Here is a 72,089-nt window from a genome sequence, read left to right on the forward strand (position 1 = left end):
TGAGCTTCATATTGAAATATTTCCCCCTATATAGCTACACGTGCATAAGCCCCCTTATCTCGCCACGTGTGCATCACAATGAAGATTTTCCCTTACTTACAACACGCGCATAAGCCCACTTATCTCGCTGTATGCTCATCAATACACCACCCTTATGTCGCCACATGTGCATCTCATTCACAACACAACCATTAACCTGCACTACACATGCACATGTGCCACAATATTTCCCAAATAACAATACCAAAGCCACAACAATATAGCCCATGGCTCAACAACAATATGTACAAAAATCACAACAATAACACAAGGGTGCGGGGAGTGAACAACAACAAAACGTGCTTCATATAACAAACAACTCCAATTTACGGCATATTAATAGCCTAAGGTCTAACCGGTCAATTATAATACATACGCATGTGTACACACTCGTCACCTTATGTACATGTCTAGCACAAATATTTCAAATTAGACCAAATCCTAAAGGGTAATTTTCACACACAAAGTAGGCAAGATACTTACCTCAGCTGCAAAAGTTGCAAATGCGACCAGGGGTTTACAAATATAAACACTCGCAGATGCGACACATAGGATCTCAAAAGAGAACCATGTCAGTCTAAGAAGATGTTGCAATTGCGACATGGGCTTCGCAATTGCGATGCCAACCTTATTCGTAAAGCGTCCAAGTGGTCGCAAAAGCGACCTGCCCAAGCCTAGTACCAACTTCGCAAATGCGACAAAGGTGTCACATTTGCGAAACCTGACACCCCTTGCCCACTTCGCACTTGGGAACTGGTGCTCACAATTGAGATAACTGCAGCACCAGAACACCAGCAACCTGAAACTAAATTCCAAATAGTCTGAAACTCACCCAAGCCCTCGGGGCTTCACACCAAATATCCACACAAGTCTAAATATATCATATGAACTCGCTTACGAGCTCAAAAACTAAGATAATATCTGGAACCACGAATCGAACACCAAAACACATAGAATTCACAATGAAACTGAAGAATCACTAAAATCATAACCAAGCGTCGGATTCCTACTAAACCAACTCGGAATGACACCAAACTTTGCGTACAAGTTCCAAATGATAAAACGGACCTAATCCAAGTCCCGAAACTAAATTCCAAATCCAATTACCATAAAGTCAACCCATGGTCAAACTTAGAAAATTTTTAAACCTTCAAATTGCCAACTTTCCACAAAAGAGCAGAATCAACCTAGGAACTTCCGAATTTAATTCCGAGCACACGCCTAAGTCCGAAATCATCATACAAATCTATTAAAACCATCAAAATACCGTTCCATGGTTGCTTTTACAAAAGTCAAATCTCGGTCAATATTTCCAACTTAAGTTTCCAAACTAAGAACTAATTGTTCCAAATCAATCCAAAACCTCCCCGAAACAAAACCAACCATCCCCACAAGTCATAAAACTAGAAATGCACTTACGAAAAACTTCAAAAGAGTAAACGGGACTCAAATACACAAAACGACCAGTCGGGTCGTTACAGCCACACTATGCATTTCATGTGTAGATCCAGTTTTTGATGTTAGAGGTGGTTGCTAGTGAGTTGTTTATTCGAATTTGCTTTAAGATTTCAATGTATCAATGTTATTCTGTTTTCAAGCCTTGAAGTTCCCTCCTTTATCTTATATTATTACTATTTCTAACAGTATTGTATTTTGTTCAGATTTTGTATTTAGTACTCTATAAAACTCATGCACTCGATGACACCAGATTTTGGGTGGCTTAAGTTGTATTGTCATTATAACTTCGGTTATTTATGTTATTCCGCTATTTGAGATTGTTTCTTGTCATTGTTCAAGTTTAAAGTTTGCATATTTATTGTTGGCTTGCCTAGCAAGCGATGTTAGGCTCCATAACGGCTCCGGTGGGATTTTGGATCGTGATATTAGGCTATTCTTTAACTAAGTATCTTAAAACGACTATTCATGCCCTTCTTAGTGATATATTGTGTATTCTTCCATTTTTTTATCTATGTTATTTGAATGAACATGCTATTTAAGAGGGAAAAAAGAATAATTTTAAAATTTATGATCTTAAATATGTCATGCATATTCTTGTGATTGTAAAAAACTAATCATTATGAATAAAATGAGAAGTTTAAAGTTAAATTGTTCCAATATAGAAAGGCATCTTTCTTTTCAAAACATATTAATAAAAGAAAGGGTGCAACATAAAGTAAAATACAGGAATATTTATTTTTACATGCGTTAAATGCTTGAGCGCCCACCGGTTACTAGATGTGGATCCCTCAATTTAAATATACAATGAGTTCAGTGCAATACTCTTAAAGAATGAATTCGTTGAGTTTAAATCGTAGATCCACCTATAAATAAGTAGGGGTTACTTATTCTAGATTATCTTCGTAATTTATAATCATAAACCATACCAAACTTTTACTAATGAATTATTATAATAATCCAAAATTATATTCTAGTTATATGTAATTTGTATTGATTTATTAGGGTTGTATTACAAAGAATTTGGTGAGTCTTTGTTTGGTATAGATACTTCAAAGGAGGAAAATTCTTATTTCTTTGCATTATCTCCCACTTAGACTTTTAACCATGATATTTGTTAGAATATACTATATCTAAATTCATGGTTAATGGTATATGCCCCAACAATTTTCCACTTATACTCATAACATGCATCAACAACTTTCACAGCCATTCTTTTGCACGACTATTAAAAGTCTCCGCCAATAAACTTTTGTTAAAGAATCTTGCCAAGTTATTTCATGATGCAATCTTTGTCCATTAGTGCTTTGTCGTAACTAACTAGTTTGGTATTAAGCTTTTCAGAGATCTTGTTATGAAACTCGTCCAAGAGTATATACCGAACTATTAAGTTCCCTTACTATTCTCCTACTATGACAAAATACTACTAATATTACCTTTATTACCTTACAGTATTTAAATATTAATGACTTCTTACTGCAATGTTTACTGTTCAAACGTCACTCTCACTACTTTAAATGCAATGGAGCATCAGTTCCGACATGTGAATTTTGATGTTCTTGAACATCTAGTTATTTATTTGCCTAGTTCATGTAAAACTAGTTTACTTCTAGGAACATAGTTTATTAAATGGTCCTTATCTAGAAATCAGGCATTTGTGTTAACAATTGCCTTATTTTCTATTCAATAAACATGCACCTATCCATTCTTAATTTCAACTTATCCGTTTCCAATAACGTACCTACATTGATAGTGTAAAAACAATTACTACTAATATAACTTAATATGTTATTTACTACTTTATTTTTAACCATTATCATATAAAATTTGAAAAGTTAGTTTGGCTTGACAACTGAGAATTAGACCATCATGTTGGTATTACTGTGTTCAAAATCAGAAAATCAGAGAAGCAAATAAACATTAGTTTAATAAACAAATCGTAAAATAATTCCGAACCCACTGAATTCACAGTGTGTCCTTAAATAATTTAATCTCTCACTGTTGCCCAAGGTTATGGATTAATTCCTCCCAGGATAGAACGGAATAACTATTCTGTGATAGCGGCACTACAAATCACAGAACTTCAACAAACTCAACAAACGGAGCAAACCACACTTGACACTTATATTTATTTGGAAAATAATGCAACAATGTAGAAAAGAGGGAAGAAGTTTTCAGATTTTCCATCTCTGAAAAATTAGGCCAAGCTTCTAAATTTATAGACAAAGGAAATGTGAGATAATGAGGTGCAATCCAAAAGGTGTCTCTTTCATTTTCCATTCACACCCTTTAAAAAAAAACTCGAACACATCATAGTTTGGGAATAATTATTGGACACACACAAATTCCATATAACCAGTTAATGTTGAAAAAGTCACCACAATATAACTCTGCGGTCATCTCCAGCCAAATGTGCACTACCACAGATGTTGGTACATAATCTCAGCTTATTTTTTATCAACGGAAATGATAACAGAGACAATAAAAACTTCACTATCTCCAAGTGGCATATGATACATTGACTAGAAGCAATAATGATTTGACAAAATAAGAAGAAAAAAATGTCATCTTTTCGTTATTATATAAGAGAAATAAATAAGAGAGATGGAGCACATCTTGCAAAATAAACAAGGGAGAAAGATGGCTATTTCTAGTACTGGTGGGTCAACTTCCTCATTGTAATTCTGCTCTACTATTATTAATTTATCAATTCCTATAATGGGTAAAGGTCCAATTTTGCGCATGTGCTATTTATTCGAAATAATTCAATTTTTCTCGCAACTCCTCTCATACATTCATACGCTTATTGTTATTAAATCATTTTTTATTTGCTCTTGTCATTAAAGAAGCTTCAACATGAAATTGGTAGATTCCACTCGGTGTTTTAAAAGGATCTTTCGGGACTCGCCCCGAGACTCGTCCGGGGGCGAGGCACTATCAAAATGCCCTGAGACTCACGCGTGGGGCTTAGTTCTGTGAGGCTTACGCCTTAAGTGCCCGATTGTGCACCTTAAACACACATAACGCCCAACACTCGGGGTTCGTCCAACAGTTATTACTCAAATCATGGGTCAAATATCCTAATTAGCACTATTGACCATCAAAACTCTTTAACAAATGAATGATTAAAGTTTTATTCACATATAGGAATATGAAGATTGAGAGTAACTTAAATAACGAGTCATAATATTGCAGATTTACTAATTGAGAAAACGTGAGCGAATATCTAAAATAGATAGCCAAAATTTATTTCTTCACTTGCTATTGGAGGAAATGAGCCTTCATGGCTATTTACAATACTGAAATTAAGAAAGTATCATTTTTAGATCTCTTATGTGTAAAAGATAGATTGATCTTGTGTGTAAAAGTTTGATAATAGCAAAAGGATTAATATTCTAAATTACAACATTGGTGAAGTTTAATAATTATTTACTTTTAGGAAGGTAATAAATTTTGTTTAATAATATTTATTAAGAAATTTTGATTTTTTTATATTTAAAAGTTAAGACGTTATTATTGATTTGTATTTCATAGTAACATTATTATTATTGATTGTTTATGCCGATAAAAACATTCTAGAAATTTTATTTTTATGAGCTTTTTTAGTTATTTGTATTTTTCTTAAACTTGTAATGTACTTCCTATATTATTATGCTATTATGTTATTTTATTAATTTATAAATTAATAAATTTAAAGATCCATAGGGTTCATGCCTCGAAACTTGCGCCTCGTCTCATAGTAGGTAAAACGTTAAAACACTATTTCCACTTACCCAAATTCTTCAATTTTAATCCTAAACTTTGATATGGTTTTAAATTATATTCTAAGGTTTGGAGGGTCATCGTTGTTGTTGAAAGATACTGACATCTATAAGTTGATAAGGTACGACGTATGTATCAAAACTGACCACAAAGAAAGTATTATCAAATTAAGGAGGAGCACATCATCCATACAATTAACAAGCTGGAAACATGACCATTACTACTGGGCATTAATTTATCAAATGCTACTGGTGCATTGTTTGACAGATCATTGCGCTACAAAAGGTACTTTGAGTGTCGTTTGATTACCAAGAAATTCGGGAAGTTGAGTCCACTATTGCAGCACAAGGCAGAGGGTCAAAGTTTTCTGAATCAGAGCGTCCTGTTAGTGATGGCGGCATTCGGACCAACTTGTTCGCACCGAATACCGGTTACCTCTCACCAACACAAGTATCGAATAACTCTGTTCACCAAGGATAGGCTTGGAGCAAACTGGAAGAAATCGCCTAGTATATGTTGCTTCCATTGAGATTTGAACTAGAGACCTCACGGTTCTCTTCTCACTTTATTGACCACTAGGTCACACCTTTGAATACTTTGACGAGTCAAATTGTGCGGCTAAATTGTTGAATTCTATCATACTACTAGCAAACCATAGTCTAAAATCTTCTCACTGTGCAGAAGTTTTTCCTTTAACCAATCCCAAGAAATACAATCCAAACAAACGTTAATACTTTTCAACAACCAGCTTCAGTACAACTTTCTTCAAGCCAGAAGACGTATCTATTCTCAAGTCATTTAAGGATCTTTCAGTTTGAACTTTGACCAATAAACAGAAATGACAATAATTGGTTTTTCAGATTATTTTATCTGCATGTGAGTATCAATAACTACGACTTAATGATGAGGGATCTTCTCATTTAATTTTCATTAGCAAACCAATATCACAATCAGAAGAAAGTATAGGGCAATCTTAGATGATCTGAACTTTACAACTTTCTGCTATAATGAACATCAAACAAACAATACAACAAGCAGAAAATAAAGAAACACACATGGCAAGATCAGATTTGACATCCTTCATGCATATATCCTTTGAGTGCATAACAGACACGAATGTTTCTCTCATCCAATAACTATGAAAGCACAATTAGTAAAAATCTTAAAACAATATAAGTGTGTAACGGATACTTTTAACATATAGACGTACCTGACCATCCATTTCCTTCAAAGCCTCGCTGGCAGCTGTCTCAGAAGTGAAAGACACGAATCCACATCCTTTTGATTTTCCACTTACATGATGGCATTTACTTTCGCTGAGAACTTGACAAGATTTTATTTCATGCAGAATTAAGTCAGGAACAGATAGAATTAGTCATTTAGTGCATTACCTTCAATTATTTCACAATGCTGCTCAAATGCATGTTTCATGATAAGTTATGAGAATATGGTTTTGATGATGTGTCAAACTTCATGTGGAACCAGATAGAAATCTGGTACAATCAGTTTTCTTTCGCTATTATAACTACTCAGATGTCTGCTTTAATTCTCAAGTAAATCAAATAAGGGAACAGATAGGATATGTTCTCCATGTCATCGTACAAGTCAACTCTACAACTGTTAAAGTCGTTGCACTGTACTCGCAACAGTACAGCAACATTGTTGAAGCTTGCTAGAGATTAGATATTCACTTACATCTTTTCTCATGACCTCACACATATATAATCAACATGATGCAAGGTTTTGACCTAACACTTGCAAACCTAAATATTTATTCTCTCAAGTGTGCAGCCGCCTCTGTTTCCCTCCAGGCCATTGAAGAACAAAGGTGCTACAAAACAAAGGACCAGATCTCAGCATTAAATACGTCTTGTGTCCTTTAGTTTGTTGTATCTTTGTCTTTTTTTATTTACTTGTATCCTACACAGCTTTTTAGAAGCATCAAGTAGGACATCATTTAACCATTATTATTTTTGGTTGTTGACTAGAGTTAGTCAAGAGGATGACTTTGTAATTACAAAGAGCTTACAATAGAGTTATTGTAAGAGGTGAGGGATTAAGAGTATAATTCCTAGATTGCAATAGTTTGTAATATAAAGTTTGCTCAGTTAGTGAAGTTGAAATTCTACCAGGGTAGGTCATGGTTTATAATCCCGTGAGCTGGGAGTTTTTCACATAAATATTGTGTGTTCTTTATTTACTAATGTTTATTGTGGGAACTGATAGAGAACCTGATTCTATACTGTTTGGTGGACTCTTAGTTTCTATTAGTTGGTATCAGAGTAGGTTCTTTCTAAAAGGTTAACACCTAAAAGGAACTTCACGACTGCTCCACCAAACGTCGAGGAAGGACAATCAACCTATAGACCACCAAGATTCAACGACCAATACTATGGTTGGTGAAAAATAAAAATGCTTGACTTCATCATGGATGAGGACTCAGAGTTGTGGAATGTGATTTGTGATGGTCCTTTAGTTCCCATGAAAACCATTGGAGAGGGAATAGTCACAGTCCCAAAAATAAGAAAAGAATACAATGATGTTGATAGAAAGGCTATTGAGAAGAACTTCAAAGCAAAGAAGATTCTTGTTTGTGGCATTGGATCAGATGAATACAACCTCATCTCAGTCTGTCAGTCTACTAAGGAGATCTGAGAAACTCTCCAAACTGCCCATGAGGGAACTACTCGGGTAGAGCAGTCCAAAGTAGATATGTTTACTACTGAGTATGAGCTATTCAAGATGAAGGAGGATGAGTCTATTCAGGATATGCACACATGTTTCACCTCCATTATCAATGAGCTTCTCTCCTATGGAGAATTCATTCCAAGAAACAAGTTGGTTCGGAAGATACTCAGTGTCCTACTAGGTTCCTGAGAAAGTAAAGTGAATGTTATCACTGAAGCCAAGGATCTGCAGAAGCTCACCATTGATGAACTCATTGTAAATCTCAAAACCTATGAGATGAAGATGAAGAAAGATTTTGAAATAAGAGATCCCAAAAGGGAGAAGAGCCTGGTTCTCAAGGCTGACAATAGTGAATCAAGTGGCGATGAGACAGACATGGCATATCTCACTTGAAGATTCCAAAAGATGGTCCGAAAAAATGGAGGAGTTACCAAGAGAGGAAGATCTAGAAGAAACACCAAAGGAAGTGAGTGTTGTCACAAGTGCGGAAAGCCAGGACACTTTATTAAGGAATGCCCTTTTCACAAGCAGGACCACTACAAACACAATACTGACAAAGTGGCCAAGAGGAACCAGGTCCCTGATAGAAGGTTCAAAAGAAGAGATGTCGCTGATAATATTGTGAAGCAAGCTCTGGCTGCTTGGGGAGATTCCTCTAGTGAATCTGAAGGTGAGGATGATCAAAGAGACGCCTCTATGATAGATGTTGAAAGTGGATCTACAGAATATGATTCTATATATGTACTCATGGCCAAACCTGACAATGATGAGAACAATGAGAATGTTGAGGTAAATTTTCTTGATGTTCAAAGAAACTTGAAAACTTACTCTCCAAAGAAACTAATATCCTTAGCTAATATTTTAATTGATACTTATCACAATCTCATAAATGAAAAAAATATTTTAACATAGGAAATTGGAGAGGTAGAACATAAGCGAGATGCTATAGTAGTTGTAATTATAGATCTGAAGGAACAAGTGGAAGAATAACAAGAGAAAATACCTTGTTAAAAACCCAATGGAAAAATGGATGAACACCCCTAAGAAAAAGGAAGTGGATAGTGAAGCTCAACTTAAGCTTGAAAATGAGCTTAAAAATGTCAAAACAAGTCTTGCTTCTGAACTTGAAAATAATAGACAACTTCAATAGGACTTAAAAGGATTAAAAATAATCTAAATAAGTCATTTAAATGGACCTGGTCCTCTAATGTAATCACGTTTATGTATAAGAGTAATAGTGGAAATAGGCAAGGAATTGGGTTCCATAAAGCTAGAACTCCCTATGATCCCCATAGCAAGTATGTATCTGTGACTGATAATTGGCTTTGTACTAATTGTGGTCAAACTGGTCACTACAAGGACTCTTTTAAAGCTAAAATTCAGTCTCAACAGAAAAATAAAGTTTTTGCTGAAAAGAAACCTACTGCTAGGAACCTGGTTCTCTGAAAACGAAATATGTGATACCTGCAAGGACAAAAAGAAGTTTGATTCACCAATTATATAATTACAAGGGACCCAAGGTTCCTAAGTCTAATTAGTGATTTTGTGTGCATGCTGGAGTGAGGGAAAGCAGTCAAAAATGGTACATGGATAGTGGTTGCTCTAAACACATGACAGAAAAAATGGATGATTTCCTCTCACTCAAGGCCTTCCAGGGTAAGAGTATGTCTTTTGGAAATGGCAAGAAGGGCTATATTCTTGGCGTTGGAAAGATTGGCAAGACACCCTCCCACTCAATTGAAAATGTGTATTATGTGAATGGCTTGAAACACAGCTTATTGAGTGTATTCCAAATCTGTGACAAAGGGAACAAAGTGGAATTCTTGTCAAAATCCTGTAATGTCACCAATCTCATAACTGGTGAAGTGGTTCTGTTTGCAAAATGGTTCAAGAACATCTATATTGCAGATTTTAACTCTCTGAATGGTGGTGATCTTACATGCCTAAGTGTTATTGATGATGATGCTGGGCTATGGCACAGACGACTAGGGCATGCAAGCTTTTCTTTGCTGAACAAGATGATCAATAAGGGTCTAGTTCGTGGGATTCCCAAGTCAAAGTTCAAGGATCATAAAGTATGTTATGCGTGTGTAAAAAGGAAGCAAGTCAGATCCTCGTTTAAACCAAAGAAGGAATTGAGAACCTCAAGGCCACTGGATGTTCTTCATATGGATCTTTGTGGACCTATGAGGATACCCAACAGAGGAGAAAACAAGTACATCTTTGTGATTGTTGATGACTATTCCAGATTTACATGGACTTTATTTCTGAGGACCAAGGATGAAACCTTTCCAGTATTTGTTGCTTTCGTGAAGCAGATTCAAGTGAAGATGGGCTATAATGTTGTGAGTATCAGATCTGATCATGGCATCGAGTTTGACAATTCTAAGTTTGATGAATTTTGCACTGAAAATGGCATAAGTCATAACGTTTCTGCTCCTAGAACACCTCAACAATATGAATCTTGAGAATACAGCTAGAATAATATTGATTGACAGTAATGTGCCAATTTGAAGCAGTTAACACTGCATGTTATTTGATTAATAGATGTATGATCAGGTACCTGTTTGACAAGACTCTGTATGAACTGCTTAATGGGAGAAAATCAAAGATGGTTTACCTAAGGGCATTTGGATGCAAATGCTTTGTTCTCAACAATGGTAAGGAAGCATTGGGAAAGTTTGATGCAAAAAGTGATGGGGGTATTTTTATTGGTTACTCTTCTCAAAGCAAGGAATACAAAGTCTACAACAAAAGGACTCAATGTATAGAGGAAAGTGTACATGTGATCTTTGATGAATCTCATCACTTAAGTAGGAAGGATTCACATGATAAGGATGATCAAGATGGAGACTTATCAAAGGTTCCTAGAGAAGCCATAGATATGGAAAATGGGAAGACTAATCTAATGAGTGAAGTCAAGGAAAGTGGTGAAGAAAATACAGCAGAACCTCCAACAGAAATAGATGAACCTGGTCCTCCTAATACTGCAACTGAAGTTGAGCATAGAGTTGCTGATGTTGTATACTCCTGATGCATGAAAAGGAGTGGAATAAGCATTTCCTTTGATGCCAATGATGGTTCAATTATAGAGTAACCTAGTCCCTCGCACTATGAAGGTCAAGTATCTAACTGGAAGCACCGGAGCTTACATCATCTTCAAAATGTGATCACACCTTTGGACTCTGATATTCAAACTAGATCTAAGGCAAGAAACATGTTTTCTTTCTCAACCTTCATATCTCAAATCGAGCCTAAAAATATCAAGGAAGCATTGAAAGATGATGACTGGATAACTGCTATATAAGAAGAGCTTCATCAGTTTGAGAGAAAGCAGTGTGGCACCTAGTACCCGGGCCCTCAAACAGAACTGTGATTGGAACCAAGTGGGTGTTCAGAAATAAGCTTGATGAGTTTGGAAATACAACAAGAAACAAAGCTAGGTTGGTGGTCGAGGGTTACAATCAAGAAGAATGAATTGACTATGATGATAAATTCGCTCATGTTGCTCGAATAGAAGCCATCAGAATTATCATAGCTTTTGCATCTCATATGGAATTCAAATTATTCCAAATGGATGTTAAAAGTGCCTTTCTGAATGGATATTTGAAGGAGGAAGTATTTGTCAAGCAACCACTGTGCTTTAAATGTCATGAACATCCTGAACATGTCTTCAAGCTTGACAAAGCTCTATATGGTTTGAAGCAGGCCCCTCGTTTATGGTATAAGAGATTGTCTAAGTTCCTTCTTGAGAAAGGATTTACTAGAGAGAAAATTGACAATACTCTATTTCTGAAGAAAAGAGAGAGAAATTTGTTGATTGCACAAGTCTATGTTGATGTTATCATATTTGGTACAACAAATGATTTCCTTTGTGAGGAGTTTTCAAAGCTCATGGAAAGTAAATTTGAAATGAGCATAATGGGGGAGCTAAACTTTTTTCTTGGGTTACAAGTGAAGCAAACCTCAAAAGGTACTATGATAAGTCAACAAAAATAGATCAACGAGCTGCTAAAAAAATTTGAGATGGAAAGCTCAAAGACCATTGCTACTGCTACTCACCTAGACATGGACGAACCTGGTTCTCTTATCAATGAAACTATGTATACGGGTATTATTGGATCTCGTCTTTACCTGACATTGTGTTTAGTTTTAGGTTGTGTTCTAGATTTCAATCAAGTCCAAAAGAATCTCATTTGAAGGTCACCAAGAGAATCTTGAGGTATCTCAAGGGAACGCATGACCTGGTCCTCTTCTATCTCTTAGGTGATAATTTTGATCTACTTGGATAAGTTGATGCTGATGTTGATATTGATTATGATGGATACTTGGTGGATAGAAAGAGTACCTCTAGAATGGAACAACTTTTGGGGTCATGCTTGATCTCATGGGGTACTAAGAAATAAAACTATGTGGATCTTTCCACTGTTGAAGCTGAATATGTGGTTGTTGCTTCTTGTTGTGCCTAACTGCTATGGATCAAGCAATAACTAAAAAATTTTGGTGTGTTTATAGATTATGTGTCATTGTTGTGTGATAACACAAGTGCCCTTAATATGGCAAAGAACCTAGTACAGCACAAAAGGATAAAGCACATTGATGTGCATCATCACTTTTTGAGAGACAATATTGAAAAGGGGACTATTTGTACGAAGTTCTACAAGACGGAGGACCAGGTAGCAGATATCTTCACCAAGGTACTAAGTAGAGAACATTTTCAAAGAAATCATCTGGAGCTAGGGTTGATCAAGATTAATTGAGAACATGGTCCCTCGATGATTAGATATGAAAGGATAGAAAGGTACAATGCTAAAAAGTACTTTCTGGAAACATCTAACTCAAATCTATACCATTACAGGTAGACACGCATGGAAAATTTAAGACGGACAAGTGACAAATGACATTGCAAATATCTAGAAGTTGTTGCTCATATTTTCAAAAAATGTCAAGGAACCTGGTTCCTATGACTCAAGTTAGTAGCTCTTTTTACACTTATATGCATTTTGAACAACTAGGGTTTCACGTCATTTTTTTGTTCATGCCTCTTCTGATGCCTCCTTAAGCCCAAACGTTACATCCGCTCTAAATCGACCCAATGACTCGTCTCCTCTCTCTCTCGCACCCATTTGTAACTGGTTCCCCTTTTTATTTTATATATCCAAAAGTTAATCTATTTTCTCACTTTCAACATCGAACAACCTCTCTCCTCACTCAAACCCTTTTTTCTTATCTTTTTGCTTCAAAAATCGACCATGTCTCAACAAGATACTACATCTCCTAAAATAATTTAAGCCAACCCTGCATCTTCTCCATCTAAATATGTGCCACTATTTGGATCTGGGCTAGATTCTTCACCTACAAAAGCCCTAATTTTAACCAACCCAACCCCATAGTCACTTCTCCTAAACCATCTGGTTCTGGTCCACATTGCAACAGTAAAAATCAAACTCCTAAAAAATTTGTGTTGGTCATATGTATAGAATCAATTTCGGGATTGGGCACAGTATAAAAGATCTTTTAGATGCACATATTCCCCCAGAGGGACGATTGGGACGTGGACATAAGGGTCTTTATGACACAATCAATAATTCGCTTCATTTTCAATTAGGCCTTGCTCTAGCTTCTTTAGGGGTTATTACTTCTTTGGTAGCTCAACACATGTATTTCTCCATCTCCACGTGCTCCTACTGAAAGAGTGGACTCCGAACAAATTATGTCCACCTCTCAAATTTTCAAACCACAGAAGAAATTTTGTAAGGGGATGAAGGCATTGAGGTCTCGAGTCAGCGTGTTGTGATAGAGGAAGTAAGTTTGAACGAAGAATTGGGTTCCCGTGTTATTGAGAGGTCACATGCATCTGAAACTTCTGAGGTTCAAAGTGTTGACGGGGTTATTTCTACATCAGGTAATATTCTATCCGCTTCTATTGTTCAGAATTTTTGGGTACGGAGGGTGAGAAAATATGAACGATACACTTAAAAAAGGTTATGCTTCTCTTGAAAAGGGGACTGTTGCTGTGGAGAAATTGATTGAGGAGTCTATGTCTGATGATGTTGGTGTTATGACTCAGGGTGAACCACTAATTCAGGGGGAAGAACAAGGTAAGGGGGAACAGGTACGTGAACAGGGTAAGGAGGAACAGGTACGTGAATAGGGTAAAGGGGAACAGGTACGTCAAAGGGACTAAGTGCCTGTCAGAACTACAAGGGAACCTACAGAGAAACATGGTCCCTCTTCCCAAGGGAATTTTTTTGCTTCTACTTGGGATGAAACTCCAAGTTCTACAAGACAACCCCTAGATAGTGCTGACACAACCCCTTCTGATCACTCTATTACTATTCTGTTGGATATTATTTACCCAAAAATGAAGTTTATGTCTGAGGATATTTTAGGTGAGAGTGATGATACTATTGATGATCTGCCTGTAATAAAGTTTATAACTTCTAGGAGTGGGGGGAAAGCCACAAAGGATTTTGTTCCCAAATGTCGCACCACTAGACAATAGAGAAAGGCTGAACTTAACAATGCTTTAAAAGTGAGTAAGGAGAAGAAGAAAAGAAGGAAACTTCTAAAAAGGCGGTTAATTGATGAGGATGGTGTGCCTCCTGCTGATGTAGTGGAGGTGGATGATGAGGAGCCTGTTAAGTAACCTACTCTTCTTGTTAGGAAAAACTCAAAGAAACCCATTGCTACTAAATAGAAGAAGGCAGTTTCTGATAGAGCACCTGTGACTGACCATGATGATGTTGTAGATGAGAAAGGAGAAGTGGAGAAAGAGAAAGTAGAGAAGAAGAAACATCTACGAAAGAGGCAGAGTACTAGTGAGGAACCTGGTTCCTCCAAAAGGCCAAGGGTGAATTATCTGAGTTGGAGAAGGGCAAATCTAAAGAAGCAAAAGGCTCTGTAGGGTCGAGTCTTTCATCCTGAGATCCTTGAACAACCAGGCATGAAATAACTGGTAGAAATTATTGAATTCCAGAAGTGGATCCATCTCTTTGAAATCACAAGTCCAAAAGTTTATGAATATGAGGTGAGAAGCTTCTATGCTGACATGTTTGTGGTAGATGGGGATACATTTTGTTTGAAAGTGAATGGAAAAGACTTTGTTATGGATGAGGTAACCCTTGGTGAGATCCTTGATGATTGCTGGGCTAAAGACGGTGGTTTCCTTGACTTTAAAAAGTTGATCATCAAGAAGCAAGTCGTTCAGTCAGGGGAAAGAGTACATAAGAAGGCTCATCAGACATAATACTAGTTGTCGTTTGAGTTGGTGAAAAGGTTGTTGTTTCCTAGGGCTGAGAGGATGTATATCACCTCCATTGCAGACCTATTTCTTCTAGAAGCACTGGACTATTTCTCTTCTATCAATCTTCATGGGATTATGATTGAACATACGTTGAAGCTGGCAGACTTCAAGGATGGTAATCATGGTCTCACATATGGTTTTCTCCTTACCAAAGACTTTTGAACACTTTGAGGTTCCTTTGAAAAAAGTATCATTGGGGACTAGAAAGCAAATGTTCACCATGAATACTCTGAAAGAGTGTGAGTGTGTAGTAAAGAAGGGGGAGTAGGAAGCAACTTCATTATCTCTCAGTTGATCGATGCTCAGGAGACTGCAAATGAAGATATTAAGCATCTTAAAGCGCAAAATGCCATTCTGGAGTCTAAGCTTACTCAGACAAGTAAGGAACCTGGTTCCAGTAGCGCTCAGGGAGAAGAGGTCTCCCGTTTGAAGGCTGAGAATGTTGAGTTGAGAAAACAAGTGGAGAACCTGAAGGAGCAGCTGATCAATTATCAAAGAGATTCTAATGCTCGAATGGATAGTCTCATCAAGGCTTTTGCTGCCTAATCCTTCATGTCCCCCATCAAGTGTCCCCTGTTTTGCACCCCTTCCCAGTCCTCTCCTAATCATGTCCTTTAGTTGATCCTACTTTGTGCATGTGGTACTTTAAATTTTTTTATTTGTAATATTTGCAATGTTAATCTCTTATGTTATATTTTTAGTTATGTTGTGTGCACACAAGTGGCATGAGTTAATGTTGATGGACTTCTTTTTACATATATATATTTTTATTTTATTTTCAATGATATCAAAAGGGGGAAGATAATTAGGTAACATGAAGTTGGTTCTCAGGGGGAAGGCGTCTAATTCGTGGGGGTAACAATGTGGGTGTCTGGTTCTCAAAGGGAATATCAATTCTGAGTTTGTCATCATCAAAATGAGGAAAATTGATAAGTTAAGCGAATATGGTTTTGATGATGTGTAAAACTTCATGTGGACCCAGATAGGAATCTGATACAATCAGTTCCCTTGCGCTATTGTAACTACTCAGATGTCTGCTTTAATTCTCAAGAAAATCAGATAAGGGAACATATAGGATCAGTTCCTTAGTTCATCGTACAAGTCAACTCTACAGTTGTTAAAGTTGTTGCACTGTACTCGCAATAGTACAATGGCACTATTGAAGCTTGCTAGAGACCGGATATTCCCTTGCATCTTTTCTCATGACCTCACACATATATAATCAACATGATGCAAGGTTTTGACCTAACACTTGAAAACCTAAATATTTATTCTCTCAAGTGTGCAGCTGCCTTTGTTTCCCTTCAGGCCATTGAAGAACAAAGATGCTACAAAACAAAGGACCAGATCCCAGCATTGAATATGTCTTGTGTTCTTTACTTTATTATGTCTTTGTCTTTTGTTATTTACTTGTATTCCTACACATCTTTGTAGAAGCATCTAGTAGGATATTATTTAACCATTATTATTTTGGTTGTTGACTAGAGTTAGCCAAGAATGTGACTTGCAAAAGAATTATTACAAAGAGCTTACAATTGTGTTATTGTAAGAGGTTAGGGATTAAGAATTTAATTTCTAGATTGCAATAGGTTGTAATCTGAAGTTTGCTCACTTAGTGAAGTTGAAATCCTATCAGGTTAGATCTTAGGTTTTAATCCCGTGAGTTGGGAGTTTTTCACGTAAATAATGTGTTCTTTATTTACTATTGTTTACTGTGGGAACTGATAGAGAATCTGGTTCTCTATACTGTTTGGTGGACCCTTAATTTCATCATTTCTGAACATGTTCATTGGTACCATAATTGAGCCCTGACATATACCAGAGTAGATATAAGGATTTGTGCCGGGTAAAGTAGCAAAGTGGGGGAAGGAGGGAAGTTTCACTTTATTTTTTGCCACTGAATATTGCATTCAATCTCTTAAAATTCATACAGACTTAGCAAAAGAATATGGCATAATGAACGATAAAGATCTATATAGGTGATATCTATTAGTTAGAATATATTTTAGTCATGTTAGTTAATTTACTTAAGGTACTATAATTTCTAAGAGTCATTTAGTCTTATCACACATTTATATGTCATTAAAAAATATAAAATTTAATTCTAGTCCTTTTGATTTTTTGTACAATATGAGTTTGAGATGAGCTTAAATGGAGTGACATGGTCTGTGAGAATTCATAAAGACAATTGCGACTTGCGTGGGATTGAAGCATAGTATTTACTCACACTGTTTTATCAATTTGAGTCTCGACACTAATCTTTTTCCTTTATAACTAATCCAACTCTCACCTTATTAATTGCTAGTAAAAGTATTATTGTACTCATTAGGCGTCATTAGGACAGCTTGCAGAATGGAATCGGAAAATTGAAGTTAGTATGGACAGAATAGAAAACAAGGGGTAGTATCTCACAGGAGGGAAAAAAATGAAATGGAAGAAGAGAGGAAATGGAGGATACCAGTGGAAGGGCTAGTTGCTGGGACATGGAGCGGGTTGATGATGTGGAAAATAAAATATTGCATTGAAAAATAAAAGCAAATGATTCTTGATGGTGTCTCCAAAAATGTCAAATAATAAAATTGAGAAGAATTTTTGCATACCAAATACGTATAGGTTCTTACACGAAGTTTAACAACAAGAGTGGCAGTCCAAGATTTGCGTACTTCTGCGAAAGTTGGGATCATATTTTGGATGATAGTTTCATGGGCATTGGTTAATAAAGCACAAAAAACTACCAGTATTGGCTAATGACAGATTCCAGATTCTTAGAGACCAGCTTGTAAGAGAGTTGGTAAAATCTATTACACATGAAAAGACTAGTGGAACTAAGTAGGCGTTGTGGTTCAATAGGTGACTGAAGCAATTGACAAAGGAGGCCTCTCCCCAACAAGATCCAAAGTTCCAAAGAAAAGTTTCATAAAGACTATCACTACTCCTAATAGTGGAGGCAGAGGCAACAAATCCTCTCAATAATTTTTAAATGATTAGCACAATTATTTGGAATATTATAGGGGTTAAGTCTAAATGCTCTTTCATTAGACTTGACAAACTGGTTAAAAGACACAAGGTTTCCTTCATTGCCTTGCAGGAACCTTTTTTTAATAAAAACAAATTAGAGCACTACAGAAGGAGAATAGATTTTTCTAATGCAGTGGCAAATTATAATAGAAAAATATGGGTTTTCTGGAATAGTGACTACTCGTGCAAAGTGGTTAGTGATAACAAGCAACAGATTTCTTTTGAGGTTGAACATATTATGAGGCAGGAGAGACTCTGGATCACTGTAGTTTATGCTAGCACCAAGTCAAGAAGAAAAAAATATCTGGAAAGCCCTTACCAATATGAACAACCAGATTGATGGCCCTTGGTCCATTTTGGGTGATTTTAATGTTATTATGGAAGCCAATGAAAAGAAAGGAGGACGACTTCATAGACTTGGTAAAAGTCTAAAATTTCAGATGTGGTTTACAGTGGAAAGGATTTCACATGGACTAATGGTAGAAAAACAAAAAAGGAAAAGGATTCTTCAAAGGCTCGACAGAGTTTTTTACAATGATGCATGGTCTTCTACTTTTCATATCTCAATTGTGTGTGATCTCCCTAGAATTGGTTCTGATCATAATGTACTACTCCTAAATTGCTCAGAATCAGTCACTCCACCTATTAAATATTTTAAATTTTTAAATTTTTGGGTGGACCATCCGAATTTTGTGGATGTTCTAAAGGGATGCTGGGATGAATATGTACAAGGGAATGTTATGTACTCTCTACATCAAAAACTTAAAAGGATAGCTCACTATCTTAGTAGATGGTCTAAAGAATATATTGGTAATGTCTTTAATAAGATAGATGAGCTGGTGCAGAAGGTTGATCAGATGGAATTCAGATATGCTCAAGATGACAGTGAATCTAATAGGACTAGGCTTCATTGTTTATATGCTGAGCAGATCAGATGGATGAATATGGAGAATGCCATCCTTTGACAAAAAGCTAATGTCAAGTGGGAGGAGGGAGATAGCAATACGAAATACTTCCACGGTATTATTTAACAAAAGAAGAATAGATCATTTATACATAACATTGAAAATGATAATGATCAATGGTTCAAGGGAATGATAGAATTGCAGAAGCAGTTGTGTCACATTATTGCAACCTTTCCTCAAAACCATCTCAGGATAATAACATGAATTTCTTGAATAGAGTGGATAGAATCATTACTGATGTGGATAATTAGAGATTACAATAACCTCCTACCGATGAAGAAGTGAAGGAAGTTGTACTATCCCTTCATCCAGACAGTGCGGCTGGTCCTGGTGGCTTCAATGGTGGATTTTACCAATCATGTTGGCATATTATTTCTGATGATGTTTGAGCTATGATTAAAGAATTCTTTCTTGGTCGTAGCCTGTCAAAGTTTTTCACTCATACTTGCTTGGTTTTAATCCCCAAAGTGCAGGCTCCTACCTCCTTTTTCCCAGCTGAGACCTATAAGTTTGAGTAACTTCTCAAACGAGATTATCTCCAAGATAATATCCAACAGAATAACTGATTTTCTCCCTAGACTGATATTTGAGAACCAGACTGGTTTCATTAAAGGAAGACTCGTTACCGAGAATATTCTTTTGACTCAGGAGATAGTTCAAGATATTTAAAAAAAAAATGGGGTAATATGATGATAAAAGCAGACATGGCTAAAACTTATGACAAGGTGTCTTGGAACTTCCTCAGTGTTGTGCTTAAAAAATGGATTTTGCTGATCAGTTTATTAATATGGTTCAAAAATTAATTACCAATATCTGGTACTCAGTGTTAATTAATGGTATTAGATATGACGTCTTCCCCTCTTCTAGAGGTTTAAAGTAAGGAGATCCATTGTCTCCTAGTCTGTTTATTGTTATTGCGGAGGCTCTATCCAAAGCTCTTAATCATCTTCAAAATAAAAAAAAAGTATAATGGTTTCTCAATGAATAGTAGAGGTCCTAAAATCAGCCATCTGGCATATGCAGATGACCTGGTTATCTTTACTTCTGGTAACAAATATAGCATCAAACAAGTGGTGAAGGTCCTAAATCAATATGAGAAAGTCTCTGGTCAGAAGATTAACAAATGAAAAAGTTTCTACTTAACCTCTAATCATATCTCGGATCAGAGGAAGAATATGTTGAGCAGGATCACAGGTTATAAATATCAATCTTTTCCTTTTACTTACTTGGGTTGACCTATTTATTCTGGCAGGAAAAAGATTTATTATTTTGCTGATACATCTAAGAAGGTTATGAATAAAATCAGTGGCTAGCAGGGACAACTTTTGTCTAAAGGTGGCACGGTTGTCTTGATCAAGAATGTGTTACAATCTCAGGCCATACATAGATTAGTGGTAGTCTCTCCACCCAAAGTTATTATCAGACAACTGAATACTTCTCCAACTTCTTCTGGGGCAAAGCTAAAAAATAGATATCAATGGAGTTCATGGATCAAGCTATGTTATCCAGTGGGCGAAGGAGGTGCTGGTTTTAAGAGTCTTGAGGACCTGTGTAAGACTTTTGCAGCCAAGAGGTGGTGGAGATTTAGAGTGGAGGATAATCTATGGTCTCAATATATGAAGGCCAAATACTGTCCTAGAAGTCGCCCCGTGGCGAAGGCCATAGAATCTAAGCACTTTGTCGCATGGAAAGAGCTCATGATTATCAAGAAAGGGACAGAACCTCATATCTTATGGAAAATTAATGAGGGTAATATCTCATTCTAGTGGGATAATTGTACATGAATTGGTCCATTAGGTTTGTACATTGAAAATAGCAAGAAACTTGGTAATCTAAGGCTTAATACTTGCATCATAAATAACATCTGGGATGAACAAGTATTATCCAGATTGATTCCAACCAATCTTCTCAATCATATTGTTAAGATCCCAATAGGTGATAGACAACATGTGGATATTCCAATCTGGATAGCTACCACCACTAGAGATTTCACATGTTCCTCCGCCTTCAATCTTATCAGACAAAAATTGAGGCTCTCACAATTTAAAATAATGTCTGGAGAAACAACATCCTTTTTAAAATGTCATGCAATTTGTGGAGAGCTATGAAAGGAAAACTTCGTGGGGATGAAGTTCTAAGGAAGTTTGGATATAATGTCGTGTCTAGATGTTCTTATGCAGGAATCCTAAAAAGAAACAATTTCTCATATTTTCTTGACTAGTGATATTGTATTTCTAATTTGGAATTTCTTTGCATGTCCTCTTGGAATCAAGTCCAACTCTCTCTATTGCTTACACCTTGAAGGATTGGACAACTAATAATAACAAGAATATTATGATCAGATCCTTATGCCAGGCAGCCCCAATATTTATATATTGGGAACTATGAAAGAAGAGATATGCAATCAAATATGGAGATAAGAGAACTTCAGTTTTAAGGATATGGCATGATGTTCTTTTTCACTTGAAGATCTTCATGAAAAAGAATGGAATTGTTGTAGATATGAACTGGACTTGGTACCAGCTTTACTGTAATATAGAGGATCACATGCATATAATCATTAGCAAAGAAATATGGTGGGGTAGGCCTCCTGTTGGATGGATAAAAACTAATACAGATGGAAGTAGCAATATAACTATGAAGATCGCGGGCATAGGTGGTGTTGTTAGAAACATAAATGGAGAGCTTATCATGGCATTTGTTAAAGCTTTACAATTCTGCACTAACAACCAATCTGAAGTTCAAGCAGCTTTACATGCTTTGCAGTGGTGTAAGAATAGTAGCATTCACAATGTAATCGTGGAAATGGACTCCTTGATGGTTATGAATATCACTAAGGATATTTACAATACTCCCTGAGAATTGGTTGACCACATAAGAAGTATGAGACAGATCATTCACTCTAAAAGTATTACAGTCCAGCACTGCTATAAAGAAGAAAATAACACTGTTGATGCACTGGCTAAGTATGGACCGGGCTTACAACTTTTGTTAGAAGCTGAGACCTTTTACCATGTTAGGGAGTTACCTCTTTCAGCTAGAGGTTCTTTCAGAATGGAAAAGGACCAACTTTCGTGCTTTAGAATCAGACAAATCAAGAGGGGCCATGATATTATCCATAAATAATGATATAATTATCTTTTTTGTTATATGTATCCTAACAAACCTTAACCAATGAGATTCCCTTCTCTGTATATCTTAAACAGATCAAGCTACTGCTCGGGCACAATATAATTTTTGCATGCCTCACATGAATTTAAAGTTGGTGACATCCAACTCACATATGTACTTGGGAGAGGTTAGGCATTATGTCCCCTACTCCATGTGTTTACTTTTTGAATTTTGGTAATATACAGGTTGAGGGTTATGCCTTAACCCTCACACCACCATGGTGACTTTTATGTATTAAAAAAAAAGAACTAAGTAGGTGTTTGGACATAAAAATTTGTAATTTTTTAAAAAATAGTAGTATTTGGAGTTAAGTTTAAAAATGGCATTTGGATTTTGAAATTATGTCTGAACATGCATTTCATTTGAAAAAATATTGTAGTTTTGTGAGTGGGGAAAAAAACTTTTCTGAAAATATTTTTTGAAAAACTCATTTTCGAAAAATTTCGAAAAACTTGTAAAATTTCATGGACAAACACATTTTTGGAAAAAAAAATTGAAAAAAAGGAAAAACGTTTATGGACAAACAAGGCCTAAATCTGTTTGGAAATTATTTTCCACTTAGCATTCTAGATTTTTATTTTTCTTCTCCTTGTTGCTACTTTGATTTTCTTCTATTTATGAGATTGCACTAATAGTTCTATTCAAGGTGTTCCCAAAATAGTGGTCACAATTAAAAAAAAAATAAGGTAAAAAGTAAAATAAAATATTAGTAAGGGAAAAAAAGGAAAAAACTAAAGTAATTATGTGACCACAACAAATCATAGTATTTTTATCTTACATAACGACAAGAATACGGCAATACAATAAGTACTTTACAAGTTGTTATTTGGAACCCGTATATTACTTGGAGCCCAAGAATAGCACTGCTTTTTATTGTTTTTATTTGTTTTTGTTCAAAGTAGAATCGGAAAAAATTCAGTTGGGTCCCACCATGAGAAGGTTATATATAGACAGTCTTAACAAAGGAACTTCTCATCTTCCGTATTAATTCAAATTCAAACATACGTCATTAATTAAACCCTAATTCACCATGGGAGTTTTCGCCTAATCTAACAAAGTTTCAGAGCACCATGGCGATCTTCTTCTTCTTCTTCTTCTTGATAGCAGCCTTACCAATCTCAATTTCAAATTCACAAGTGCCCATCAGAAAGGCAGATCAAAACAGAACTTTTGAAACTAGTTTCTCTCTTTTAAGGTGAAATTTTCATATATTGTGATCAATTATATGTATTATGGTGTTTGGGTAGTCAATAGTGTTAATGCTAATTTCATTATTGAATGTCAATAGTATTTATGTCCGGGTAAAGTGTGTATATTTATTTACTTTTTCTCTTTCTTTATAGAATCAATGATTCCGATCCTAGTCTGAATTAAAAGATACTAATCTTGGTTCTTGCATACAGGATTGAGCAATTTTTTCTGAATGTTGAAGAAGATGGCTCAAAAAGAGATAATAATGGAGCAGGATTTAAGAAAGCTGGATGTGACGAAACTACATCCACTTTCACCTGAAGTTATATCCAGGCAGCCTACAATCAACATTGGTAATTTTTATTATAACCCCATTCTTGTTTTCCTGGGCAAGTTAATTATGGACTAATAAAATGGTTTAAACTTTTGTTAGGCCTCATTGGCCATGTAGCACATGGCAAAACCACTGTTGTCAGGGCAATCTCTGGTATCCAGGTACCCTTAATTACTCTTTTGTCTGTAGCCCTTTGAACACTTTTTGTTATGTTTGGCCGTCTCAATTTCTTTTGGTTTTTATTTGATCATTGATCATCTTGTCCATACATTGTACTAGATAGAAGGAGAAATACAAGGTTGAAAAAGTGATTACTGTCTTTTTCATAATCTTGTTAATCTGAGAATTAACCAAATTATAATTTTTGGGAAAAATTACACGACACAGCAAACATATACACTATATTTATCATTCATAACTATACTTTCAGCAAATATACCATTCGTAGCTATATTTGAATTTTATAGCAAATCCATGAAACAAGAGATTAATTTTTTTGAACTGAAATAAGAGAGCAACAAGCTCTCCTAGCTCAATTGGTTAGAGGGTCCGCTTTATTAGCGGAGGTCTTGAGTTCTATATCTCCTAGCTCAACAAGAGCATTTTATTTTTCTATATTTCTGTATTTCGCCTTGGTTGTATTTCGTTGAATACTTGTATACACCCCTGTATACAGTTGTATACACCCCTGTATACAGTTGTAATTCGCCTTGGTTACTGTTGATACATATTGTATTAGTTACGCGAATGAATACAATTGCGCGGACGAATACAGTTGATATAGGTTGTATTCGTTGGGGGAACGAATACAGTTGACACAAGCTATATTCGTTGCGCGTTTGAATACAAGTGATACAAGTTGGTAACAATTGAACAGTAGCTATTAATGGTAATTAGGCAAACTATAGTTACTAGGCTCTAAACTATAGTGCTTTATGAAAAATCCTCTAATTTTGACCTCTCGTTTAACTTGCTTTTATGGAGCTCTTACTTTTTTTATGCCATCTAATTATCAGACTACTCGATTCAAATGTGAACTGGAGCGTAACATAACTGTGAAACTTGGATACGCAAATGCAAAGATATACAAATGTGAGGATGAAAGTTGCCCGCGGCCTTTATGCTACAAGTACGTATGTTAATGTGAATTATTTGTTCCTATGCTTCCTTGAAGAATATATTGTTAAGCTCTACCTAATTTTTTAGGTCATATGGAAGTGGTAAAGAAGATAATCCTCCATGTGATGTTCCTGGATTCAAGAACTGCAAGATGAAACTGCTCAGACACATTTCTTTTGTAGATTGCCCGGTATTGCTACTTCATTCGTGGAACCTTAAAACATTACTGCACTTGGCGACAAGCTAGTAGAATTTGTTCTTTGCATTTATATTTTGCTACAGAATTCTTATAAAAATGTGGAGGGGCTTTCTTCTGAATTTTGGCAACATAATTTAGGATTGATCACATGGTAACTCGTCTGAATGATCCTGCATTGAAATTGTTTTCTTTTTTAAGTTTTATAGTCACACTGCATTTTTATCTTTCTAGGAGTTAGTATGTTTGGGATTATAGGTGATAAGTCAATTTTTCTACTACTTGAAACCTGGCAAAGCATCTGTACTTTTTACCGCATGTGTTATCTCAAAATTTTGGTTGTCCAATTAATCTATGAGTATGAGTTACATTACTACATTGTAACTATATTTAGCTTTGGCTGCTTTGTTATGACTTTGTGTAGGGGCATGAGATACTGATGACTAGAATGCTGAGCGGGGCAACAATTATGGATGGAGCTTTCCTTCTAATAGCTGCCAATGAAAGTTGTCCTCAGCCCCAGACTCTAGAGCATTTATCTGCTGTTGACATCTTGAAGCTCCAAAACCTAATCATTCTTCAGAACAAAGTTGACACTATACAGCAGGATCAAGCTAGAAATCAGTATAAAGCAATCCGTGAATTTCTGAAGGTTAGTCATTCCAAAGAGTTTTGCAAGTTGATTACCTGGCATTTAAACATTTTGCTAAAGAAGAAATTCATCTTATGCCTATCAGGGAACAGTTGCAGAAGGTGCACCAGTTGTACCTATTTCCGCGCAGCTTAATTACAACATTGATGCTGTTTGTGAATATATTGCAAGGATTCCCATTCCTAAGAGAGATTTTGTATCACCTCCCCGTATGGTTGTGATTCGATCTTTCGATGTGAATAAGCCTGGTTGTGGGATTGATGACATGAAGGGTGGTGTTGTAGGTGGAAGTATCATTAAGGTATAACTGTTATAACTATCTGCCACACACTATAAAGAACATATTTTAATGTGTCTAAATATATCTGATGAAAGTTGTCTTTTGACAATTCCCACTGACCAATTTTGGGAAGCTGTTGGTAACCAAGTGTGATTAAATCTGAGTTTAACCTTTAAATTCTTTATTATGTCTAAACATATATCATTGACCTCTGGTTCTCAGGGTGTTCTAAAAGAAAATCAGATGGTTGAGCTTCGTCCAGGCATCCTTGACAAAACTGCAGATGGAAAAACCATCTGTAGACCAATATATTCCAGAATTGTGTCATTATTTGCAGAGCAGAATAAGCTTCAGTTTGCTGTGCCAGGAGGCCTTATTGGGGTTGGCACATCAATGGATCCTTCCCTATCATGCAGCGATATGCTTGTTGGTCAAGTCCTTGGAGACGTTGGTACACTCCCTGAAGTGTATATTGAACTTAAGGTTAGCATGCATTCTTTAGCCTTTTTAGCTTTTGTTGTAATATCTTTTATTGCTTACTAAATCATGCCATTTTAGTTCCTTTATTGTTTGGCCAAGTCACTAGGAATATGTGGTACACTAATCCTCTTGGCAACTTATTTCTCATCATCTTTTATCTACAGATCAGGAAAATTAAACTGCTGCGTCGGCTTGTAGGGGTTGAGGAAAAAGAGTCAGAAAAGCAGGTGGCGAATCTGGTGAAGGGTGAAGTTCTAATGCTGAATATATTGTCCATGGCAACTGGGGCTCAAGTCATTAAAGTGAGAAATAACAGCGCGAAATTGCAACTAACTGCACCTGTATGCACTGACATAGGCGAGAAGGTGGTGCTCAGCCGTCGAGTTGATGGCCACTGGCGTCTCATTGGGTGGGGTGAGATTGAAGACGGAGTGGCACTAGATGTGCCACCCACACCTGCAGATATTCTCTTTACAGTGTGAACTTGGTTCTTTCTATTTTATGAATTGCTTTCTGATGAGTGTTTCTTTTTAGCTTTTGTTTAATTGTTCCTATGGATTTGTATTGTCGACTTGTCGAACAATAGATTTTTGGCATGACACATGCTTACTTCAAGTATTTGTGGATTTTATCCGCTCTTTTCTCACCTAAATGAAAATGCTCTAAATTCTGTTGGCCCTCAAGCAAAGTTTTTGTTACTTCTATTGATAGATTTCTTTTCGCATGTTAGTAGTTAATTCTAGACACTGTTGTAGAAATCTAAATTTCAAAACAAAAAAAGAATCGAAAGGAAAAACTCAGCATAACAATATTAATCATAGACTCAATGCATCAGAGATGTAGGTCACATATAAATGAGATGTCTTAAGTAAAAGCTCTCACATAGTCATCGCATGCCACGCGCAATGATAATCAAGAGAGAGAACACAACAAACTCACTCGAGTACAAAGACAAAATAAACATGCAGTAGCGAACATAAGGAAACTCTTTCCATATATAGGAGTTGATCACCATCCACCTGTAGCGGATCAGTTTATCTCGACACAAAACTACACATTCTATACTATGTAATGAAGAACGAGCAGCAAAAAAAAAAAAGTAATCCTCATTAGCCACTAGACATGCTTTATGAAATTTTATATTTTAGTCAGTTAATTAGCGATGGATTTAATTCAGATTCTTCTCTCTTCTACATTTTTCCCTTTTTAAAATGAAGAAACTCCAATTGAGATTAGTACACGGGTACATGTTCTTTTTAAACGTCTATTGCAAATTCAAAATGGTCATATAATCCATCGCTACGACTGTTATTGTGCTGGATGCACAGGTATAAGTGGAAAACAATTTCTGGTGACAAAATACCTACACATTTGAGCCCTCGTGGACGAACTTTTTAAGTCGGGAAAAAGATCATATTTGTCCCTCTACTTTACGAAATTATTCACCTTTGTCCCTAATTCTATTATCCAATCAAATTTGTCCCCACTGCTAACAAAGTAAACAAATTGGTCCCTAATCCTAACAGAGTTACAACGTGGCAACGGGTCCCTTCTCTTTGACCGCCAACTAAGAAAATTTTCTAACCCAAATTAACAACATTTCCTATTATCTGACCCCGACTAACCTAGAAACTGTTATAAAATAAAGACTATAAAGTAAGACTGTTACAAAATAAAGACTATAACGTAAAGACAAGTATAGGGAGAAACTGATATATTATTCAAACTTCAAACTTATGTACATAATGAACTGAAAACTCCTCTATTTATAGAAAAAAGGAAGCAGCTGCGAGGCTTTTCAGGAAGCAGCTGCAAGGCTTTTCTTTAGCTGCTTGTAAGCTGTCTGCATGAGTTGCTTGTAAGCTGTCTGTTTAATAAGAAGCTGTTGCAAATCATTTCATTGAGCTGCTTGCAACCTGCCTGCATCAGCTGCTTGTAGATAAATTTCAACAGAGTACTAAATGGATAATCTTCTTCAGGAAGATTATCTATAGCGGAGTAATAAATGGACATCCACAATAATTATTTTCATAACACTTCCCCTTGGATGTTCATTAAAAGGTATTGTGCCTCGTTAAAACCTTACTAGGAAAAACCCAGTGGAAAAAATCCTAGTGAAGGAAAAAGAGTAAACATATTTAGTAATACGCATTTCTAGCTGCCTCATTAAAAACCTTATAAGGAAAACCCTGTGGGAAAAAACGTTAGTAAGGAAAAAAGAGTACATCGCGTATTTTATTCCCCCTGATGAAAACCTTGTTTCAAATATTTGAGTCTCCGCATTCGAATCTTTTATACCATCTTCTCAAAAGTTGAAGTTGGCAAAAATTTAGTGAATAAATTTGTCGGATTGTCACTTGAACGGATTTGTTGCACATAAATGTCACCATTTTTCTGAAGATCGTGTGTGTAGAATAATTTTGGTGAAATGTGCTTCGTTCTATCTCCTTTTATAAATCCTCCCTTCAATTGGGCTATGCATGCAGCATTGTCTTCGTATAAAATTATGGGTCTTTTTTCACATTCCAAACCACATTTTTCTCGAATAAAATAAATTATTGATCTCAACCATACGCATTCCCTACTTGCTTTATGAATAGCTATTATTTCAGCATGATTTGAAGAAGTAGCAACAATAGATTGCTTTGTGGAGCGATATGATATGATAGTACCTCCACATGTAAACACGTACCCGGTTTGAGATCTAGCTTTATGGGAATCAGATAAATAACCTGCATCTGCATAACCAACAAGATCTGCACTATCTTTGTTAGCATAAAACAAACCCATATCAAGAGTTCCCTTTAAATATCGTAATATATGCTTAATCCTGTTCCAATGTCTCTGTGTAGGAGAAGAACTATATCTTGCTAGTAAATTAACAGAAAATGCTATGTCAGGCCTTGTAGCATTAGCAAGATACATTAGTGCACCAATTGCACTGAGATAGGGTATTTCGGGACCAAGGAGTTCCTCATCCTCTTCTGGAGGTCGGAATAAATCTTTATTCACTTCAAGTGATCAAACAACCATTGGTGTACTCAATGGGTGCGCTTTGTCCATGTAAAAGCGTTTTAAGACCCTTTCTATATAGGCAGATTAATGGATAAAGATCTCGTCTGCTAAATGTTCAATCTGCAGACCAAGACAAAGTTTTGTCTTTCCAAGATCTTTCATCTCAAATTCTTTCTTAAGATATTCAATTGCCTTTTGGAGCTCTTCTGGAGTTCCAACAAGATTTATGCCATCAACATAAACAGCAAGTATAACAAATTCTGAAGCCATTTTCTTTATAAAAATACATGGACAAATAATATCATTTATGTAACCCTCTTTCAGCAAATATTCACTGAGGCGATTATACCACATGCGCCCAGATTGCTTTAAACCGTACAAAGATCTTTGTAATCTGATTGAGTACATTTCCCGAGATTTTGAATATGCTTCATGCATTTTAAATCCTTCAGAGATTTTCATGTAAATTTCATTATCAAGTGACCCGTATAAATAAGTTGTAACCACATCCATTAGATGTATTTCAAGCCTTTCACGTAAAGCTAAACTGATGAGATATCGAAATGTTATGGCATCCATAACGGGTGAATATGTTTCTTCATAATCGACTCCAGGTCGTTGTTAGAAACCTTGTGCAACAAGGCGAGCCTTGTATCTTTCAACTTCATTTTATCATTCCTTTTTTGCACAAAAACTCATTTATGACCAACTGACTTTATACCAGCAGGTGTTTGGACTACTGGTCCAAAGACCTCTCTTTTAGCAAGTGACTTCAATTCCAATTGAATTGACTCTTGCCATTTTGGCAAATGAGATCTTTGTCGACATTCTTCGACGGATCGGGGTTCAAGATTCTCACTATCTTGCATAATGTTAAGTGCAACATTATATGCAAAAATATTATCCACCACTATTATAGATCGATTTAGATTAATCACATCATCAGTAGAACTTATTAAAGTTCCTCACTCACTTGAGTCTCGGGTTCATTGATTTCTTCAGGAATCTCAGAACTAATCAGATCTTGGGTCTCTTCAAGAGATCCCTTCAAAATATCATTTCGATCATTTGTCGATTTTCTTTTTCTAGGATTTCAATCCTTAGAACCCAAAGGCCTACCACGCTTCAGGCGTGCTTTAGGTTCACTAGCTCTCATACTAGTAGATGGTCATTCTGGGACATCAATTCGGATAGGCGCATTCTTTGTAGGGATATGTGACTTAGTTATCCTTTTCAAATCAGTAAATACGTCTGGCATTTTATTTGCTATATTCTGTAAATGGATGATCTTCTGGACCTCCTGATTACATATAGGGGTACGTGGATCAAAGTGAGATAATGATGAAACTTTCCACACAATTTCTCTTTTGATTTCCTTTTTCTCTCCCCCTAATTGTGGGAAATGTGTTTCATCAAATCGACAATCTACAAATCGAGCAGTAAATAAATCTCTCGTCAATGGTTCAAGATAGCGAATAATAGAGGGTGATTCAAACCCAACATATATTCCTAACCTTCTCTGCGGGCCCATCTTACTACGTTGTGGTGGTACTACTGGCATATATACAACACATCCAAAAATTTGTAGATAGGCAATATTTGGTTCATGACCAAAAACTAATTGTGACGGAGAATATTTATTATAATGTGTCGGTCTGAGACGGATAAGTGATGTTGCGTGCAAGATAGCATGGCCTCAAACAGTAGTGGGCAATTTTATTTTCATAAGTAGTGGTCTTGCTATCAACTGCAGGTGTTTAATAAATGACCCTGCAAGGCCATTTTGAGTATGAACATAAGCTACAGGCTGTTCAACTTTTATCCCAACTGATAGACAGTAATCATCAAAAGTTTGAGATGAGAATTCTCCAGCATTATCAAGGTGAATAGCCTTTATACGATAATCTGGGAATTGTTTCCTTAATCGAATTATTTGGGCTAATAACTTTCCAAATGCCAGGTTGCGAGATGATAGTAGGCACACATGAAACCATCTTGAAGACGCATCTATTAGGACCATAAAATATTTAAACAACCCACTTGGTGGGTGAATAGGTCTACATATATCCCTATGTATACGTTCTAAAAAGGCAGGGGATTCAATGCCAACCTTCATTGGTGATGGTCTAGTGATCATTTTGCCTTGATAACAAGCATCACAAGAAAATTCATTATTTGTAAGAATCCTCGGGTTCTTTGATGGATGCCCACTCGAATTTTTAGTAATTCGTCTCATCATTATTGATCCAGGATGGCCCAAACGGCCATGCCAAGGCACAAAAGTATTTGAATCCGCAAACTTCTGGTTTGCGATAGAGTGTGCTTCAACTGTACTAATTTTTGAATAGTATAAGCCAGAAGATAAAATTGGTAACTTTTCTACAATGCATTTCTGGCTAGAAATATTCTTTGTAATACAAAGATATTCCACGTTCATGTCATCTATTGCCTCAACATGATACCCATTTCGGTGGATATCTATAAAACTCAACAAGTTTCTTCGGGACTTGGATGAGAACAATGCATTGTCGATAATAAGTTTTGTTCCCTTAGACAGAAATATAATAGCTCTTCTGGAGCCTTCAATCAAACTTATATTACCAGAAATTATTGCAACATTTGCTTTTTCCTTATGCAAATAAGAAAAGTATTTCTGATCCTTGAATATGGCATGGGTTGTTCCACTATCAATTACACAAATATCTTTATGATTGATCTTTTCATCCAAACATAATTTGAGGATTATCCATATTCTTCAAAATGCATAAATAAAATATATTATAGTAAACATCATAATCAAAGTATAACTTTTATTTATGTACAACAATTACATAACCATACTATCTACTACAAACAATCAAAATTAAAATATTTACATTTCTACAGATTCACTACCGATCGCATGACTTGTTTCTCCTTCTGGGAGTGCAAAGTAATCAGCTACATCCAAATGCATGAAGTCTAAATTATTTTCAGAAATAAAATTTGCTTCAGCATTTTTCTCTGTCTTCTTTAGGGAGGCTTGATACAACTCAACCAGGTGCTTTGGCGTACGACATGTATGTGACCAGTGCCATTTTTCTCCACATCTATAGCATGCATTATCTGGCTTTGCTGCTTGCACCGCTTTATGCTTTTGTTCCTTCCTTTTCCACTGCTGGTGGTGAGGAGGGTTCTTTGGTGCATTATTATTACCACGATTAGAGTTTCTTCCCCGACCACGGTCATGACCACGACTGGGGCCACGTCCTCTTCCACGCTTAGCTTGGTGAAAGTTCGTCTCATTCTCTTCAGGGAATGGACAAGAACCAGTAGGTCGGCTTTCATGATTTTTCATTAATAGCCCATTATGTTGCTCGGCTACAAGAAGATATGAGATAAGTTCAGAATACTTTTTGAATCCCATCTCTCGATATTGTTGTTGCAGAAAAGTGGTGAAAGTTTTTTCCAACATATCATGATCAGTAATATTATCACCACATAGTTTCAATTGGGATATAATTCTGAACATAACAGAATTATACTTACTGATAGATTTAAAAACTTGTAGCCTTAGATGAGTCCAATCATAACGTGCCTGTGGAATAACGACCATCTTCAGATGGTCATATCTATCTTTCAGATTATTCCACAGTATGACTGGATCTTTAACAGTAAGATATTCCATTTTGAGTCCCCCATCAAGGTGATGGCGTAGGAATATCATTGCTTTGGCACGGTCTTGGTTTGATGCCTAATTTTTATCTTTGATGGTATCTGCCAGACCCATCGCATCAAGATGAACTTCGGCATCAAGCACCCAAGACATGTAGCTTTTGTCCGATATATCTAGGGCTACAAACTCAAGTTTAGAAAAATTTGACATTATTTAGAAAAAGAAAGTTCGTACCTCTGATACTTTCAAAGTATTTTCTCGAGATGGCAGAGTCTCGTGCTGATAACGTGTTATAAAATAAAGACTATAAAGTAAAGACTCTTATAAAATAAAGACTATAACGTAAAGACAAGTATAGGGAGAAACTGATATATTATTCAAACTTCAAACTTATGTACATAATGAACTAAAAACTCCTCTATTTATAGAAGAAAGGAAGCAGTTGCGAGGCTTTTCAGGAAGCAGTTGCAAGGCTTTTCTTTAGCTGCTTGTAAGCTGTTTGCATGAGCTGCTTGCAACCTGCTTGTTTAATAAGAAGCTGTTGCAAATCATTTCATTGAGCTGCTTGAAACCTGCCTGCATCAGTTGCTTGTAGATAAATTTCAACAGAGTACTAAATGGATAATCTTCTTCAGAAAGATTATCTATAGTTGAGTAATAAATGGACATCCACAATAATTATTTTCATAACATAAACAAGATTATTCTCCCAACCAATTCTTCTCTTTCTTAATTTGTTCGTCTCTGCCACAAAATATTTTTGCCCTTATACTGGTCCAAAAGAACACATCTTTTTGCATCACAACCTGCCTTTACCTATTCAAAAAGTTTAGTGCTTTGTTTCTCCATTCTTGTCTATTCTAAGAAATAGATTCTTGATCCAAACGGGTAGGTGAATTTTGTGGGAATTTATTGTTGGATGCTATATCTTTGACTAATAGCCAGATTTTTAGGGAGAAAAAAATGGTGTGTTCATTGAAAACTGGATTGCAAGGGCTTTTTCAATAACAGAGACAGAGGCTCTTTTATTTCTTCTTCAGTTGGGGCTCTTAAATATCACGCCCCAAAACCGAGGAGCGCGACCGGCACTCAACCGAGTGAACCCGACCGAGCAAGCCTATTAGATTTTATTCTACCCAAACTCATCCACGAATGGAGATAATGCATATTTTCCTTAATTAGACAAAAAGTGATCACGTCTACAATACCAATTCATTTTCAATAGTTTCATCATTTTTAAAGTCTCAATTAGACAAGTAATACAACCACAACCTAATATATATATTTTGACTTTTCCAGCACCAATACATAACCCACACTATATCTACGGAGCCTCTATAAATAAAGAAGAGTACAATGATAATGCCAGCAACAAGGCCTCGGCTATACCTCAAACAGAATACATAAAGTACAAAAGATTCATGACCCCGGAATGAAGTGGAGCTCACCAAGTCAGCTGGGAAGAAGGTGCACTGCTATCACTGATCAATATCTCTTGTTGTGGAACCACCTGCATCCATTTAAAGATGCAGTGCCCCCCGGCAAAAGGGACGTTAGTACCGTTGAATAGCACTAGTATGTATAACTAAATACCCTCTCAATAGAATGACAAATAATACAACAAGATTAACATAATACCAATAAAAGTCTTAATCAACATCAAACCTCAATATAGGATCAAGACAATGTTCAAATTAATTTTCATATCTCATATTGAAAGATTTTTAGTATCGATATACCAATATTCACAATACCAATGCCACCGTACTTTTAGCACGGAGTCCGATCACGACCCGATCGGCTAGGCTATCTCAGTAGAGAATCAACCACAATTACTATCAATACCAATACCACCGTAAATTTAGTACGGAGTCCGATCACGACCCGATCGGCTAGGCTATCTCATTAAAGAATCACCCACAATTACTGTCAATATCAATACCACCATAAATTTAGTACGGAGTCCGATCACGACCCGATCGACTAGGCCATCTCATTAGAGACATCAACCACAATTACTACCATTACGAATTTCCAGCACAATCACCACCACGTGTGCGGCATGGTGTCCGATCACGATCTGATCGGCTAGGCTGTCTTATTTGAGACATCAACTTTTTTATATCAATCCTCACATTTCATATTACTTTCACATCTTTTCATTTCATTGGCACTAGTGGCCATAATTATAAGATCATACTTGACACGTTGGCCATATTCAGTATTTCATGCCCACCTTATCAATTTCAAACATCATTAGCATCATCAACAACAAATACAATTCAAATCAAGGTGTGTAGTACACATGTGAGCAATTTAGAGTCTAAGACACATAGAAATATTTCACAAAATTTGGCATAATAGCCTTCATTTAAACTTGACTTAAAGTCGAAACATTATTAATGCACAGCCCATATTTTAACACATCCTCAATTGGTAACATAACATGAATAAAGCATTTGGGATGCTTGTTGAACATATTTCTTTCAACCCAATCTTACTCGGAATGGCCAGTTTTATAATGAATCACTCGGGACTTACACAATTTACATGAATATCGTGGGATTCAATTCTAAGAGAAGAGTTTAGCCAACATACCTCAATTGAGCTTCCTTAAACTCTAAAACGTTCCGGAATTCTTAGCAACTTCAATCTATTTTAGAAATATAACAAATTGAATCAAAATTAGGAAGATGATCATGGTTCTAGCTCATTTGAGCATTTTATCAAACACTAGGTGTGCACAAGGTTTCAAGGTCTTTTTATGGAGGATTCCATCATCCCACAACCCAACCTTTACCATGCTTAGTTCAACAATCTTCCTACACCCATTGATATCACATGCATGTAAAATAATCAACTCTCATGCCCAAAAATTATCTTGCTAATTATCCATTTTCAGATGATTTAGAAATTAGGATTTAGGGTGTAAAATCTTACCTCTAGGATGAAGACCTAGTCATCTTGCCTTCTTAATCTTCCAAAACTTGAGCAAGAATTGAAGAACGACTTCTCACTCTAGGGCATTCTCTCTCACTCTAAAATGTCAGATTATATCTCAAAAATAGCCCAAAACGTGTATTTAACGAAGTAGGGTCGGATATTAAAAACCCGAAAATGAAGCTCCGGAACAGGTTCTGCGGTCGCATATGCGACCGCATAATAGTTATGCGGACCGCATATTGGTCGCATAATTGGTGTCCAAAATGACCAAAAATCTTCCTGAGTCTGCGGTCATTATGCGGTACGCATAACTGTTCTGCGGTCGCATAGTGCACCGCATAACAGATATGCGGTCACATAGTCGACCGCATAATTGCTTCCAATTGACCCCATGAACTGCCCTACTATGCGGCCATTATGCGGTCCGCAGAGCAATTCTGCGGTCGCATAATGGACCGCATAAATGTATTTCTCCGTCAAAAAATTTTCTTTACTTTCCGGTGCATTGTTCAACCCAAAAAGTCCGAGCCGCGGCTCGCAAGCTCGCCAATACCAATACCACCGTAAATTTAGTACGGAGTCCGATCACGACCCGATCGGCTAGGCTATCTCATTAAAGAATCACCCACAATTACTGTCAATATCAATACCACCATAAATTTAGTACGGAGTCCGATCACGACCCGATCGACTAGGCCATCTCATTAGAGACATCAACCACAATTACTACCATTACGAATTTCCAGCACAATCACCACCACGTGTGCGGCATGGTGTCCGATCACGATCTGATCGGCTAGGCTGTCTTATTTGAGACATCAACTTTTTTATATCAATCCTCACATTTCATATTACTTTCACATCTTTTCATTTCATTGGCACTAGTGGCCATAATTATAAGATCATACTTGACACGTTGGCCATATTCAGTATTTCATGCCCACCTTATCAATTTCAAACATCATTAGCATCATCAACAACAAATACAATTCAAATCAAGGTGTGTAGTACACATGTGAGCAATTTAGAGTCTAAGACACATAGAAATATTTCACAAAATTTGGCATAATAGCCTTCATTTAAACTTGACTTAAAGTCGAAACATTATTAATGCACAGCCCATATTTTAACACATCCTCAATTGGTAACATAACATGAATAAAGCATTTGGGATGCTTGTTGAACATATTTCTTTCAACCCAATCTTACTCGGAATGGCCAGTTTTATAATGAATCACTCGGGACTTACACAATTTACATGAATATCGTGGGATTCAATTCTAAGAGAAGAGTTTAGCCAACATACCTCAATTGAGCTTCCTTAAACTCTAAAACGTTCCGGAATTCTTAGCAACTTCAATCTATTTTAGAAATATAACAAATTAAATCAAAATTAGGAAGATGATCATGGTTCTAGCTCATTTGAGCATTTTATCAAACACTAGGTGTGCACAAGGTTTCAAGGTCTTTTTATGGAGGATTCCATCATCCCACAACCCAACCTTTACCATGCTTAGTTCAACAATCTTCCTACACCCATTGATATCACATGCATGTAAAATAATCAACTCTCATGCCCAAAAATTATCTTGCTAATTATCCATTTTCAGATGATTTAGAAATTAGGATTTAGGGTGTAAAATCTTACCTCTAGGATGAAGACCTAGTCATCTTGCCTTCTTAATCTTCCAAAACTTGAGCAAGAATTGAAGAACGACTTCTCACTCTAGGGCATTCTCTCTCACTCTAAAATGTCAGATTATATCTCAAAAATAGCCCAAAACGTGTATTTAACGAAGTAGGGTCGGATATTAAAAACCCGAAAATGAAGCTCCGGAACAGGTTCTGCGGTCGCATATGCGACCGCATAATAGTTATGCGGACCGCATATTGGTCGCATAATTGGTGTCCAAAATGACCAAAAATCTTCCTGAGTCTGCGGTCATTATGCGGTACGCATAACTGTTCTGCGGTCGCATAGTGCACCGCATAACAGATATGCGGTCACATAGTCGACCGCATAATTGCTTCCAATTGACCCCATGAACTGCCCTACTATGCGGCCATTATGCGGTCCGCAGAGCAATTCTGCGGTCGCATAATGGACCGCATAAATGTATTTCTCCGTCAAAAAATTTTCTTTACTTTCCGGTGCATTGTTCAACCCAAAAAGTCCGAGCCGCGGCTCGCAAGCTCGCCAATACCAATACCACCGTAAATTTAGTACGGAGTCCGATCACGACCCGATCGGCTAGGCTATCTCATTAAAGAATCACCCACAATTACTGTCAATATCAATACCACCATAAATTTAGTACGGAGTCCGATCACGACCCGATCGACTAGGCCATCTCATTAGAGACATCAACCACAATTACTACCATTACGAATTTCCAGCACAATCACCACCACGTGTGCGGCATGGTGTCCGATCACGATCTGATCGGCTAGGCTGTCTTATTTGAGACATCAACTTTTTTATATCAATCCTCACATTTCATATTACTTTCACATCTTTTCATTTCATTGGCACTAGTGGCCATAATTATAAGATCATACTTGACACGTTGGCCATATTCAGTATTTCATGCCCACCTTATCAATTTCAAACATCATTAGCATCATCAACAACAAATACAATTCAAATCAAGGTGTGTAGTACACATGTGAGCAATTTAGAGTCTAAGACACATAGAAATATTTCACAAAATTTGGCATAATAGCCTTCATTTAAACTTGACTTAAAGTCGAAACATTATTAATGCACAGCCCATATTTTAACACATCCTCAATTGGTAACATAACATGAATAAAGCATTTGGGATGCTTGTTGAACATATTTCTTTCAACCCAATCTTACTCGGAATGGCCAGTTTTATAATGAATCACTCGGGACTTACACAATTTACATGAATATCGTGGGATTCAATTCTAAGAGAAGAGTTTAGCCAACATACCTCAATTGAGCTTCCTTAAACTCTAAAACGTTCCGGAATTCTTAGCAACTTCAATCTATTTTAGAAATATAACAAATTGAATCAAAATTAGGAAGATGATCATGGTTCTAGCTCATTTGAGCATTTTATCAAACACTAGGTGTGCACAAGGTTTCAAGGTCTTTTTATGGAGGATTCCATCATCCCACAACCCAACCTTTACCATGCTTAGTTCAACAATCTTCCTACACCCATTGATATCACATGCATGTAAAATAATCAACTCTCATGCCCAAAAATTATCTTGCTAATTATCCATTTTCAGATGATTTAGAAATTAGGGTTTAGGGTGTAAAATCTTACCTCTAGGATGAAGACCTAGTCATCTTGCCTTCTTAATCTTCCAAAACTTGAGCAAGAATTGAAGAACGACTTCTCACTCTAGGGCATTCTCTCTCACTCTAAAATGTCAGATTATATCTCAAAAATAGCCCAAAACGTGTATTTAACGAAGTAGGGTCGGATATTAAAAACTCGAAAATGAAGCTCCGGAACAGGTTCTGCGGTCGCATATGCGACCGCATAATAGTTATGCGGACCGCATATTGGTCGCATAATTGGTGTCCAAAATGACCAAAAATCTTCCTGAGTCTGCGGTCATTATGTGGTACGCATAACTGTTCTGCGGTCGCATAGTGCACCGCATAACAGTTATGCGGTCACATAGTCGACCGCATAATTGCTTCCAATTGACCCCATGAACTGCCCTACTATGCGGCCATTATGCGATCCGCAGAGCAATTCTGCGGTCGCATAATGGACCGCATAAATGTATTTCTCCGTCAAAAAATTTTCTTTACTTTTCGGTGCATTGTTCAATCCAAAAAGTCCGAGCCGCGGCTCGCAATTACTATCAATACCAATACCACCGTAAATTTAGTACGGAGTCCGATCACGACCCGATCGGCTAGGCTATCTCATTAAAGAATCACCCACAATTACTGTCAATATCAATACCACCATAAATTTAGTACGGAGTCCGATCACGACCCGATCGACTAGGCCATCTCATTAGAGACATCAACCACAATTACTACCATTACGAATTTCCAGCACAATCACCACCACGTGTGCGGCATGGTGTCCGATCACGATCTGATCGGCTAGGCTGTCTTATTTGAGACATCAACTTTTTTATATCAATCCTCACATTTCATATTACTTTCACATCTTTTCATTTCATTGGCACTAGTGGCCATAATTATAAGATCATACTTGACACGTTGGCCATATTCAGTATTTCATGCCCACCTTATCAATTTCAAACATCATTAGCATCATCAACAACAAATACAATTCAAATCAAGGTGTGTAGTACACATGTGAGCAATTTAGAGTCTAAGACACATAGAAATATTTCACAAAATTTGGCATAATAGCCTTCATTTAAACTTGACTTAAAGTCGAAACATTATTAATGCACAGCCCATATTTTAACACATCCTCAATTGGTAACATAACATGAATAAAGCATTTGGGATGCTTGTTGAACATATTTCTTTCAACCCAATCTTACTCGGAATGGCCAGTTTTATAATGAATCACTCGGGACTTACACAATTTACATGAATATCGTGGGATTCAATTCTAAGAGAAGAGTTTAGCCAACATACCTCAATTGAGCTTCCTTAAACTCTAAAACGTTCCGGAATTCTTAGCAACTTCAATCTATTTTAGAAATATAACAAATTGAATCAAAATTAGGAAGATGATCATGGTTCTAGCTCATTTGAGCATTTTATCAAACACTAGGTGTGCACAAGGTTTCAAGGTCTTTTTATGGAGGATTCCATCATCCCACAACCCAACCTTTACCATGCTTAGTTCAACAATCTTCCTACACCCATTGATATCACATGCATGTAAAATAATCAACTCTCATGCCCAAAAATTATCTTGCTAATTATCCATTTTCAGATGATTTAGAAATTAGGGTTTAGGGTGTAAAATCTTACCTCTAGGATGAAGACCTAGTCATCTTGCCTTCTTAATCTTCCAAAACTTGAGCAAGAATTGAAGAACGACTTCTCACTCTAGGGCATTCTCTCTCACTCTAAAATGTCAGATTATATCTCAAAAATAGCCCAAAACGTGTATTTAACGAAGTAGGGTCGGATATTAAAAACCCGAAAATGAAGCTCCGGAACAGGTTCTGCGGTCGCATATGCGACCGCATAATAGTTATGCGGACCGCATATTGGTCGCATAATTGGTATCCAAAATGACCAAAAATCTTCCTGAGTCTGCGGTCATTATGCGGTACGCATAACTGTTCTGCGGTCGCATAGTGCACCGCATAACAGTTATGCGGTCACATAGTCGACCGCATAATTGCTTCCAATTGACCCCATGAACTGCCCTACTATGCGGCCATTATGCGGTCCGCAGAGCAATTCTGCGGTCGCATAATGGACCGCATAAATGTATTTCTCCGTCAAAAAATTTTCTTTACTTTCCGGTGCATTGTTCAACCCAAAAAGTCCGAGCCGCGGCTCGCAAGCTCGCCACGGAGAATTTTTATAATACTCAACACGTAAAACCAATTCGGCACGACGAAACATTACTTTCTTTTGCAAAATTTTACGGGGCTTTACACTTAAGTACTTCAAAAAATTTCGAGGTGTTACATTAAAATTACAGTTTTGCTCTTTTGTTCCCTCTTCAGTTGGGGCTCTAAAAATTACAGCTTTGACACCCAAAAAATTTCTGGGCAAATCTTTGAATGTATTGAATCAGATTGGTTTGAGCCATTGAAATGTTAATAGATTTTGTTTACTTTTTTTGGTATGTAAAACTCCATTAATGTATGTAAAACTTTTTTTTTTCTGGAGGTAAACTTTATTTAACTTTCTTTTTTATGTTTTTCTTAGGCCTAGTGGGCAGTCAAAGAGAAGGGACTCGGTGCCACGTCGGAATTCTGTTAGGTTTAGGGATTAATTTGTTTACTTTCTTAACGGTGAGGACAAATTTGGACGGATTCTAGAATTAGGGATAAACGTGGATAAAGTAGAAGGACAAATTTGACTTTTTCCCCTTTTATGTCTGTTGGGGAAGAATCTAGAGATAAGCAACGGGCTATAAGAATACAATGACAGATAAAATGTGATACACACACCCGGTAAAGTTGTTGCCATGTGACCAGGAGATCACGGGTTCAAGCCGCGAAAATAGTGTCTTACAGAAATGCAGGGTAAGGCTGTGTACAGTAGACCTTGTAGTTCGGCCTTTCTCCGGACCTCATGCATAGCGAAATTTTAGTGCACCGGGCTGCCCTTTTACTGCCTATACATGACTTTGTTTCTTGTCAACTGTACATTAATTCCCTCTCAAGTTCGCTCTAGAAAGATGCTTGTTTAGATGATTCGTAAACGTTCTTTCTCGAATTATTTTTCCTTAAACGAGTCACTATTTTATTGGCACTTGGTACATTTGAAGGAGGATATACCCAAGTCTTCCATAGGAGATGTGATAGTGAGGATTCTGGATAGAGACTAGAACAACTAACCATCCCTCATAAAGCAAAACAACAAAAAAATATGGCAATAAAGTTGTTACCTCAAGGAAGCTCATAAATTAGCCAGCTTGGCTTTCTCGTCTTGACTCGAAATGTAGGAAGGAGCCATCTGTCAGCATTTAGTAGCCCTCTAACCTGGCGAGGCAGCATTTTGGAAGGAGCCACCCATAATATCACCTCCAGCACCACATATACCATTAATACATAAGCCATCACTGTTGAGTTTAACAAAAAGGATTGGAGGTTTGATCCATTTAACCATGGTAATAGAGACCTCATTGAGAGAGATGTTACTGAGATTACATATGTCTGCTCGGCCTTCACCAGTTCTGATATTCCTAAACTTAGCTTTCACCTTGTTAATAATGTTGAAGGATATTATTAAGGAGGTGGATCTAGAAATAGAAGGTCTTTCCATTCCATATTTGGATCTGCATCTTGATCTCCATTGCTCTAATACTAGAATAACCGCTTCAAAAAGATTCGTACCAAACCCAAACCTAATGTAAGTGCAACTAGAGGCAGATGCAGCCTTCATACAACGGTTTCAACTAAACTCGATATTTTCAATACGGAATATAAATATATACATGTGTAAAAAATTATTAAAATTTCAAAAATATTAAATTATAAACCTATAATTTCAAAAGTACATTGAATTTGCTCTACGAACCTTAAAGGATAAAACTCATTAAATTTAAATTTTGGATTCACTTTTGAGTGTAACGTCTTAATCCCAACTGGTTAGTATAACCTTTCTATATATCAATCAACTACTCTTAATGTTTGTTTAATAACAAGTAAAACTTAACCTTCATGCCAAGAACAACAATAACACTAAGTATCAGTCCTAAACAAGTTGGGTTCTATTACGTGAATCCTCACTGAGCATATTACTCCATATAAACCCATTTCATGCTAATATTTTACAAAATAAAAATAATACTCCCTCACTTTCAATTTTTTTGAATTTTTTTGAAGTACGAGGGTCAAATTGACTTATTTTCGGCATGAATTCGGATATAGAATCTTTAAGTTTTTTGAAATAAAATTTACATATTTAAAAATTACATGAAAAGTACTATAAGATACAATAGTTGACAATTCAAAATATTGATGGTCAAAGAAAACTTTATTTGACTCCTTAAATAGTTATAGGTTCATTTTTTTGTTGAAACGGAGAGGGTAATAAAAAAAGTACTAGAAGTTTTTTATGTTTTCTACGTGTTATCTGCTGAGGCATAAATAAACAACTCTAGCGTAAAGTAAAAGTGCCAGGAAAATAAAAAATAAGAAAAGCTCTGCAGACACGTTGTATGAATGGAAAAAGGATAGAGAGAGACCTCCGACGAACAATTTGCTGCACAATGGCGAGAAATAAGCTGTCTGTCTAGCAAATGGTTTTACAGAGGTGACACAGTAGCCATTTAAGCGTTGCATTTAAATGCTCTTATCCTCCAGTATAGAGTTGTTATCCTCCAAATGCTCGTATCTTCCAATTGGACTGCATTTAAGGCAACCGTTTCAGTTCCGAATTTCGATTTGCCATTGAAAGAACTACGATATATGCCTTTCGTGTTTTATGAAGGCTTAAGTGCATTATACTTACAGTTGATGCTTGAGAAGGTATAAGCCTAAACAATATAGAGGATATTTGTTGCTCTGAAGTTGATAACAAGACGCGGGAAGCGAGGCTGAGATGGTTCAGGCACGTTCAGAGGAGAAGCCCAAACGCTCCGGTAAGGAGGTGTGAGCGGCTGGCCTTGGAAAGCTCGAGAAGAGGTAGAGGGCGGCCTAAGAAGTATTGGGGAGAGATAATCATGCAGGACATGGCGAGGCTTCAGATTTCCGGGGACATGGCCCTTGATAGGGAGCTGTGGAGGTCGAGTATTAGGGTTGTAGGTTAGGAGGTAGCTGAGTCTTTCCTTAGTTCATACATTTGTGAGGCTAATTTGGTAGGGTTTTTGTCTGAGACACCTAGTGTCAATGTTATGTCTTACTACTCTTTCGTTTTATAGAGCCGACTCTATTTAGTGGTTACCGCTTTTGCTCTGCACCTATTTTCTGGCTTTCATGATGTTAATTTTTCTTATGGTATCTGTTGGTGGTACTGATATTGTCTCTTTTTTTCTTTTCTTTTCGTCTTCTTGAGCCGAGGGTCTTTCGGAAACAGCCTCTCTACTCATCGGGGTAGGGGTAAGGTCTGCGTACACACTACACTCCCCAGACCCCACTAGTGTGATTTTATTGGGTCATTTGTTGTTGTTGTTGCTGCTCTGAAGTGTCCACAAGTCAATACTCCTATCTCTTTTGTGTATCTCTGCCCCTTTCTCAGTCATAAACAGATTAGACAAGCTTTAGAAGAGATTTCTTATGGCAAGGCAATAAAAATTACAAATTTTTTAACCTGGTGAACTGGAGCTCTTTCACCACCCTAAAAGATTAGTACGGGAGTAAGAAATTTGAATGCACAGAATGAAAGCCTTCTCAAGAAATGACATTGAAGATTCAACTCTGAAGTAAACTCTCTTTGGAGGAAGGTCATCTCTTCTAAATTTAACATTCAATATGGATGGACTACTCGGGCTAACAATTTCTCGACACGGTTCTGGACTATGGAAACACATTCATTCGCTGTGGAATTGTTTCTTTCCGTCAGTTCATGCATTGTCAACTTGGAAACAAGAAGAATTAGATTTCGGGAAGATATATGGAAGGGGCATCCCCTCTCAAAGGTCAATTACCCGGATTTATGGCATTGCCGCAAAGAAAAGAGTCACAGTATCAAAGGAAAGATTGAAGTATTTTTACTTCAGAAGAAACTGCAATGGATTTCAATCTTTCCTTTGATACTATGGCTCTTTTCTTTGCAGCAATCACATAGTATTTGTTCTTCACTGTCTTGGGAATCCACTGGATAACTCCACCAACCACTTCTGATGTTGGCACAGAAAATTTCTGAACAAGAAAGAGAAGATCATTTGGAACTTGACGCAGACTGCTATTTGGAATTTTTGAACAGTCCACCATGAACTGTATGGTTAGAAAGGAATCAAAGAACTTTTTAAGGCAATAAGGATAATGTACTTAGCCTTAAACAAAGCTCTATAGTTTTGCTATTTTTTTGTAGGCAATCTCTTATAAGTGATGTAAATTCTCTGCTAGACACAACCTACAAATGTTTGAGGCACTTTCTTAGTGCTTTTGTTCATCAATACCTTACTATTAGCAAAAATTGGAAAGTGACCAATACTTGATTTTTTCAAGAATAAACCAATACCAGAACCAAACGCCATAAAACTTAGATTAACACTCTTTTTCTTGAACACTTATTTTCAAGTGCCTTGCGCGGTAATTCAACACCTTATTATCAATACCTGAACCAAACATTCCCAGCTTTTGTTCATATGTTACAGGAAACCAATTGTTTATTCCTAATCATATGGCATTAGATCCCTCAGAAACATTAAATTTTGTTAAAATATATAAGTTCTTCACTAAGGGGAAATAAACTTCAATTTAGAAAGAAAGTTAATTACATTCTACATCTTAAAATAAGTATACCTACCAATGTTTGACGTAAAACAATGTATAGATTGAAGACGCCATAGATAGAAACAAGGGGTTTCATTGATTTGATTATGAGGAACAACTGACACGAAGTTCAGAATTACAACAATATTCTTCTCAAATTCCCTCAACTAACAAAAGAACTAGATCTAGGACCAGAATTACATACAAAATAAAATTCAGTTTCAACAGTCACTAAAAACAAATTCTAGGCTGCAGCTTTCCTGGGAGATTTTGTGGCCTTAGCTGGAGATTTCGGTGCCTTTTCAGCACCAGTTTTCTTAGGCAACAAAATCGGGTTGATATTGGGAAGCACACCGCCATGAGCAATGGTCACACCGGCAAGAAGCTTCCCTAGCTCTTCATCGTTCCTCACAGCCAACAGAACGTGCCTTGGAATAATTCTGTTCTTCTTGTTGTCACGCGCTGCATTCCCAGCCAATTCCAACACCTAAAATAATTTATCACAATAAAATCAATAAACTCATTTAATGAGTTAAGCGTGTTCAAATCACATACAAATTACTCCAAACTCCATTTTAATTTTGATCCAAAAATAAGGCAAAAACAGAAGCATTATAGGGAAAATATTGAAACCCCGAATCAAACAAATACTAAATGATCCCAAATCAAATTTTCAGATAATAAGACTTACTTCAGCGGCCAAATATTCAAGAACAGCAGCCAAATAAACCGGAGCACCACTTCCAACACGTTGAGCGTAACGACCCTTCTTCAGGTAACGACCAATTCTACCGACCGGGAATTGAAGACCGGCTTTGACGGACCGGGAAACCGGCTTCTTCGATTGGCCGCCAACCTTCCTACCGCCGGCACCTTTTTTCGCTTTTCCGGCAGTATCCATCTGGAAATGAAAAAGACCAAAGTTGTGATTTGTGTATTATAATTGATATTATCAGTTGATTGTCGGAGCGGTAGATGTGGATGATTGTATTTTGCGTGTTTGTTGTATTTATAGTGGAATTTCTGGTATTCGGTTTTAGGATTGGTGATGAGGGCCGTTGAATTGTGATCTAATCTATGGTGCAGGATTCAGTAGAAGCGATCCGTGTCGTTTTGAATGGACCAATGGGAAGCGAGGGTTAGTTTGAATCTTGGTAAAAGAACAATTTTCCCGCCCGGAAAGGAATAAGCTTTTCCCAAAGTGTTATTCTTATACAGAATTAATATAGGAAGGGGAAAACCCCAATTTAATTAAGATACAAATAAAGGTTACTGAATCCAGAAAAAAAAAATTACTGAATACTAATAAATCAATTGATTTGTGGCCTCGTGAACATTGTTCAGAATTTTATTAGTTTTTTGCTCTTTTGGTCCAGAAATAATGATGTCATTGCTATATTTGAGAAGTCAAGTATCGGTTTTTTGCAAACATTTTTTTAAATATCTTAAACAACATTTCTTTTACTTATTGTTTATAATACTTTTATGTAATTTTTAAACATGTAAATGTATTAAAATTTTAAAAGAATCAATTATCGAATGTACATAATTTAGATGTATTCATTCTATTAATAATTCTGCTCGTCGTTTTTATAGATAAAGGAAGTAGTGTGGTGGCAACCTTTTTTTTTAATGCTGGACTCCACATCCAATAAAGTATGGGGGTTCGTCGGTCGATACGGTATTTTCGATATTCGGTTTGTTCAAATGCTATATCAATATCGTACCTAATTACATTTGGTATGGTTCGCTTTTCTCCTTTCGATTCGATTTTATTCGATTCGGTAATTTCGGTTTATTCATCTTGAATATTAACTAGTGCATAGAGTCATACACTGTAATATTCTTAATTAAAGTAGTCAATAAAAAGTTCTAAGTTTACCTGATTGTTGACAAAATCTTTGTCCAAAACCATCGAGTATCAAGTAAGATAAAAAGAGTACATAAAGAAATATATTTTATCATTAGAAATATCATGTTACTTGCTTAGAGTTAATTATTGAAATTACAGAATACAACAAGGACTAATCCAATATATGCAACAACAATACAAGAGTAACGGAGTAAGACGCCCTAAAACCGTTGAAACATTATGTTAAATTGTTTGGCAACCTAGAGAGTAAGAATTAGAATATGCATCCTACTTTGTTCCTCTATTTTCCTAAATAAGTACATGGGTTTTACTACCAACCTCAACATGAATACTAAAGAAAAGTATTGTGTAACTTAGTATGTTAATCAATAATATCTGTAATGTATAATTTAGTATATATTTCGGTACGGTATCGATATTTCAGTATTATTTTTTTAAATATCAAATATCATACCTAATACCAAATTATTTTAAAAACTTAAACCAAATACCATACCAAATACCAAAATACCGAATACCATATACTAAAATTTTTGAATTCGATACGATAATTCGATATTTACCATATTATGCACAGCCCTACAATAAAGCATCAAAGATCTTGAACGTAAAATCTATTAATCCTTACTCAAAAGTTAGACATTTGCCTACATTTCGGAGACATGCCCTAGAGGGTTCAAATTTAGTAGGACCAAGCAGAATACTTAGAGGGCAGGTTTAGTGAACGGGACCAGTAAAGCGAACATAAATGTGAGGCTTGATACACAAGTTATCCATAAGAAAGATAGTTTCAAGTACCTTAGGTCTATTATTCAAGGAAATTGAGAGATTGACGAGGACGCTACACATCGTATTGGAGCAAGGTGGGTGAAGTGGAGGCTAGCATCCGGTATTTTATGTGACAAGAATGTGTCACCTAAACTTAAAGGCAAGTTTTACAGAGTGGTGGTTAGACCGACTATGTTGATTAAAGAGAATCACAATGATCATATACGGACAATAACTGGTAGAACAAGGAAGAACAAAATAACAAGAAGTGTTCCCACCAAAACTCTTTGCAACATGAGATAAACAACAAGAGTCACAATGAGGTACCGCCTCGTGTACAATAAGAAACACAACTAAGGTATCGCCTCTATTCACAATTCACAGTCTCAATCATAATCTTTCCTTATACCGCTGCGTGAGCCTTACATTTAAATAGGTTTTGAAACAGTTTTCCCGAAATATCCACACGTGCTTGAGCCCACCTTATGACGTCGCGTGACTTCACCTAATTCCTTACAAGCAACACATACATAAGTCCCACATTATGCCATCGCATGCACATTAACCCCTAGTCTTATACCGCCGCATGCGCGTCAATATCACATCACAATAACAACACGCACCACAAGTGCCCATATATTACATCTTGCCAACAATCAACAATATCAATATTTTCACAATAATAGTCTGTGGCTCCACCACAACGTGTACAAGAATATCAACAATAACAACAAATGTAAAAATTATCAACAAGAAAGATATCTCACAAATTGATAACTTCGCCTCAAAGTGATACGGCTTTCACCACTTCAACACCAACAACTCAACATTGAGAAAAATAATGCGTAACCACGAACTAAATGCAAATAGCTCACAATGGAAGAGATAAAATGACTTCGAATAATAATAATAGCAATAAAAGAGATAACTTGTAACAATGACTTCAATTAATGATAATCAACAATGAAAGAGATAACACGTACAATGACTTCAAATATTGATAATCAACAATGAAAGAGATAACATGAAATAATAAAAAGAGTAACAAGTTCAACTAAATCATGAGAGAAATTTATCAAGTAGGATGTAGAACAAGTGTTAAACAAGTCATTTAAGGCATGTAAGGATAGGCTAACACAAGAATAGATTAACTATGAAAATTCAGAACATGATATGACATTTCAATTAAAGCATGAAAAGAGTCTAAGTAGCCTAAACCGGTAAAATACCACGTACAACTCGTGTACCCACTCATCATCTTGCGTACACGGCTTTCACATAGCACAAAAGACAAAATCAATCCCAAATCCTCAGGGGTAGTTCCCCCACAAAAGTTAGGCAAGATACTTACTTCAACTAGGCCAATTCAACCCTCAAAAATAGCGTTTCCCCTATAATTCGCCTACACCCTGCTCAAATCTAACCAAAATCAACTTGATATTATCAAATAATGCAAGGAAAATCAATTAAAAGAGATAAAGCTATGATTTTTATACTTTTTTCTAAAAAAGTCAAAAACCGGGTCCAATGGTAGATTTCGACTACCCATGACCCCCAGAGTTCATATATGTGATTAGTTTCAAAATCCGAGTCCAAATCGACTCTCAAAACTAAATTTCTTATTTTTCAAAAATATGACAAAGTTTCACAAATTTTCACTTTGATTCACATGATTTTGATGTTAAAATCTAAGATATATTGATGGAATATGATTAGAAATAGATTAGAATCACTTACTTAGAGTTTGGAGAAGAAACTCCCCTCTCAAAATTGCCTCCTACCTAGTGTAGGGTTCAAAAAGGAGAGAATATGTTGAAAATCATGTCTCCCAACCCTTTGTACCAGCTGCAGTTGTCGAATTTGCGACACAAGGTTCGCATTTGCGAACACTCGCAATTGCAGACCAGGGCTCGCATTTACGAACCTTGACAACCTCCTCCATTATCGCAATTGTGACAAGAGGCTTCACAATTGCGAAGTTGTGAACCTCGCAAAAGAGAACAAATGTTCGCAAATGCGAACTGAGTCAAAAGCCGGCAGACTTTGCAAATGCGAAGGGGAAGTCGCAAAATGCCGAAGGCAGGGCTAGTGACTAGAGTGAAGTCGTAACAAGGTAGTCGTACTTTGCGACATTTGAGCCCCCACTATCACCTTCGCAATTGCGAGGCTGGTGCTCGCAATTGCGATAACTGAGCACCAGCAGCACCAACAGTTCATTTCAATTCAAAATCATTTCAAAACATGTCTGAAACTCATCTGAGCCCTCGGTGCTCCAAACCAAATATCCACACAAGTCTAAAAATATCATACGAACTTGCTCACGTGATCAAAATACAAAAATAACATATAAAACTACGAATCGAACACTAAAACGCAAGAATTTCAAAGTGAAGTTCAAGAATCTCTAGAATTACAACTATACGTCCAAGTCCTATCAAATCAACTCCAAACGACACCAAATTTTGTAGACAAATTCTAAATAGCACAACGGGTCTATTCCAAGTTCCAAAATCAAATTCTGAATTCGATAGCTAAAATTCAACCTACAGTCAAACTTTTCCACTACAAATTTCCAAGTTTCGGCAAAATAACACAAATCAACCTACGGACTTCCGAAATTAATTCCGGACATACGCCCAAGTCCGAAATCACAATACGAAGCTATCGGAGCCATCAAAATATCGTTCAGAGGATGTTTTCATAAAAGTCAAAGTTTGGTCAATATTTCTACTTTAAGCTTCTAAGTCAAAAATCAAAAGGTCCAAATCAACCTGAAAGCTTTCCGGGAGAAAACTAACCAACACCACAAGTCATAAATCATAAACACACATGGGTAAAGCATAAAAGGGGTAACAGGACATAATTACATAAAATGGCCGGTCTGGTCGTTACACATCACGTGTTACATCTTTTACTATTTGACATGTGTAATATGTAGGTCTTGCTTTTTAAAAATTCAATGTCACTACCCAAAATACCAATCAATGTCGTGATGGCTACTAACCTAATCCACTAGGTAAGCCAGATTATATAAGTTACTCGACAATGAGAAATCATTAATATAATAAATAAGATTTTAAGCAAATTTAATGCAACTACTCCAATGACTCGTAGTACAAGTCATGAGTCACTATGACTTAGATTTTACAAAGCTAGTAAAGAATTAAATACAATATATGTTTGAAGGTTACACAAACAGAAATGAGGTCCTAATCTATGATGAACAAATGGTAGCTCGAATCAGGAACATTGGTACGTCTTCAATGCAAAGCTCTGTCTTCCACAACTACTCATCTCCAGAATCTGCACGCAAGGTGCAGAAATATAGTATGGGTACAACCGACCCCGTATACTCAGTAAGTATCTTGACTAACCTCAGAGAAGTAGTGATGAGTTTTTTAGGTCAAAAGATACTTACTTTGCAGAACCTGTTTAGCTCAAAAACATGTATAATACAGAGAAATTATTCCAAAAAGACAATCACATAATAAATAATATCAACAGTAAAGGTACATAATTGGGATAAGGTAATAAACAACTCTTCCAATTAGTCATGTTCAACGAATACAACACGCACCAACCCCCTCACAGTTTATGTGCTCAATACTCATACATGCCTGTAAATCTATGCCCAACATGATCCGATTCCGTATCAAATGTCAAATAACATGTTCACGAGAACCTTTCAAGAAACAACTATAGCAATGCTCGATGGCAACTTTCTTATCATAAAAATACAATATACTCCACGTAGGTAAACTCATTTGGACAATCCAATCATCAAATAATAACATAGGCATAGATTAGCATGTTAGAAACAACTCAATAACCATATAAAAATGTGTGACACACATAATGGAATAAATCATAAAATCAAGTAGAATACGCAAACAAATAAAGCATAGAATAAGCTAGAATCTATCCCGAGCATGAATACTCATGGCACATGTACATACGCTCATCACCTCATATATACATCACCCCCGCATGTAGCAAACAATAACAACTAGTAGGAAAAATTCCCTCAGCCAAATATAGGTAAGACCCATACATCGAACAAGCCAAATCGATACTGGGCACGAATCGACCTCCGAACGGCTCGAAACTAGCCAAAACCAACTCAAAAATATCAAATAATGCCATAGTAATCAAACCCAAACGATAAAGGTCGAGTCTTTAATCAAGTACCCCAAAGTCAACCAAAAATTCAATCTATGCACGCATCCCGGAACCAGATAAAACTCATAATTCCAACAACACATTCGAATACAAGTCCAATCTAGTTTTATCCAAATCCGACTTCGAATCGATATTCAAAACCCAATTAATTGCTTTAGAAAATTTTTACAAAGAACTCACAATTTCTCGTTTAGATTCATCAATCAAATACCAAAATCAAAGATGAGATCATGTATAACCATCAAAACCGAATCAAGAACACTTTCCCTAATCCAAGTGGTAAAAATCCCTTTCAAAAATTGCCAAAATCCGAGCTCCCAATCTTAAAATATGATAAAATAAGCCAACCCTCAAAATATAACAAAGTTGCCAGTGATTTTTGCATCTGCGGACAAGTCATTGCATCAGCAACATCGCTTCTGCGGTATAAATATCGCATCTGCGAGCATCCTTCAACAAGCCACCATCACATCTGCGACAAACCATCCGCATCCACGGCTCCGCAGGTGCGATTCCTCATGCGCAGAAGCGCAATTCCTCAGCTCGTCCAAGTCCTGCAAGTGTGCATCTCCAACCGCATATGCGACTTCACATCTGCGGCCAATACTTCGTAGATGCAGCACACCAGAACCAGCAACCCATGCAAACTCCAGAATGATCCGAAACCTACCTGAAACACACTCGAGGCCCCGTCTAAACATATCAGCAAGTCCCAAAACATAACACGGGCCTACTCGAGGTCTTAGATCTAAAAAAATAACATCAAAATCACGAATCGCACCTCAATTCAAGCTTAATGAACTATTTTAATGTATAATTAATAATAATGTAGAATACCGCAAGCTTCGACATCATCCAATGCAAACCCCAAGTCCTAGCCATACTCAAATCCAAAAATTCTTAAACACCATATATGAGTCCTTAGCCCATTAGACCCTTCTCGAAATTCGTTCACCTTGCTCTAAATCATCCTCGATAAAACCTTTCTCAAATCATAGCCAATACACAAGCACATCCTAGTCCAAGAACTAATATAACACACGACCATACAATCCAATCGTCAATGTCAAACTTCCCCACATGGCTCGAAGCCATATAACACATCGTCTGTAACCCATATCACCCTTCCTTCGTAGCTGCCCCGGTCTCGCACTATTAATCAACTGAATATTTCATAAACTCATGTGATTCTAGTCATAAAACACTGCAAAAACTCTGCCAAGTGCATACTCACCCTGGTGACAGTCAAGCCAACTTTCTCAAGTGCCCCGAAATGATAATATATACATTCCACTAATAGAAGCATCATACGAATCACACAAACCTCAAATCCCACCAATTAGTCTCCGACAGATATCTCTCCATGGAACTACTTCAATCACAACCACTATGCAGTCAATCCTCCTTAGTCCGTACTCGTCAACCAAATACAAGAAATCACTTCATCCCACACATGAACAACTGAAAGATCTACCCACACATCCGCATCTAAGTCTAGACAACATATCGAGACAATAATCAAGCATACATAGTCCTCATAGAACATCTACAACATCACAAACTATTTGTGCATAGCTGATACCAAGTGCACAACATCACATACGAGTGAATGTAAGAAAATCGAAGGCATAAGCTTCAAGCTGAAACAAAGTCGCACGATAAGGGAATAAAGATGAAAAGTTTCCTAGATTCCCTATAGACTCTCGAATATAAGTATGGACATCATCATACCGATTTGCAAGATTCTACTAGACACTTGCTCATGACTCGTAGAACCTATGGACCCAGAGCTTTGATACTAAGTTATCACGACCCAAAATCTCACCAATATTATGAAGGCACCTAACCCAACCCACTGGGTAAGCTAGACTTTATAAGTTATTATTACAATGATAAATCATCAATATAATAAATAAGATTGCAAAAGAATTTAATACAACAACACCAAGGACTGGTAGTACAAGTCATGAACCACTATGATTTAGATTTTACAAAGCTAGTAAATAAATAAATACTATATCTATTTGAAGATTATATAAACATAAATGAGGTCCTAATCTACCATGAACAAATGGTAGCTCGAATCGAGAACACTAGTATGTCTCCAATACAAAGCTTCGTCTTCCACAACTACTTAGCTCCAAAATCTGCACACAAGGTGCAGAAGTGTAGTATGAGTATAACCGGCCCCATTTACTCAATAAGTATCTTGACTAACCTCAGAGAATTAGTGACGAGATTTTTACGTCAAAAGATACTTACTTTGCCGAACCTGTTCAGCTCAAAAACATGTATAATACAGAGAAAATATTCCAGAAAGACAATTATTGAATAAAGAATATCAACAGTAAAGGTACACAATTAGGATAAGGTAATAAACAACTCTTCCAATTAGTCATGTTCGATAAATACAACTTGCACCAACCCCCAAAATTTCTATGCTCAATAGTCATACATGACTGTAAACCTTTGCCTAATATGATCTGATTCCGTATCAAATGCCAAATAATATATTCACAAGAACCTTTCAAGAATCAACTATGGCAATGCTCGATGGCAACTTTCTTATCATGACAATCTGATATGCTACTAATAACTCAACGAAAGATGAGATATCAACTCCACGTAGGTAAACTCATTTTGACAACCCAATCATCAAACAAAAATAGAGGCATATATTAGCATGTTAGAAGCAACGGAACAACCATATAAAAATGTGTGACAAACATAAAGAAGTCATAAGCACGAACAAGAATGCCACTCTCGTACTACCACACAAGCATAATCAATAAGATCGCCCCCAGGCCAACACATAACATCCCCATAATGCCACCTTTATTTCTCCACATGTGCACATAACAACAAAAGCCACCCTTATTTCACCACATGCGCATATCGCCACCCTTATTTCGCCACGTGAGCAACCCGAGAAAAATGCCACCCTTATTTCGCCCCACGTGCATAACAATAGACACAATCGCACGATAAAGACATCGTGCCGACACCCCTAATCACAATCGCAGGATAAAGACCTCATGCCACAATATCATCACCATCGCACGATAAAGACCCCGTACCACAATATCATTACAATCAATCCACTCAACATGTCCACAAGTGCCATAATCATAACAATGCAAGATAACAAATTATCATCAAGAGGCATATCTTCATAACCCATCCATAAAGCGCACAAGAACATGATCGCAATAAAAATACGGATAAGGCATGACTACGACCAGATCAATTATAGCAAACACGTACAAATAGTCATACAAAGAATCACATATGTATCATAAAGTGTACACATCTCAATCAAGGTGCATCACAAGAACATGTACAAATATGTGCTCATAGCCTATGAGTATTTATCCCCGAGGCAAATATATCACAAGTCTCAAGATTTGCTCATCAAAATACAGTACCAATAACCTCAATATCCCAATAGCATGGTTTATTGTGCTCACGTAGATAATAAATGGAATAATGCATAAAATCAAGTAGAACATGCAACCAAATAAAGCATAGAATGAGGTAGAATATATTCCGAGCATGAATACCCATGGCACATGTATATATGCTCGTCACCTCATATATACATCATCCCCGCATGTAGAAAATAATAACAATTAGTAGAAAAAATATTCTCAACCAAAGATAGGCAAGACACTTACCTCAAATAGTCAAATCGATACTCTAAAAGCGTTATCCTGCACGAATCGACCTCCGAACGACTCAAAACTAGCCAAAAGCAACTCAAAAATATCAAATAATATCAAAGAAATCAAACCCAAACAATAAAGATCGAATCTTTAATCAAGTACCCAAAGTCAACTAAAAAGTCAACTCGGGCTTGCATTCCGGAACCCGACAAAACTCACAAATTCAAACAACCCATTCGAATATAAGTCCAACTATACTATAAAAATCCTGTAAAAATTACCCACATTCGAGCTCCCAATCTAAAAATATGATAAAATGAGCCAACCTTTGAAATATAACAAGCTGCCAATGATTTTTGCATCTGCGGACAAGTCGTCGCATATGCAACATTGCTTCTATGGTACAAACCTCGCATATGTGAGCATCCTCCAACAAGCCACACATCGCATCTGCGACAAACCGCATGTGTGGTTCCTGAAGCGCAGAAGCGCAATTCCTCATCCCGGCTAAGTGTCGCAGGTGCGCATGTCCAACCGCATGTGCGACTAATCCTCCGCAGATGTGGCACACCAGAACCAGCAACCCATGCAAACTCTGAAATGATCTGAAACCGATCCAAAATACACTTGAGCCTCTCGGGTCCCTGTATGAACATACCAATAAGTCACAAATCATAACACGGACCTATTCAAGGCCTCAAATCTCACAAAATAATATTAAAATCACGAATCACACCTCAATTCAAGCTTAATGGACTATTTTAAAATTTTCAAATACCAAACTTACGTCGAACATGACTAAACAACTCAGAATCACCTCAAATTTTGTACACATGTTTCAAATGAAATAAATAACCTATTTCAACTCCCGGAACAACAATCCAAATCCGATAACATCAAAGTCAACTCCTGGTCAAACCTATGAACTTTTCCAAACCTTTCAAATTGCCAACTTTCGTCAAATCGAGCCAAAATCTTCTAGGAACATCCAAATGCAAATTCGAACACATGCTCAAGTCCAAAATCGCCATACAGACCTAACGGAATCATCAAAACTTATATCTGAGGTCAATTATATAAAAATCAAACTTAGTCAACTTTTCTAACTTAAAGCTTTTAAAATAAGAATCATTCTTCTAAATCAATCCCGAATCACTTGAAACCAAAATCGACTATGCACGCAAGTCATAATACATTATATGAAACTACTCATCACCTCAAACCACCAATCGAAAATTCGAATTCTCAAAAGGACCGACCAGCTAGTTATATCCAATTACCAAATTTTCTATTTCTTCTCTCTTTCTCTTCACCATAGCAACCATGAACCAAGATAACTAAGGTATAAACTTCAACATCACTGAGAACCACATAAAATACTCCAATAGGTAGTAGACGAGCATTGAAGAAAATTTCGTGAAGCTGAACCTCCAGATCTAGAGAGGTTCCACATATTTAATACAAAAATTAATGATGCTAGAAATATGTCAGAACCAACTCAATATCTTCAAATACGTTCTGAAGGGCTACCGAAAATGTCTAGATTTGTTGGGATCATCAACTCCAATACAAAAAAAATGGTAAATATTTCTGGTGCGGTTGGTTGGAGAAACGATCGATATAGAACATCTTTACTTTTTAATTGATTCGATTTCAGGGGTCTAAGAGGTGTCTATAGTATTTTTGGTGTCATTTCTAGCCAGATATTATCTTTTTCGGTGAAGTTTGAGGATAATCATTTTCTAATTTTCATGGTGGTGCTCGTTGAATTTTGCCATTAGAAGTGAAAATTTCGGTGAGCTAAAATTGAAGGTGATTTAGTGGTCAAAGTTGAAAATGAAGGTTGTTTATTTATTTTTCACTAATGGTAGATTTTTTAAATAATTTTTTTATCCGAGAGATTCTAGAAAGTTGTTGATGTCATGGATATGTGGTGATTTTTGGAGCATCAAATTGTATTGATAAAAAATAAACTCACCACATGAACAATGTAATGATCGATATGTGAAAAGTGATGTCTAATCAGTCGCAGGTTAGATAGGACCATTTATGAGCGTCAAACCAGATGGTCAGTTCAAGAATATGTCTGAGAGAGTTTGTACCGAGATCGTCTGTACTGAGATCGTAATAACGCCACCACAAAATGATTGTCCGAAACGTCTTTAATGTACAGATAAGACAAATCAACAGATCTCAGGATATTCAGAATACAATATTAACTCTAGAGCAGTTACAAATTCTTCAAACATAACAATCGAAACATATTAATGAGGGTGATAATGGAGAGACACAATCTTAGGGGACGATTACATTAGTCAATACTATATAAACCTCTCTTCTTCCACTTTGTATCCCATTAGGAATTACATACACTCATTGTTACAATATAAAAACTATCGTTTAAGCTAGCATTGGACAATATTCAGAAGCTTATCAATAATAACTCTTTCTTTCTTTCTTTTTATAATCATTTTCCTCATTCTGATTTAGTGTTGTATTCAGAAGCTTATCAATAATAACTCTTTCTTTCTTTCTTTTTATAATCATTTTCCTCATTCTGATTTAGTGTTGCCCATATTACTATGCTTTTGTTTTTAGAAATTAGATTAAGTTGATTGATTGTGGCTTTACTTTTATAAATTTAATTGATTTAACAAATTAAGCAAATTTTAGGTTAAACATGAATGGGGGAGGAGGACATAAAGGAAAGGGGAGGTTTTCGTGGACAGGAATACCGCGTACGAGTATGAAGAACAAAAACTAAAAAAAGAGGAGAGGAGGGAAAGGGAAAAGAAAAAGGGGTATTATCACTTTTACCCCGCGACAGAAACTATTTATATTTGGTAGCTGAAAAAGTGTATAAATTTTGTATATAACATACATAATGTATATATATACAAAAAATATATAAATTTTATACATTTTTTCGGCTATTATTTTTACGGTGGTTATACAATGTCATTTTTCCAAAAAATAATGGAGGGGTTGGGGGTTAGAAAGTGACTATTTTATCTTTTTCTTTTGCAATTTTATAAAAAACTTTTCTCATTTTAAAAATTTTGTGGCCTTAGCAGGATCATCAATGCCAACACCAAAAAATAAAAAATATTTCTTGTGCAATTGGTGGGAGAAACGACTCACATAGAATAACTTTACTTTTTAATTGATTCGACTTCAGGAGTCTGAGAGCTATTTGTAATATTTTTGGTGTCATTTGAGAGAGAGAGAGAGACAGAGAGAGGTAGTCACATGTAGAGTGTTTCTGTCCAGATGTTCTCTCTTTTCTGGTGAAATTTGAGGATAGCTATTTTCTAATTTTTATTGTGGGGCTCGTCGATTTTTGCTGTTATAAGTACAAATTTCAGTGATGTGAAAATTGATGGTGGTTTAGTGGTCAAAGTTGGAAATGGAGATTATTTATTTAATTTTTTTTTAATTAATGGTAGACTTTTATGAAAAAAATCTTATTTTGGTAGTCAAAAGGATTGTAGAAAGGTGTTGATGGCGTGGAGATGTGGTGCTTTCTGAAGGAGAAATTATATTGGTAAAAAATAAACTTACCACATGAACACCATAATCATCTATACATGGAAAATGATGCCTAATTAGTGGCACGTTAGATAGGACCATCTAGGAGCGTCAAACTAGAATGTCAGTTCAAAAATATACCCAAAAGTGTTTGCACCGAGATTGTTTGTACCGCGATCATCTATACCGAAATGTAATAACGCATCATAAAATGACTATTTGAAAAGCCTCTCATGCACAAATAAGGTAAATCAGCAGATCCTAAGATATTTGGGATAAAACATTAACTCTAGAGCAGTTACAAATCTATCAAGCGTAACGATTAAAACAAATTAATGAGGGTGATAATGGAAATGTGCAATCTTAGGGGACAATTACATTACTCAATACTATATAACCTCCTCTTCTCCCACTTTATATCCCATTGGGAATTACCTACACCCATTATTACTATACAAAAATTATCGTCCAAGCTAGCATTGGGCAATATTCAAGAAGCTTATCAATAAAAATTCCTTTCCTTTCTCTTTATCATCATTTTCCCTATACTGCTTTAATGTTGTCCAGCTTACTATCTTTTTATCCGTATAAATTAGATTAATTAGTTTGTTTGTGATTTTACTTTTGTAAATTTAATTGATTTAACATATTATGCAAATTTTAGGTTAACACGAGAGAAGAAAAAGGGAGGTTTGGTGGACGGGGATTGGGTGGGCGAGTATGAAAGAACAAAAACTCAAAACGGAGGAGAGGAGGGAAAGGAAAAAGAAAAACGGAGGGGGTAGTGTTAGGAAGTAATTATTTTATCTTTTTAAATTCTTTTCTTTTATGATTTTATATATATATTTTTGTATTCACACGCTTTATTAACTTGATTGACACACACTTTGGCCACATCAACTCAATTATCACCATATAAGCATAAAAATGATAAAAAAAAATATATATATTTATTAATATAATTATTTTATCAAACAAAATAAAAAAACAAAAAATTCATTGTACTCTAAAAAAGTGGAGTCTCCAAGGGGTAGAGTGCACGCAGACCATATCCCTAACTTGTGAAGGTAGAGAGGTTGTTTCTGATAGATCTCATGCTTAAAATAAAAATAAATGAAGCAAACACAATAAGTAGTAACAACAAGATAAGGTGATAAGGTGATAGAATGATAGAATAATCGAAACGAAATGACCAACATATAGTAAAAGAAATCTACGGATAAGAAAGAAGAAATGATAGGCCGGTTTAACAATCCTAATGCATATTTTGGCAATTAAGCCATAGTGCATTAGTTGTAGTAGCATAGACTAATGAAATGACTCTTGTATATATTGATATTGGATCGTGAGCATTCATTTGCATTCTAGACTCATGCAGTGACGAGCGCAAATTCAGCATGTAAAAACTGAAGCTCGTTAGTCAAATATAGTATAATTTATGTATCATCTCCAGAGAGATTGGATGAAATAATGCTTTAGCAATTTATGACTTAAATGCTATTCAGGATGATCAACTCTTTGATTTAGAATATTTATGAACTACAACTAATTAACTAAATTTAAAGCAGTCAACAATTGATCACAAAGAATTAGAGAGTAGCAAAATGACTTGTTATCGGTGTGAGAAATAAGGGTCATGACATGATAGGTGCAAGATTGCTATCTTGGATTTAACTCTATTTAAATTTACTTTTAAGATTCTATCGATTTACACGAATTCAACATGTTATTAGCTTATTCTTCTGATTCAAATTCCTCTCTCGATTAAACCTAAACCTTTTAAAAAAACTAATGTGAAATATGGTGAAGATATGCAAGAATCTGTTGGTAGGAGTGGTCTAAAAGAAACTTTTCGTAAATATTTCTCAATCTTGATTCAAACGGTAAATGATAAAGCTCTTTCGATTACTTTAAAGAATCACCAAAATAAATTAAGGTATGTGTTATAATAATATTCAATAAAGTATTCCTCTTTCGATTAAATAAGATAGAGAATCAAATTGCAATCAAAATTAAATTTCCTCCAACTAATTCAAGTAATTAAACACGAGTTAAATCCATGAACAACAATCAAGTCACCAAATTATGTCAAACCCTAAGGTAAACTATTCCGAAGCAATGGAGGAAGTCAACACAAAATAGTTAAGAAACACAGAAAACATTAATCCAACGTTACAATATAAACCCGCGTATTGAATTGGTAGAAGGATGATGAAATATTATTTCTTTAGGCATCCAATGCTCTCCAATAACTCCCTAGGTCAAAAGTTCCATATAAAACGTATTTTGGGTATATTTATATCAAGTAAGAATGAACTCGGATCAAACTACCCTCTTTGAACCGAAGTAGAAATAGTTGGGCAAAAAATTACCCAGGCGCGACATGCCATACTGCGCACCATGCGCCGTATTAGTGAAAAAGTTTATAGGCTTAATTATTTTCACTCTACAGAAAAATTGCACTAGCGTCCTGTGGCGCATTAGCGCAATTTTGTGTTTCAAATTTTACTTTACTTTTTGATATCCAGGCTTGGTCCGCGAACCCTAAATTTGTTTTCAATTTAATTTCCTGGGTATTTACTTATACTTCAAATCTCTAAATTATCCACCTGCGATCCAAAATTGCTTCTCAACCCGAAATTACATCCTACATAATGCGACACATGTAATGAGTATAAAGTACTAACAATTAGGCTCAAACACGCATGCAATAATTAGTGTGCGAAATATAGCAAAAAATACGAGTTCCTGGCCTACCATCATGCAGTATATTGTAACGACCCGGCCGGTCGTTTTGAGTGTATTAACGTCGACACCCTATTTATTTTCTCCTCTATGTTATATTATAGTTGTGTGACTTGCGGGGATATTTGATTTTGGTTCGGGTGAGTTTCGGAGTGAAATAGATCACATAGTCCTTAAGTTGGAGGTTTAAGTCATAGGAGTTGACCGTAGTTTGACTTGTATGAAAATAACTCCGGAATGGAGTTTTGACAGTTTCAATAGCACCGTAGAGTGATTTTGGTCTTAGGAGCATGTCTGGATGTTGATTTGGAGGTCCGTGGGTCATTTCGACGTAAATTGGCAAAAGTTGGAAAGTAGAAAGATTTTGAAAAGTTTGACCGGGAGTGGACTTTATTGATATCGGGGTTCCATCCTAATTTTGGAAGTTGGATTAGGTCCGTAATATTATTTATGACTTGTGTGCAATATTTGGTTCCAATCAGAGTTGTTTTGGTATTTGGGAATTCGAAAGTTCATAGGTTCTTAGGCTTGAATCGATTAGCGATTCGTGATATTAGTGTTGTTTGATGTGATTTGACGCTTCGAGCGTGTTTGTATGATATTTTAGGACTTGTTAGTATGTTTGGTTGAGGTCCCCGGGGCCTCGGGTGTAATTTGGACCATGTTCAGTGCATTTCAGATCATTTAGGAGCAGCAGAAGTTCTGGTTTTTCTCAAGTCTGGTTTCCTTCTCTGCGATCGCGAGGTTTGGTTCGCGATCGCGAAGGGTTTTCTGTGGACTGATGGTTTTTACTCTACGCATTCACAGAGAGAGGGACGCGATCTCGGAAGGTTGGTTCCCAGTGAAACGCGAACGCGTGGTGAAGGTCGCGTTCACGTAGAAGAATTGGGGGGCTACAGGTTCACGCGCTTTTCTTCATCGCGGTCGCGTGGTGTGTTACGCGATCGCGTAGCTTGATGAGGCAGTGTTACGCGTTCGCATGAGGTTTTTTGCGATCGTGGAGTGTTGTTTTTGGCAGCAACATTTTTGTGCTTCGCGAACGCGAGGCGTTTTCTGCGTTCGCGAAGAAGGAATAACTAGGAAGTAGAACTTAAGTTTGAAATCAAGGGTTTATTCCATATTTCACATTTTGGACTTATAGAGCTCGGTTTGAGGTGAAAATTCGAGGGATTTTCAGAGGGATTGTTGGGATAAGAGTTCTTAACTCGATTTTGATTAAATTTCACTAATCTATCATTGATTTTATCATGTAATTAAGGATTTGGGTTGAAAAAATTGGGGAAAAGTGATAGAACTTCTTAGGCTAAATTTTTGAGTTTTGAAAGGCGAAATGAGATCGGATTTGAAAAATTCTTATATGGTTGGACTCGATATCGAATGAGTGTTCGGTTTTTATAATTTTGGTCGGGTTCCGAGACGCAAGCCCGGGTTGACTTTTTGGGGCGATTTTTTAATTCTTTGCTAAGATCATAATTTCATCATTTAAATTAATTTTCTATAGTTATATTTATAGTATGATGAAATTATTTTGGCTAGATTCGAGCCGTTCAGAGTTGGAAAATTGAGGAAAAGTCATTCTAGTTGATTGGTTTAGCGTGGTTTGAGGTAAGTGACTTGTCTAACCTTTTGTGAAAGAAATTTTCCTTAGGATTTGGTATTGTTATGATAACTGTGATATGTGAAAGCCGTGTACACAAGGTGACGAGTGCGTACACAGGTTAAATATGAAATTTTTGATTTTTAGCTACGTAGTTTCCTTCCATGCTTTAATTGAGTTACTTTAGCATGTTATAGTCACCGTGTTTAATCTAATTTCACATGTCTACTTGTCTTATTTCTTATTTGCAACTTGTACTACATGTCTAGTTGAGTTGCTTACTTTCTTAATTTCGTATTTATTATTTAACTGTGGGATTCTTTACTTGAAATTTGTTATCCTTGAAATATCTTGCTGTTGAGTTTGGTGTTGAGTTGCAAAGGTCGTGGTTTCTATTGAGGCAAAGTGTAAGTTGTGAAATATCATTTTATTGAGTTGTTATATTTGGGCATTTGTGTTATTGGTGAGAGGATTTCTTGGTTGTTTGAACGAGGTTTCTACCGTGCTGTTTGTCACTATTTGTACGAGGTTTCTGCCGTGCTGTTGTTACTATTGATACGCATGCGGTGGTATAAGATCTGAGTGTTGAAACGCATGCGGTGAGATAAGGTGGGCTTGATACGTGTGGCTAGTAAGGGAACTACTAGAAGCCATGCGGTATGATAAGGTGGGCTAAAACGCGGGGGTGCTATTTCGGAAAAAATAATTTTCAAAACTAAATGTAAAGGCTCCCGTGGTAATATAAGGAAAGACTATGAGTTACTTTTATGATTTGGGACTACGAGACGGTACCTCGGTATGCCCCCCTGTTGATCTTCTCTATTTGCTATATTTGTTTGGTTGTTGTTTCCTTAACATGTAAAATCCTTATTTTTCCTTTCGTGTTGTATTAACTACCTTGATTCTGTGTTGTTAACTTTCCGTAAATTCTTTATTGTTTCACTTCTTTTATCATTATCATTATATCATTATATCTTCGGTCTTGTTTCTTATTATCTCCAATAGGGCCTTGACCTGACCTCATCACTACTCTACCGATGTTAGGCTTGGCACTTACTGGGTACCGTTGTGGTGTACTCATACTACGCTTCTGCACATGTTTTTGTGCAGATCCAGGCACATCTTATCAGTCCCAGCACTAGCACGCTGAGCTTGCTATTGGAGACTTCAAGGTACACTTGCCCGCGTCCGCAGGCCTCGGAGTCCCCTTCTATCATGTTCTTCCTTATTTCTTTATACTTTTATAGACAATGATGTATAGGATTTGTCCATCATTGTATCTAGAGCTTGTGACTTACATTTCACCAGGTTTTGGGGAGTTGTATGCATTGTGTTTATATATTCTATTTATGAAATTGTTGCAGTTTTTAGATTCTAAGTTTTATCTAATATTTTCGCATATTGTTAGGCTTACCTAGTTTTAGAGATTAGGTGGCGTCACGACATTTTACGGAGGAAATTTGGGATCGTGACATATATTCTATATGATCGTTGAATGGCTCATATCACGATTATGAAAAGAATTCGGATACTGAAATTGTATCTTATCTTATCCCTTGTCTGAAAAGCATATCTAAATTCCGGATTTACTGTGCCTTTACCTCTGAGCCTATTTGATGATTTTTATAGGTTGAGTTTATACTAGTTTTAGTAAGTTTTTCGGTTATTTCGATTTTTTGTTGGTTATTTTCTTCGTAAATATGAGACATTTTCCAAGCACATATTCCGCCGACTATATTCTAATACAACACTATTAAATCAATTATTCTTTAAGGGTCTGTTTGGAAAGCCACCTGGTAATTGCATTTGATGTCATTACTAGGGTAGTAATTACACAGCCTAGTAATTACATAACATAATAATTATGACGACCTGTTTGTTTGTCATAACGTAATTACAGTATAATTACAAGCATACTATTTGATGCACAAGTGTAATTACACGGTTAGATTAAAATTTAAATGAAATAATTATCAAAACTTAAAAGTTAATATAATAAATATATTCATATAAATAATTTTTTAAAAGTATAAATGACATTAGATTTGGTATTTAAGATGCATATTTTTTTTGGAATATAAATTTATTAGTAATCATATATTTATAACTAATATTATAAAAATAATATATATATATTTTCCAAATTAATAATATTTAGTATAATTAATTATAAAAACTAAAAACATACATTTTGTAAGAACATCATGAAATGCATGTTTGATAAAATGAATTAATATTAATTAATATAATGTCAGAATATTATTCAAATATTTGACAAATCTAATCTGACAATTCTAACTAAAAATAAACAACATGCAATGTGAAATAACAAGTCAATACTACTAAAACAAGTAAATTGAAACCACAAAATGTAACACAATTTTAAAATCAACAACAATAACAATAACAACAACAAGCCTAGTAAAATCTCACAAGTGGGGTTTGGGGAAGGTAAAGTGTATGCAGACCTTACCCCTACCTAATGAAGGTAGAGATGTTATTTTCAAAAGACCCTCGGCTCAAAAGAAGTAAAAATAAAGTAATAAATAGACAATACCAATAACCAGATAATTAGACATGTGCACAAATGGAGATACGTGCAACAACATATATCTAAGAATACGACACTATGAAAATAGATTCAGTCTTGCTAAAAATAATGACACAATGTGAAATAGCAAGGGGCTAGTCATAGCAAAATACAAGACTAGTACTAATATTACTAGGATGCCTGGACGAAACTCTAGACTGCCCGCCAATACAATTTCAAAATCCAAAAAATAAAATAAAATAGTTTAACATATATCAAATTCCAATATAATAAAAATAAGTTCCAATACAAAGGAAACATAATAAGTTTATAACCTCATTCAACAACGAAATTTTACTTTAGTATCACTCATTATATGCCAAGTTTGTTATTGACTCATTATTTCTAATATTAGGAGGTGTAATTTCAAAAACTAGAATAATAACGCAGTTACACTAAATGAATAAAATAAAATAAATAAGAAATAAAATATACGAGTAATTACATGGAATCACAAGGAGTAAAGGTAGAGAAATAAAAGATAAATAATGTACAATGAAAAACATATTTTAAATTAAAAAAGAAATTTAAAAGTAAGAAATTAAAATAATGGAAATAAAAACTTATAAAGAAAATAAATTAAAATAAAAACAAAAAGGAAAGAAATTTAAAAGTAAAACATTAAAATAATGAAATAAAAAGTTATAAAGAAAATAAATTAAAATAAAAATAAAAAGAAAAGAAATTATAAAGTAACCTTGTAATTACAAAGTATAATTACCATAAATTCTCACCCCCCTTGAGAATTGTCGAGTGTAATTATACCTCTCCAATTACACTAAATTACGTGGTGACCAAGTAATTATTTGGTCAGACAAACATGCCAAGCTATGTAATTACACCCAATTACACCAAAATCCAATTCTTAGGTGGCTTCCAAACAGGCTATAAGAAAAATTACCATTTACCAAGATATATTGATAATATGCAATTGAAATAAATAGTGATGAGTAATTTAAGGACTCAATTAAAGATAATTTATTTTTAACATGAAATAGATTATTGGAATTAGCAAAATAAACTATCATCAAACTAGAATATAAAGATAAAAAACTTGATTATTATAATGGCAAAGAACTAAACTACCAACTAAAAATGCAAACAATTAAATATCTACCATAAAATTCTTAAAACTTTATATGAAAATATACATATGTATATGTATAATAATAAAGTTTTAAATAAGTATTTTTTTGCTTCGATTTTTTTCGATTTTGTTTGTTGTAAAATTAAAACCAAACTAAATCTAATACTAAAACAACAACAACTAAATCGAAACTAAATTTAATCTATTTTTAAAATTCATAACTAAAATAAAATCAAACTAAAATATTGTTGATTTTTTGTGTGGATTTGATTAGGTTTTCAATTTGTTTTTTCATGAACACCATTAATTCCGCCTAAGAGGAACACAATTTGGACAAGCAACTGATTCTAAAGGGGTATTTCTGGCATTCCGACATTACCACGTGTCATCTTACTATTAGCCCGACCATCTGTAGCTTCAAAGTATGACCGCCATCATGATATTTAGTAGGGGGTGGGTGGTATCCACCGAATACCAAGGGTTGAAAATTCGGAAAATTCTCAGACAATTTCCCCTTTGTTATATCTCTCAAGTCTTCTCTAGTCTCAACCCTCTCTCTTTACACAAAAAAGAAAAAAACACAAAAATATCTTTTGTTCAGATCCTTTCGATCTTCTCGATTCACCATGGCAAGTCTTTACTTTTTTCTGATTTCTGTTATTTTTTATTTTATTTTATTTTTGCTATTTTGTAATAGTAATTCAACGAATTACGAGAAGAATTTTGATTTTATCTACTGATGGAAGTGTTATTTTATTTTGTGCTGATCTGTTTTGTCTTGTTGATCTGAGTATTTATGTGCTGTGCGTGGTGAAAACCCTAGGTTCTGGTTTAGTTAATGGATGATGGATCGGATTTGCTGTAATTTGGATTTTAATGTTTTAGTTATGGTTGAATTTAGCCACGGGATTTGTGGTTGTCTTACTGGTTTGATCCATGACTATTTGATTGTTGAGTTTCTTTTTGTGTGAATATTTATTCAGGTTGTTTAGGATGTTGGCACAGGCGGATCCAAGATTTGATCTAATTTTTATACTAATTTAGTGGATTGTTTTCACACATATATAAAGTTTGAACCAAAGTTGTTGAGTTGGACTAACCCATAACTAATGCACTAGGTCCGCTTCTGGATGTAGGAGCACACCTGACACCATTATGCGTATGTGTGGAGTTCAAAAATTTTCAAAAAAGTGTTTGTGGAATTGAATTTTTTCAAAAATATAGATGTTTACTAAGTCGAAATTCATTTCCTCGAAAAAGTTGTGGGTGTAGTGTTACTAGGCAACTAATTTATAATCCTAAAGCTGCTTGTTGTACTTGGGTATTAGAGGGTTATTCTATTACCCACATTTGCTTTTAATGCCCTTGAATTTTGAAATATTCAAAATCCATTGCCTCAGAGAATAATAAAGTTTATTATCATACATATTTTTCTCGTTTAGGAGATGAATAAGTCCATTTATTTGCTTCTATAGTTCTACATTCTTTGCACTTATTATACGTTATCAGATTTTGATATATAGATACTTAAACTCTTTCATGAGTTGGACTTAAACCGGTATCTCTGGGAGCAAAAGATAGGCCCGGAGAAACACCTTTCATTTCGATCGTGACAAAAAAAGAAAGAATTGAGGGAACTTGCAGTTGGCGTGTAGGTGACAGATTTCTTGCTTACCATATTGTGGGTACAATTTTAGTCTGTAACTAACTTAAATTCCTAGAGCTGCCTCTGGTTATACTTGGGTAACTTAGAGGTTTTTCTAATTAGCACATTTACTTTAGCTAGCTTAAAATTTTATATGATTTTTGCATATGTACTTAGTTTGTCTGTGTGTTCAATTGCTCGGCATTTTCCAGAGAAATTGGGACGTTCTATTTGGGTTTCCAACAAGAAAAATACTAGTAAGATAATTATAATTGGAAAATTGTGTCTTATACAAGACAATAGGCAAAGGTAGAGAGTGGAATGTTCTCTTGGTGCAGCCATGGAAGGTTGATGTGTTTATAGTTTTGTGATTAAGATCAAGAAAATGTGTTTTTCGGGGATGTGTTTTTGTTAAGCAGGGAATTATTTGCAGAAGTTGAATCAATGCTTTGGTTCGTGATTCAATTGGCCTGTTTTGTATTGTAAAACCAGGATACAAACTGTGTATCTTGTTCACAGTATTTTTTAGCAAAGTTGTGTTTGACTGTCATCTCAGAGTGGGTAAAAAGGAGTCCTTCATCTTCAATTTTGGTTGAAGTGTGGTATCCAACTTGAAGAACAGCTAGTTAAATTTGCTTGTGCTCACCATCAGTCCCACTAAATTGTGAACTGCCCCTAAGAAATAACGGATTTCATTGTAGCTGCTAAGTGATTTTAGTTACGAACCAGATGATTTTGCAGCAACCTGAGATAATAGTCCATTCTATTATATCCCCCAGACATTATTGCTTCTTTATTCCAAAATTGAAAAGTTGTCCCTGTTCATTTTCAAGAAAGGAAAAACTTCACGGCTTTGATGTCTTACATTAGCTAGTGCATATGCATTTATCGGATATGCGTAGAAATAAAAGCTGTATTTCCTGTTCATTTAAAACATTTTAATTTAAATCTGTTGTGCATTTTACTTTTTCGGTTTCCTCATTTTTCTTTTTCATTCTTTGGTGTCAATATCATGAACAGAATAGGTGTGAATGTTAATTATAAAACGTGTTCTTTTATATTGGGTAAATCAATCAATGCCATTACTAAATTAATTGGGGCCAAAATATGAATCCTTTATATCCATTCGGCTTTGTTCAGGCCATTTAGAATTTAGAGGATTCATCATAAATGGCTTTGTTCAGGCCATTTAGAATTTAGAGGATTCATCATAGACGACTATCTTTATACTGGTTGTCAACCTATCTTATAGCCTGTTTGGCCAAGCTTCTAAAATCAGCTTATTATGATAAGTGCATTTTCTTAAAAGAGCTTTTCTCAAAAGTACTTTTAGTGAGAAGCAGTTTGTGTTTGGCTAATTAATTTGAAAAGCATTTCTGAGCAGTTGGCCAAGCAATAAAAAAGTGCTTCTAAGTGTATTTTTCTCAAAAGTGCTTCCGTAGAGAAACTGCTTTTTTCTGCTTCTCCAAAACTGCTTACTCTTCTACTCAGAAGTACTTTTTTCCTTCTAAAAGCTTGGCCAAACACTTCAACATTAAAAAAAAAAAAGTATTTTTAAAAAAAAAGTGCTTTTGGGCTGGAGAAGCTTGGCCAAACAGGCTATTAGACCACCCGTTATGCTTTGACGTAGGTTGAGTCACATGTATTGGGTGTTTGTTTTAATTTTTGTTTTTATGTTTTAGTATCTGTAGAATTGACGTGCCTCTGGTTTGTTGTATTATTATGAAGAAACTCATCAATTGATTGACCTCGGATTTTCTTTGTAGGCTAACTCTGCATCGGGCATGGCTGTGCACGACGATTGCAAACTGAAATTTTTGGAGTTGAAAACTAAAAGGGCTTATCGCTTCATTGTATTCAAGATTGAGGAAAAGCAAAAGCAAGTCATTGTGGAAAAGCTTGGTGAGCCGGCTGAAAGTTATGAGGACTTCTGTACACACCTGCCTGCAGATGAGTGTCGTTACGCTGTCTATGATTTTGACTTTCTGACAAAGGAGAGTGTTCCAAAGAGCAGGATTTTCTTCATTGCATGGTAATGCTGAATGATTAGCATTATTCTAATTTTAATCAAGAATTTATATCCTTTTATTGCTTGTAATTGT

The 72,089-nt window shown here is 35.9% G+C and overlaps 4 protein-coding genes across 4 annotated transcripts in view; 3 read left to right on the plus strand and 1 right to left on the minus strand.

Moving 5' to 3' along the window:
- Positions 1–18,591: 18,591 nt before the first annotated feature.
- On the plus strand, positions 18,592–19,233 carry LOC138906170 (uncharacterized). The gene has a single exon (XM_070194695.1). The coding sequence runs from the start codon at positions 18,592–18,594 to the stop codon at positions 19,231–19,233; it is 642 nt and encodes a 213-aa protein (XP_070050796.1).
- A 4,145-nt stretch (positions 19,234–23,378) lies between these two features.
- On the plus strand, positions 23,379–27,344 carry LOC104114186 (eukaryotic translation initiation factor 2 subunit gamma-like). Its single transcript, XM_009624565.4, has 9 exons — positions 23,379–23,599; positions 23,808–23,948; positions 24,029–24,090; positions 24,946–25,058; positions 25,136–25,238; positions 25,669–25,896; positions 25,982–26,197; positions 26,399–26,659; positions 26,821–27,344. The coding sequence occupies exons 2-9, from the start codon at positions 23,828–23,830 to the stop codon at positions 27,136–27,138; spliced, it is 1,422 nt and encodes a 473-aa protein (XP_009622860.1). The 5' UTR covers positions 23,379–23,599; positions 23,808–23,827; the 3' UTR covers positions 27,139–27,344.
- A 19,045-nt stretch (positions 27,345–46,389) lies between these two features.
- On the minus strand, positions 46,390–47,300 carry LOC104106173 (histone H2A-like). The gene is made up of 2 exons (XM_009614665.4): positions 47,005–47,300; positions 46,390–46,800 (listed from the first exon to the last, which is right to left on the minus strand). Exons 1-2 carry the CDS (start codon positions 47,212–47,214, stop codon positions 46,558–46,560), a joined length of 453 nt encoding a protein of 150 aa, XP_009612960.1. The 5' UTR covers positions 47,215–47,300; the 3' UTR covers positions 46,390–46,557.
- A 21,539-nt stretch (positions 47,301–68,839) lies between these two features.
- The window catches only part of LOC104106172 (actin-depolymerizing factor 2-like), a 3,830-nt gene continuing 580 nt past the window's right edge, over positions 68,840–72,089 (plus strand). The window contains exons 1-2 of the mRNA XM_070196349.1: positions 68,840–68,977; positions 71,760–72,019. Coding sequence (XP_070052450.1) covers positions 68,969–68,977; positions 71,760–72,019 — 269 coding nt within the window. The 5' untranslated portion in view covers positions 68,840–68,968. The remainder of the gene's footprint in view (positions 68,978–71,759; positions 72,020–72,089) is intronic.

The sequence above is a fragment of the Nicotiana tomentosiformis genome, chromosome 2, assembly GCF_000390325.3.
Source record: "Nicotiana tomentosiformis chromosome 2, ASM39032v3, whole genome shotgun sequence".
NCBI classification, from domain to species: Eukaryota; Viridiplantae; Streptophyta; class Magnoliopsida; order Solanales; family Solanaceae; genus Nicotiana; species Nicotiana tomentosiformis.

Bases quoted from the DNA above. Each gene is read 5' to 3' on its own strand.
- LOC104114186 (XM_009624565.4), top strand. From the start codon at position 23,828: ATGTTGAAGAAGATGGCTCAAAAAGAGATAATAATGGAGCAGGATTTA. The intron at 25,239-25,668 runs GTATTGCTACTT...GACTTTGTGTAG, and splicing joins TTTCTTTTGTAGATTGCCCG to GGGCATGAGATACTGATGAC. The intron at 26,198-26,398 runs GTATAACTGTTA...TCTGGTTCTCAG, and splicing joins TAGGTGGAAGTATCATTAAG to GGTGTTCTAAAAGAAAATCA.
- LOC138906170 (XM_070194695.1), top strand. From the start codon at position 18,592: ATGAACAACCAGATTGATGGCCCTTGGTCCATTTTGGGTGATTTTAAT.
- LOC104106173 (XM_009614665.4), bottom strand. From the start codon at position 47,214: ATGGATACTGCCGGAAAAGCGAAAAAAGGTGCCGGCGGTAGGAAGGTT. The intron at 46,801-47,004 runs GTAAGTCTTATT...AAATTATTTTAG, and splicing joins TTGAATATTTGGCCGCTGAA to GTGTTGGAATTGGCTGGGAA.